The 72,089-nt window shown below is 37.8% G+C and overlaps 3 protein-coding genes and 1 long non-coding RNA gene across 9 annotated transcripts in view; 3 read left to right on the top strand and 1 right to left on the bottom strand.

The window, feature by feature from the left end:
- Positions 1–38,562: 38,562 nt before the first annotated feature.
- On the top strand, positions 38,563–39,433 carry LOC140438302 (uncharacterized). Its single transcript, XR_011950491.1, has 3 exons — positions 38,563–38,728; positions 38,783–39,017; positions 39,071–39,433. It is a non-coding gene; the product is annotated as an uncharacterized lncRNA (long non-coding RNA).
- A 213-nt stretch (positions 39,434–39,646) lies between these two features.
- LOC140439745 (uncharacterized) lies at positions 39,647–44,688 on the top strand. Its single transcript, XM_072529875.1, has 5 exons — positions 39,647–40,616; positions 40,676–40,740; positions 40,828–40,899; positions 40,961–41,020; positions 41,432–44,688. The coding sequence occupies exons 2-5, from the start codon at positions 40,710–40,712 to the stop codon at positions 41,773–41,775; spliced, it is 507 nt and encodes a 168-aa protein (XP_072385976.1). The 5' UTR covers positions 39,647–40,616; positions 40,676–40,709; the 3' UTR covers positions 41,776–44,688.
- Positions 44,689–57,086: 12,398 nt separating this feature from the next.
- On the bottom strand, positions 57,087–58,822 carry LOC140439744 (uncharacterized). Its single transcript, XM_072529874.1, has 3 exons — positions 58,719–58,822; positions 58,062–58,370; positions 57,087–57,985 (listed from the first exon to the last, which is right to left on the bottom strand). The coding sequence occupies exons 2-3, from the start codon at positions 58,074–58,076 to the stop codon at positions 57,575–57,577; spliced, it is 426 nt and encodes a 141-aa protein (XP_072385975.1). The 5' UTR covers positions 58,077–58,370; positions 58,719–58,822; the 3' UTR covers positions 57,087–57,574.
- Positions 58,823–60,956: 2,134 nt separating this feature from the next.
- Smyd3 (SET and MYND domain containing, class 3) overlaps positions 60,957–72,089 on the top strand; it is a 378,835-nt gene continuing 367,702 nt past the window's right edge. For all 6 annotated transcript variants that reach the window (XR_011950715.1, XR_011950716.1, XM_072529872.1 and 3 more), the window contains exons 1-4: positions 60,957–61,088; positions 61,236–61,389; positions 66,719–66,960; positions 68,290–68,417. Coding sequence is in view for 4 of the 6 variants with exons in the window: in XM_072529872.1 (XP_072385973.1) it covers positions 61,271–61,389; positions 66,719–66,960; positions 68,290–68,417 (489 nt within the window). In the remaining 2 variants the exon portion in view is untranslated. The remainder of the gene's footprint in view (positions 61,089–61,235; positions 61,390–66,718; positions 66,961–68,289; positions 68,418–72,089) is intronic.

Genomic DNA, 72,089 nt, shown 5'->3' with positions numbered 1-72,089 from the left:
AATGAGCAACAGACTTCTGAATTATGATTGGCTGCAATTACTGTTGCCATTTGACCAATCACAATTCAGTAGGCTGGGCGACATCCCCCCCGCTTCGAAGATCCTTCTGGTGATTCTGCTTTTATTGAAAAAAAAACAAGATTTTTACAATAATAATAAGCAAAATGAAAGCAAACAATGTGTAAGTTATTGAAAATGCAAAAGAAAAATGTCTCTAAAAAAAAGAATTGTCTTTGCACCACGTCACTCGGCGTCTTCTCCGACGATGGCGTCGACACGTAGAGGTGGTGCGGGACGGATGTCATCTACGTGGATCAGCCGGTCTATGTCGTTGTCTCGGTGGACTTCATAGGTATGGTTGCCGGCTGCCCTGATGATTGAGTGGGGTCCTGTCCAGGTTTCTCCGAAATTTCCTCGCTGGTGATTCCTCACCAACACCTGTTGTCCGGGAACGTATCGAGGTGGTGGACGAGCATCAGGATTATCCGGGAACAGGTTCCTGGCGTAGACGGTGGCTTTTTGGACCGCTCGCTGGACTCCTTGTTCCCTGTTCTCCCTCTGATTCGCTTGAAAGTTGGTTTCCTGTGCTCGTCTTGGCCTGTATCCGAGGAGAAGTTCCGCAGGAGTCTGTCCGGTGGCGTCGTTGGCTCTGGTTCGTAGAGTGAAGACGACGTCTCCGACGTAGGAGTCCCATCGGGGGTCCTCTGGTGACGATACTCTCGCACGTAGTCCCTTCTTCAGCTCCTGGACTCTACGTTCGATGGGATTGGCCCTCTGGTGGTATATAGGGGCCTTCTCGTGTTCTATGTTGTGACGACGTAGGAATCTCTCCCAGATAGGTGTTCTGAACTGGGAGCCATTATCGGTGATAATGGTGTTCGGTCGTCCCCATCGATTGCAGATTTCGTCCTGGAGGAAGGACGTGATGTCTCTCGATTTTGCTGAGGTGGTGCATCGGTACTCAACCCAATTGCTGAGGCAGTCCGTGGTATAACGGTTCCTTGTTCCTCGAGCAGGAGGATAGGGACCTAAAACATCGAAGGAGATCCTCTCCCATGGGTTGACGGGGGCCCTCGGAACTATCGGAGCTCTGGGTTGTCTCTTCGATGCTTTTGTGGTGGCACACTTCAGGCAAGATCGGATGTGGTGGATGATGTCCTTGGACATGGTGGGCCAGAAGTAGAGTTCACGGATGGCTCTGGAAGTTTCTTCTTGTCCCGGATGGTTAGCTTCCTCACTGTCGTGGTAAACTTGCAGAACCTCAGTTCGGAAGCAACCAGGGACTAGCAGTCTTTTCGAGCCATCCTGGAGATAGTAGGCGGTATCGTCCTCGACCAGAAACTCATCGAGGAGGCTTGTCTCGACGTCGTCACGAGGCCCTCTGGTTTGAATGCGACGCCAACGGTTAATGAAGCGCTGCACTCCATGGTGGGTCAGGTGTGCCCTCTGGATTCGTGTTTGCAGCGGCATGTCATTAAGGTCGTCCAGGATGGGGTGGTTGGCACCATCTTCCTGGGCTTCTAGGAGGCACAGCAACGGGAAGGTGTTGTCTTCCATCATGGGTTGCTGTGGCCAGGCTAGGCGGTCGACTTCAGCGTCAGGGTCGTGGATCGTCTCCTCCTCGGTGGTCGGATGGCGTGATAGGTGGTCCGGCAGCTGGTTGTCTCTACCGGCGACGTGGATCACCTTGAAGTTGAATTCTTGTAGAAGCAGAGCCCATCGTGATAACTTGGCTTTATCGGACTTGTATCTGTCTAGCCACAGTAGAGCTCTGCTGTCGGTGTACAAGGTGAAGGCCTGGTCCTGTAGGAAGTGTTTGAAGCGCTTCAGGGCCCATATGACAGCAAGACATTCTTTTTCGTTTATATGGTACCTCTTCTCAGCTGGCTTCAGCTTGGTGGAACCATATGCGATGATCCTTCTGTTGTTAGGTTCACCTTGGAATAGGACGGCGCCCATGCCTATCTCAGACGCGTCCGTCTGCAGGCTGAAAGGCAGGCTGGCATCTGGCCGTTGCAATTCCAGTTTATTGGCAATGGCATTTTTGATGTTGTTAAATGCCCTGTCAGCTACTTCGTTCCATTGGAAACGGTGTTTTCCCGCTGTTAGATCAGTCAGCGGGGTCACCATCTCCGCAAAGTTTGGAACGAAGTCTCGTAGCCAGCTGGCAGTGCCAATAAAAGACCTCAGTTGGCGGAGAGTCTTTGAAATCGTGAACCCTTGGATCTTGTCTCTGTGTCTTTCCATCGGTTGTGTGTTGGTGGAAGTAATGGTATGGCCCAGGTAGTCCAGTTCTTTGGCGGCGAACTGGCATTTCTTCAATGACACCCACAGGCCGTGAGTGCGTAGGCGCTCCAGGACCAGGTGGAGGTGCTTTTGGTGTTCCTCCCAGGTGGACGAGTAGATGATTATATCGTCCATGTACACCTTTACAAATTCGTCCACAAAGCCGGCGAAGACTGTGGTCACCAGCTTTTGGAATGCTGCAAGTCCGTTTTTCAACCCAAATGGCATCACCGTGAATTCAAACTGGGACCCATCAGGAAGGCTGAAGGCTGTTATCTGTTTGGAGTCCTCGGCCAGCGGAATTTGCCAAAATCCGCTCTTCAGGTCGAGGGTGGTGAAGATGTTAGCTGAGCCAAGTTCCTTGATACTATCGTATATGGGTGGTATGTTTGAAACTTCGTCCACGGTGATTGCGTTGATTTTGCGATAGTCAACGCAAAATCTAGGAGTTCCATCCTTCTTTGTGACGATTACAACTGGGCTGTTGTACGGACTTCTGCTTGGACGTATCACGCCCGCCGAGAGCATGTCCTGGACCTCGGAATACATTATCCTTTTCTTTGCCGTGGAGTATTTATACGGCCTGATGTTGATAGGTGTGGAGTCAGTCAGTTTGATGGTGATCTGTGTGGCCTTGGTGGTTGGTTGACGGACTTTGTCATCGAAAACGTCCTGGTACGTTTCGAGAAGCTGTTTTATTTCAGTCACTGCAAAACTTGGGGCCTGGTCTTCTCGTAGGAGGTGGACGTTGTTGGTGGATGTTGGCTTTGTAGACGACTCCCAGAACAAGATGTGGCGGCTGTTGGTCCCTACGTGGATGCACCTCCTGGTGAGGTCTAGCAAGGCACCCTCGGACGTCAGCCATGACATGCCTAGAATCAAGTCGTGGTGGAGATCATCTACGAGTTGACATCGGACTCTACTTGAAAATTGATCAGTAAAGTGGACGTCCACGTCTACGAAGCCTAGAGTTTGCAGTGATTGGCTTCTTTTGGGCAGCTGGACTCTGGTAGAAGTGTTCTGCACCATTGCCGTCTCGATAAGGCCCGCTCGGATGAAGTTGTGGCTTGCACCGGAGTCTATCAGGGCCATCATCCTGACTGAGTTGATTTCTACGGAAATCTCGGGTGGTGGTGAGGAAGCAGCGGCTACCTGGAGGATGTTCAGCTGGGGCACCTTGGTCTTGGGACTTAGTGTTCGACGGTGCCCCCGTCGGAGTTTCCCTGGTTTGGACGTGGTGGTTGGTTTCTTGGTGGAGGTATGGGATGACCTCCTTGTTGCTGGCTGGATTGGCCGTTTTGGTTGCGGCCATTGTTGTTGTTGCGGTTGTTGTTGCCATTGTTGCTGCCGTGGTTGCGGTTATTTCCCCTGTTGCGCCATTCATTGAGGGTCTCTGACTGTCTAGGGCGGTCATGACGTGGTGGATATTGTGGTGGACGGTCCTGCTGTGGCTGTGGAGGACGGTCCGGCTTAGGAGCTGGTCTCTCTTGCTTTTGATTGGCAGGTGAGGGAGTAGAGAGTCTTATATCCATTTCCAGTTCATCCACTGTCCGCCGTAGGTCTTCTTCCGTACGTGGTGGATTGCCCCTCAGGTATTTTCTAATTTCAGGGCGCAACTGGTCTATTATAATCTCACAGCGCTCCTCGTCTGTGGTGGCAGGTGCTACACGGTCAAACAGGGCCATCTTCTGGTTGATGAACTCTGCTGCCGCTTCTTGCCTCTGTTTGTGACCGTACAACTTGGCTAGCAACTTCGCAAATCTAGACGAGTGGCTGAAGTGGTCCACTAGTCTCTTGAAGAACGTCGTGTGATCTAATTTGGGGTCTGTGTGTGTCTTCGCCCATGTGGCTGCCTCTCCTTCAAGTCCATGCTCCAGGAGGTATGCTGTCCAGTGTCTCGTCTCGATTGCCATGTCCAGTAGGTGATGAGTAGCTGAGGCGGCGAATTCTTCGGGGCTCTCGTGCTCTGCTCCGCTGAATTTCTTTAGTGCTGGCTTCCATCGTGGTATAGGTGCAGGTGGTGCTGGAGGTTGTTCGATCTTCACTCCTTGTCCTTGGGCTAGTGCTAGTGCTGTCACGGCTTGTGTGAGGGCTGCTAACATCTGTCCTAGGTCTGCATTGCCTGACGTCGCAGGCTGTGGTGGAAGTTGAGTTGTCGTTTCCGTTGTGGAAGGTATGAAAAGGCCTGACGTCGCAGGCGGTGAGGGCTCTGTTGTCTCAGGGTGTGGTGATGTTCGATCTGTGAGTTGGGCGCCATGTCGGTAACTTGTATAACTCCCATCTCCTTCTGGAGAGAGAGAAGGCATGTTAACCGCTCTATCCGTCGCTTGGAAGGACCTAAGGGAATAAGGTTCTCTGTCGGTGGCCATAGTCACGGGCTATGGACACTTAGCTAGGGATTAAAATTGCCTTTTTAAAGAATAACACAATAAATAAAGTTTATTAAACAATATTCACAGTAATTAGAAAAGATATAACGTAACTTATATTAAGAATCTGGAAGAAAGGTGTAATTATCTCCTGATCCGGAAATCTGGAGGATAATTACACTAATTAGTCTTAAAATAAGAATCTGAAAAGTAATACACGTTAGTTATTAACAATAAACCAATTTTAACCAAAATTCAAATTAATAAGTATAGGAAATGTCACTTGTCAAAATTACTTGAAGTGGGAAGGGGTTGAGCTAGAGACTCGGGATAAGGACAGGAATGTCGGTTGTTATGCCAATCGGGATAATCAATAATAAAAAGGGGAAGAACTACACTGTAAAAATAATTAGAGTCAAAAATTCAATTATTTTTATGAAAAATTTTCTAAGTCGATTGGACCTATAGAAAATATTACAAGTTAATTTAAGTGGTGATAAATACGCATAAATAATATAAACCAAGTTAAATAACTGTAAATAAGATAACAACAAATATTAAAGTCAGAAAAATAATAATCAAAATTTTAACAGTGTACCAGAAAATAAAATATTAAAATTCAAAGATAGAAATTATAAGTTTTGACAGTGTACCTGAAAGAGACAGAGAAAAGAAATAGCATACAAGTTATATATATCAAAGTATTAGATTCAAGGTTTAAATATAAGGTTTATAATTATCAAAGTATCAAAGTTAAAGTTCAAATATAAAAGTTTAGAAGTGTACCTGAAAATTATAAGTATCAAAGATATCAAAGTAAAAATTCAAATATAAAATTTTTGCAGTGTACCTGAAAATTATAAGTATCAAAGTAAAAATTCAAATATAAAAATTTAGCAGTGTACCCAAAAAAATAAAAGGGAAAATAAAACACAGTTTATACGTTTATTTTGCAAGTATGAAATATATGTTAGTAATATCCTGAAAGAGAAAATAAAACACAAGTAGGAGGTCTTTATTTAATCTCAATCTTTAAAAAGGATATATTCACCGTCTGATGGCTAAGTCCCGTGAAGTAGGAACTTAGCTGAATCCTGTAAGAGAACTTTTCTTACACGACCTGTACGCCTATCGAAATAATCAGATTTTGGACTAAGTCCAAAAACACAGATTAATTCGATGAAAAATGACGACGCTCTTAAGGGAATTTATTAGCAAATTCGACTAAGTCAAAAAGCACAGATAAATCCCTCAAAAATGGCCGCCGGTGGTTTGCAAACAAACCGTGGTTAAAGATGGGAACGTTAGGTTCCGGGTTTAAAGTTGAGCTGTAAAAATAAAACAAGAAACTCTAGGAACTTAATCGACCAGAGGATCTTAACATGCCTAGAAGGCTGGATCTGCGGACCAAACCTGACCAGATCTGATTTCCTGGCCGTCGTGCACTTCTTTTATGCAGAAAAAAGTAGGTCAATCGTAACGGTCGTTTTGGACCTTTTTACGATTGGACCGGCACGACGACCAATGCCCAATTTTCAGAATTATCATTGGCTGCAGCTCAGATGCCGTTCGACCAACGATAATTCAGAAAATGAGCAACAGACTTCTGAATTATGATTGGCTGCAATTACTGTTGCCATTTGACCAATCACAATTCAGCAGGCTGGGCGACAGTTTTGTCGTCTCCGGTGTAATTAATAAACGTATGAAAAACTGATTGCAACTTGGTGCAAGTTTCCATGTTTATTAATTTATCCAACTATTGCGCAATATGGTGTTATATTGCGTAGTTGGCCGGTACGCTCTTATTGTGGCATTATCTTGAAGAGACAATGCCATTGTGGTTTTATTAGGTGGTTGAAATAAAATACATTCTTTCTAAGAAGAAAAAAACTCAGCTTCAGAGTCTTAGAAAGAAACAGAGCCCTTCGAGCAAAGTGCTCTAGGGAGCTACCCTACATGGGTAAAACCATGAGTTAGACACTACTATCACAACTGACTGAGATCCAAAAAATATCCCATATTTAAAGATAAATTAACTTTTATATGAAACCTTTTCATTTCTCAACCAATTAAATTTAATTATATGTTCCAGAAGAAAGGGCGATGAACATCGAAGTGCGTGATTGGTGGCACTTGATGACAGTTTTGTCGCCAAGTGCTCGGTCAGAGTGACCAATGAGCATCCTTGGCGCGCATCGCCCCGCCTTCCTTACCAATTTCAATTTTTTCATTGGTCTTTTGGCTTGGAATCTTGTAAAATATTATGTATAAATATTAGTTGAATTCCAAGCCAAAGACCCTCTTTCGTCCGTTCGCCGTTGTGTGTGTACGTAGTGTACAGTGTTAGTGCTTTTTAGGTTTTTAGGTCTTCATAGCAAAGGGTCAGACGGCTGTCATAGACAAAGCCAAGCTCTGACCGCTGGAAGCCGGCCAAGAAGTACAAAGCCGCGAATACGAAGAGAAATCCTGGTGATACCAACCACGTGGTCGCCACGTGGCCATACTTGGAGTTTACAAGGTAAGTGCTGTGATTTTTGCTAGTCTACCGGCGATTTGTACTCTCTGACGGAGATTCTGCTGGTCACGGTGTAGGCTTAGTGGGCGGTCCGTAAGAAGCCATCCACGCAGGCCGTTGCCGGGGCTTACAGCTTCCGTCGGAGTCTGTAAACAGTCGTGCTGGCACAAATCTGCACTATACCAATTTATTATAATATCTACGGGGGACCGCTAGCGCTCAATATAGTTAAGTATAGTCCGGCTTACCAGCCATCCTGCACATTGCACAAGGTGCTTGAAAACACGTGTCATCTGGGTAAATTTACCTAGCATTCCACTTTGAACATGCCAAGGTCGACCCGCTCCAACAGGTCGAACAGAGTCGTTCCTGCTGAACCACCCGACCCAGGGCAACACTCCAGAGACATGCCCTCCATCGATTACGACTTCCCACCGCTACCCTCACAAAGGACACCCGCAACTCAGACCTCAATCACACCTACTAACACCACCATGCCACCGATCACTTCTTTCCCACCCACAATGCACATCCCAGATACCACCCAATCCAATATCAACACTAACCTATCTGACACTTTCATGTCAGATATTATTTCCACCCTACCCGTAGAACAGATCGATCGGTTGATAGCGCAACTGCAGCTGACCCGATCATCTGCAATCCTTAATACACCCACTCCTCCTATCACCACTCTAGCCTCACAACCACAACAAAACCTCACCATACATACCAATACCACCCAACCTACATCCACCCATGCCGCTTCAGCGACAAACATCCAATCTTCACAACTTATTAATACAGTCAACACACAACCAACAAACACACAAAATCCACAACCAACACACGCTCCTATCATCCCACCTTCCACACAAAACACAACCGCTTCATACGCTAACGCCACCACCACTCCTAGAACTACCGTCCCTGCCTCCCAGGCCACTACTTCCACCCAACCCAAATCCTTCAACTATACTATCACCAACATTCCCATAGAGAAATCGACCCAAAGAGATTTCTTCCGCATCATAAACACCCGTGAGATCCTTCTAAACCAAATCTCGACCGTCAAGGTCCTTCCTACCCAAATTGCACACTTAACCACCTTCCATCCGGTAAATCATGTCGAGTTACAACGCAAGCTCCGTGATGCGCTGGGTGATCCAAAAGTTCTCGTTTCACCCAAACACATGCCAGCTCCCAGAAATCCCACCCGCTCTTCCAAACCTACATACATGGTCGTCGTCAAAGGAGTCGAACGTGTCTACTCTGACGCCGACCTCACACGTGCCTTCACCGACATGGATATCCCCGTAGTTCGTCTATGGAGGATCATATCTAAGTCAAACCTACCCACGACGTTCGTAAAGCTGGTCACGTCGAGTGAACTTAAGTACACAGAGATGTTGACCAGAGGTATCTTTATGGACGGCCTCCGATTACACGTTGAGTTACCACTTAACGCTAACCCAGTTCCTCCCATCCCAAAATACTGTGGCAGGTGCAGCCAGAACGGGCATACCATTCAGGAGTGCCCGCAAAAGCAGTACCGCTGTCCTACCTGTGGCCAAGACCATAAATCCACGGCCTGTCCCACACCTCAATCACCAAAATGTCCCAACTGTGGCGGTGACCATGCGGCCTACTCGGCCAAATGCCCCCACAGAAGGGAAACACCCAAGACCCCGCAAGAGACTCAACCTATCACCACCGAAAAGCGAGAACCTCCATATGAACTAACTTCAGACATGAAGACGGTCATGGAGTTCACATCGCTCATCCTTATCAACCTCCTTCCTGACCGCCGCCAACTTATCCTAGATATCACAAATCATTTTACCACTTTGATGTTCGGGCACAAGAGCACTCTTGTCGCCCATAGCAACAAAGCATCCATCACCTTCCTGCCCCTCTAATGGACAGTACGATTGGTGCTGTGAACTGCCAGGGTGTTGCGAGAAAACGCCCCTTCATCAAACATATCCTCCAACACCACAATATTCAGATCCTTGCCCTCTCCGACACCCGTGCCAAACACGATCCCATCTTCCCAGGATACTGCACACTACACCGTCCAAAAAGCCAAACGTCTCACGGCGTTGGCGTCCTGATTAAATACGGCATCCCTTTTTCCCTACATACCATTCCTCCTCACATCCTTCTCAATGATGAAGACTTCCTGGCAGTTGACATCCACCTCGACAATAACGAGACCGTTACCATTGTCTCTTATTACAAGCATTCTCAACAACCGCTATCCGAGACATTGTTTGACTACGTCTCCAGCCTGAACAAGGCTATCATCCTAGGAGACTTTAACGCCAGACACACCAGATATGGCGACACGGCCGTGAACCGTGCAGGCAATGTTCTCTCGGATTTGCTCCTTAACCTCCCTCTACACCGCATTCGCAACCGTGAACCAACGTATGTGGGTGCGCAGGGCCTGTCAGTCATCGATCATAACTTAACATCAAACACTTAACTGGAGGGACGACACTGAAAAAACCTGTGGTAAGGTTAGGAGTCGGCTCGGACTTCTCAACGCTCTTACTGGCAAATTCGGCCGCACTCAACCACGAACACTTATCCATACTTACAAAACATTCATCAGACCGGTCATCGAGTACAGATCTTGCATCTGTGCTGTGATGCCAAAGCACCTCAACAATAGACTAATCTCACTGGAAAGGAGAATCTTACGCAAACTCAACAGAAAACGACACGACTATCCCTCCGCACTCATTCATCGCCTGTCGAACATCCAGCCCATTAATGAGAGGCTTACCTCTCTGAGCAGGAGGTACACAATTCGCACCATCCGGGGCCAAAACCTCAGAGCCCAAAGCACTCTTAAAACTACCTGCTCGTCCCTCGGCAATGTATTCAGACCACGACCCAAACCCAAACTCCCATTCCTACTCACTATTCTGCTGGAACTCGCCAGCAACGAGCTCCCGGATGAATACATTGACATACAGGAGGCAACTCCCCTCTATTACCGCCGTATATTATAATACCGAAAGTTCATTCCGAACTGACACCGACGGGGGGGGGGATCGGTTTTCTGTGGTTTTCCGATCCCATTGCACAACGATACCCCGTCGTTTGCGAGGTCACCAGTCCACAGCTGCCCTCACGCGCCGCGATATTCACTCAAAATTAAATTGATTTTTTTTAAATTAATAAACATATAAATTTCACATATTTACTAATTCTGTTTTTAGATCAAAAAATATTCTGAAAGGAACCGTTCACTTCTAACCCTTTCACCCCCGATTGTCCAGGACTAGCAAAGCAGCACAACCACCAACAACACCGCAACACCAGTGGACACCTCAAAATCCCTGTGCCACACCCACCAATAAGAAAACACGTCCTGAAGAGGCACAAGCCTAAAGCAGGACATCGGACACACCCAACACAGAAGATAAACACTCACACACAAAACCAACGCTACAATGAATCCAAGCCAAAGACAGTTCACCTTTTACCTCGGTCTCTCCTAGAGCCCTAAACTCTAGGGAGCCGAGCGACGGGGCTCTGCCCTACCTCTCTCTACCTAAGACTCTGAGGTTGTCTTCGTATTCTTCTACAAAACTGTGTTTTATTTCAACAAATACAAATACTATTTTCATGTAAGAAAATTTATACTAAGTCTTTTTCAAGACTTAGTAATAACAAACCTCCGTCCAGCTCTACATTGGATAAGTGCCTAGGATATTTCGTACGCTATACACGAATATCCTAGTGCAGAGCGTACAGCGGAATAGACAATTTTAGAGGTACTAATTCCGTTGAGACGACATGTCGTCTCCGGTGTAATTAATAAACGTATGAAAAACTGATTGCAACTTGGTGCAAGTTTCCATGTTTATTAATTTGTCCAACTATTGCGCAATATGGTGTAATATTGCGTAGTTGGCCGGTACGCTCTTATTGTGGCATTATCTTGAAGAGACAATGCCATTATGGTTTTATTAGGTGGTGGAAATAAAACACATTTTTTCTAAGAAGAAAAAAACTCAGCTTCAGAGTCTTAGAAAGATTCGGAGCCCTTCGAGCAAAGTGCTCTAGGCAGCTACCCTACACGGGTAAAACCATGTGTTAGACACTACTATCACTACTGACTTGAGATCCGAAAATGTTCCATATTTAAAGATAAATTAACTTTTATATGAAACTTTTTCATTTCTCAACCAATTAAATTTAATTATATGTTCCAGAAGGAAGGGCGATGAACATCGAAGTGCGTGATTGGTGGCACTTGATGACATCCCCCCTGCTTTGGAGACTCTAAGGCTGATAAAAAAAGCTGATTTTATTAAAAAACTTGAGAAAACAATTTTTTTACAAATCACATATAGGAAAGAAAAAAAATGCATAAAATATATTAAAAGTGTATATGTCCATATTGTCAGATCTACTTACAGTCCTCTAACACACACTACACTCGCGTACACTCGCGTAGCGCGCACTTGCACTGCACAAAAACACTCACAGGCGGTGGTCGGTGTTGTTGACAGCATCTGCAGGTCCATCCTCGACGACGTGCTCTTCTACGGCGGCTTCGTCCACTCTAGCTGTACGTTTCCCATCTGCATGTCGCCGGTGTGTCGTAGGCGAGTTTGCCTGAGCCTCCGTGGTGCTCTGGACCACATAATGGTAGGGCAGGCAGTGACTGGCTACTGCGGAGACATCCATTGCATCAGGTACTTAGCATCAAGTAGGCTGGCTCGTCGGAGATATGGCACATCGACGGTTTCAGGGCTGCAGAAGGTGGATATCGGCATGTTAGTTTGGTGTACTAACATCCGATGCTTCTCCCCGCTGTTTTCTTGAGTGGTTTTGATGCAGGCATCGTGTTTTAACTGTTTGCGATTTTCGATCGCGGAGCATGAGAACTCTAACATCTCGGAGTCGTGGTAGAGTTCGTTGAAGGTTGGGCGCCATGTCGTCTCCGGTGTAATTAATAAACGTATGAAAAACTGATTGCAACTTGGTGCAAGTTTCCATGTTTATTAATTTGTCCAACTATTGCGCAATATGGTGTAATATTGCGTAGTTGGCCGGTACGCTCTTATTGTGGCATTATCTTGAAGAGACAATGCCATTATGGTTTTATTAGGTGGTGGAAATAAAACACATTTTTTCTAAGAAGAAAAAAACTCAGCTTCAGAGTCTTAGAAAGATTCGGAGCCCTTCGAGCAAAGTGCTCTAGGGAGCTACCCTACACGGGTAAAACCATGTGTTAGACACTACTATCACTACTGACTTGAGATCCGAAAATGTCCCATACATAAAGATAACTTAACTTTTATATGAAACTTTTTCATTTCTCAACCAATTAAATTTAATTATATGTTCCAGAAGGAAGGGCGATGAACATCGAAGTGCGTGATTGGTGGCACTTGATGACAGTTTTGTCGTCTCCGGTGTAATTAATAAACGTATGAAAAACTGATTGCAACTTGGTGCAAGTTTCCATGTTTATTAATTTGTCCAACTATTGCGCAATATGGTGTAATATTGCGTAGTTGGCCGGTACGCTCTTATTGTGGCATTATCTTGAAGAGACAATGCCATTGTGGTTTTATTAGGTGGTTGAAATAAAACACATTCTTTCTAAGAAGAAAAAAACTCAGCTTCAGAGTCTTAGAAAGAAACAGAGCCCTTCGAGCAAAGTGCTCTAGGGAGCTACCCTACACGGGTAAAACACACACTGTACACTGTACTGACTTGACTCTACTTGACTGACTTGAGATCCGAAAATGTCCCATATTTAAAGATAAATTAACTTTTATATGAAACTTTTTCATTTCTCAACCAATTAAATTTAATTATATGTTCCAGAAGGAAGGGCGATGAACATCGAAGTGCGTGATTGGTGGCACTTGATGACATCACCCCTGCTTTGGAGACTCTGAGGCTGATAAAAAAAGATGATTTTATTAAAAAACTTAAGAAAACAATTTTTTTTTACAATACACATATAGGAAAGAAAAAAAATGCATAAAATGTATCAAATATAACATGAAATATATCAAAATGAATATGTCTATATTGTCAAATTACTTACAAGTCCTCTAACACACACTACACTCGCGTGCACTCGCGTAGCGCGCACTTACACTGCACAAAAACACTCACAGGCGGTGGTCGGTGTTGTTGACCGCATCTGCAGGTCCATCCTCGACGACGTGCTCCTCTGCGGCGGCTTCGTCCTCTCTAGCTGTACGTTTCCCATCTGCATGTCGCCGGTGTGTCGTAGGCGAGTTTGCCTGAGCCTCCGTGGTGCTCTGGACCACATAATGGTAGGGCAGGCAGTGACTGGCTACTGCGGAGACATCCATTGCATCAGGTACTTAGCATCAAGTAGGCTGGGTCGTCGGAGATGTGGCACATCGACGGTTTCAGGGCTGCAGAAGGTGGATATCGGCGTGTTAGTTTGGTGTACTAACATCCGATGCTTCTCCCCGCTGTTTTCTTGAGTGGTTTTGATGCAGGCATCGTGTTAGAACTTTTTGCGATTTTCGATCGCGGAGCATGAGAACTCTAACATCTCGGAGTCGTGGTAGAGTTCGTTGAAAGGTTGGGCGCCATGTCGTCTCCGGTGTAATTAATAAACGTATGAAAAACTGATTGCAACTTGGTGCAATTTTCTATGTTTATTAATTTGTCCAACTATTGCGCAATATGGTGTAATATTGCGTAGTTGGCCGGTACGCTCTTATTGTGGCATTATCTTGAAGAGACAATGCCATTGTGGTTTTATTAGGTGCTTGAAATAAAACACATTCTTTCTAAGAAGAAAAAAACTCAGCTTCAGAGTCTTAGAAAGAAACAGAGCCCTTGAGCAAAGTGCTCTAGGGAGCTACCCTACACGGGTAAAACACACACTGTACACTGTACTGACTTGACTCTACTTGACTGACTTGAGATCCGAAAATGTCCCATACATAAAGATAAATTAACTTTTATATGAAACTTTTTCATTTCTCAACCAATTAAATTTAATTATATGTTCCAGAAGGAAGGGCGATGAACATCGAAGTGCGTGATTGGTGGCACTTGATGACAGTTTTGTAGTCTCCGGTGTAATTAATAAACGTATGAAAAACTGATTGCAACTTGGTGCAAGTTTCCATGTTTATTAATTTGTCCAAGTATTGCGCAATATGGTGTAATATTGCGTAGTTGGCCGGTACGCTCTTATTGTGGCATTATCTTGAGGAGACAATGCCATTGTGGTTTTATTAGGTGGTGGAAATAAAACACATTCTTTCTAAGAAGAAAAAAACTCAGCTTCAGAGTCTTAGAAAGATTCAGAGCCCTTCGAGCAAAGTGCTCTAGGGAGCTACCCTACACGGGTAGAACACACACTATGCACTGTACTGACTTGACTGACTCGAGATCCGAAAATGTCCCATATTTAAAGATAAATTAACTTTTATATGAAACTTTTTCATTTCTCGACCAATTAAATTTAATTATTTGTTCCAGAAGGAAGGGCGATGCACATCGAGATGCGTGATTGGTGGCATCTGATGACAGTTTGACGTCAGTCGCTCGGACCTAAGCCAAGAAGCAGGAAAATAGACTGTGATACTATAGTCAACCTTGCAGTTGCGAGTCTCACCGTCTACTCTCCCGATCGGAAGATGTGCTGTTCTTTTATACACATCGTGTTTGAGAAATTTCAGCACACTTCCGCCGAGAGGCCAATGACAGCGCCGTTAATAACGGGCACTGTGGTTGGCCGGCCAAAGTAACAATCTTTGTCGTGATTAGTTACCTTGGCGACACTTCCTCCCCTCCGAAGACCTGTTGGTAGGGTGTTTTTTTATTGAAAAAATTAAGAAAATTCAAATTTTTTTTTCAGTAAACATATGAAATCACAATTAGTATACATATGTAAAAGAAACAAAAACATTGATACAATAAAATTTCAATACATAATTGTAGCAAGGAAAATTCTTATAGCTAGGCCATTTATTTAAATAAAAATAGTCATAATTAAGACATTAAATATTCAAGTTATAAGTCAAAAGTAGGTATATATAAAAACAAAGAAATTGTGATAAGGTTACAATTAATAAACAGTGTGAAAATTGTTAAGTGGAATATCGACTTGGTATCTACCCAACTGCATAAATTCGTGAAACATATTTAGTTGGTTACCGCAGTGTCTGTCCAAGTTGAAATGCGCCTTGTACAATATTTTAAGGCATGAAATATTTATAAAACTTGAAATGATTGTGACACTCATAGAGCTGTAACGATAATATAAAATATATAATTTCACTTGAAAATACATTTTATGCAAAATATTCCTGCAAGGAAATGTTTTAAGATAATTTATTAAGAAAAGTAAACGTAAAAGTACAGTAATTTTTAGCTAAATCTAAATCAGCTTCGAAATTATTCGAAGTTTTTTACACTTCTATTGGGAAGTTGCCAGAAAGACTAAAACTTTTGAACTGAAAATATATTACTTGTAAATGAAATTTGGTAAAATTGATTTCTGCAATCTTCCAATATAGTTGTAAAAATTAAAATACTTAGAATATGAAATAAAAGAGAAAATTTTTCAATATTAAATTGTCTTTTTGAGGATTAGGTAAAATATAAAAATGTAGAAAAATCTAAAATGTCAATGTGTGGTGTTTAAACACTTGTAAAATTTCGCGGTTAAAATATCAAATTCACTTGGCAAAGTTTGTAAATATGACGAAAAGTTTTAACGATTTACACTTAGAAAAGTTTGTAAAATGTTTTTATATGGGAAAAAGAGAATTATTAGTCTGTTTAAACACTTACGTGGGGCTTATACGGGAGCGTCCCGTGGTGGTGGAGCTGGCCTGATGTCGTCTACGTGGATGACTCTGTCGACATCTTGATCTCTACGTACTTCGTACGTATGGTCTCCTGCCACTCTGAGGATGGTGTGGGGGCCCGTCCAGGTGGGGCCGAAGTTCCCTTTGGTATGGTTCCTCACCAAGACTTGTTCGCCTTGTAAGTAGGTCCTGGGTTGGCGGACGTCCTCGTTCTCTGGGAAGAGATTCCTGGCGTATAGGGTGGCTCGTTGAACGGCTCGTTCGACCCTCTGCTGGCGTGTCTCTTCTCGTCTCACCTGGTGCTCAGTTTCCTGAGATCTTCTCGGTCTGTAGCCCAGTAAAAGTTCCGCCGGAGTCTGGCCTGTGGCTTCATTTTGGCAGGTACGGAGGCTGAAAATAATATCGGCCAGGTAGGATTCCCATCTGGGGTCCTCAGGGGATGAAACTCGTGCACGAAGACCTTTCTTTAGTTCTTGGACTCGTCTCTCTACCGGGTTGGCCCGCTGGTGGTAGATTGGACTTCGTTCGCTTTTGATATTGTGTTTTCAGAGAAAGCGTTCCCAAGCATCTGTTCTGAATTGGATACCATTATCCGTAATGATGGTGGACGGTCTGCCCCATCTGTTACATATTTCTTCTTGTAGAAAACGGATGATATCCCGGCTTTTTGCGGCTGTCGAACATCTGTACTCGATCCAATTACTGAGGCAGTCGGTAGCTAGGAGAATATACCTATTTTTGGTACCTTTTGCGGCTGGATACGGTCCAAGAACGTCGAAAGATATCCTTTCCCAAGGATTTACGGGCTCTCTGGGAATAATGGGTGCTTTTGGCTGTCTGGCTGCGGCCTTCGTCGTGGCACATATTAGGCATGACCTGACATATTTCGTCACATCTTTTGAGATTGTTGGCCAGTAATATATCTCTTTAATGGCCCTTGTGGTCTCCTCCTGGCCGGGGTGATTTGCTTCCTCGCTGTCGTGGTAACACTCCAGGACTTCGGATCTGAAAGCATCGGGTACGAGGATTTTTCTATCGTTTTGGCCGGCTGTGTAGTAGGCTGTGTTGTTTTCTACTACAAATTCTTCCAGCAGGCTCTGCTCAACTTCGTTCCTCGGGCCTCTGGCGGTGATTCTATGCCATCTTCGAACGAACCTCTGCATGCCGGTGTGCACCTGGTGACTTCGTGCGATTCTGGTTTGCAGAGGCATTTCTCTCAAATCGTCGAGGATGGGGTGTTCAGCCCCTTCTTCTTCGTCTTCTAAAAGGCAGAGTAATGGGAAATCCTCTGGTTCGGCTTCAGGCGGAGACTGTGTTGGCCAGGAGATTCGGTCAATTTGACTGTCTATGTCTTCTTCTGTGGTTTGGTCATCTTCTGCTGGATTTCGTGAGATGTGATCAGGAAATTGGTTTTCTTTTCCTGGTATATGGACCACCTCGAAATTAAATTCCTGTAGTAGCAGTGACCATCTTGACAGTTTGGCTTTATCGGCTTGGTATTTGTCTAACCATAGCAGCGCTGTACTGTCGGTGAGAAGAGTGAATTTTTTCTCCTGGAGGAAGTGACGAAATTTCTTGAGTGCCCATATAACTGCTAAGCACTCTTTTTCGTTTATATGGTATTTTCTTTCGGCTGGTCGAAGTTTAGTGGAAGCGTAGGCAATTATCTTCCGTTCTTCGGTTGAGCCTTGAAATAGGACGGTCCCCATACCATATTCGGAGGCATCAGTCTGCAGGCTAAACGGCTGGTTCATGTCAGGTCGCTCTAGGTGAAGATCTCCAGATAGGGCTGTTTTCAATGTGTTGAAAGCTGTCTCGGCTTCTGGCGTCCATTTGAAATATTTCTTTTTCGATGTTAAGTCAGTCAAAGGAGTGATAATGACTGCAAAGTTTGGAACAAAATCTCGGAGCCAATTTGCTGTCCCAATGAAACTTCTCAGTTGTTTGACGGATTTGGGTCGCTGAAAACCTTGGATTTTCTCACAGTGTTTTTCCAAGGGTTGAGTATCTGTGTCGGTTACTTTGTGGCCCAAATACTCTAACGTGTTGGTAGCAAACCGACATTTCTTCAACGAAACCCAGAGTCCATGTGTTCTGAGTCGCTCTAGGACGAGGTGGAGATGCTTCTGATGATCTTCCCAGGAGTTGGAATAAATGATTATATCATCCATGTAGACCTTTACAAATTCGTCTATGAAACCAGCGAAGACTGATGTAACCAATTTTTGGAAGGCTGCAGGTCCATTTTTGAGTCCGAATGGCATAACTACGAACTCATAAGACGATCCGTCGGGTAGACTGCTTGCTGTCAGCGGAATCGAATCTTTGTGTAGTGGTATTTGCCAAAAACCACTCTTCAAATCTAATGTCGAAAATATTCTCGCCGTTCCTAGCTCTTTAATTGCATCGTGGATTGGCGGTAGGGCGGAGACCTCGTCGATTGTTATCTTGTTGATTTTACGATAATCAACACAAAATCGAGGCGTGACATCCTTCTTCTTGACGATCACCACTGGGCTGTTATAGGGTGATCGACTTGGTCGGATGACACCTGCTGCAAGCATCTCCTGGACTTCATCGAACATTATTTTTTTCTTAGCTGGAGAACATTTAAATGGCTTCGTATTGATCGGCCGTGTGTCTGTCAGCTTGATTTCCATCACCGTGTCTCGGGTAGTGGGTTGTTTAAGTTTATCGTCGAAGACGTCTTCGTACTCCTGCAGGAGTTCCCTTACGGTTGGGACTGCAAATTGTGGAGCTTGGTCATCTTGGAGTTGAGTCTTTGAGTTGCATTGTTTGGCTGAATGCGACTTCCAGTAGAGGACTTTTCGTGATTCTTTTCCCACGTGTAGACATTTTCGGTTAATGCCTATTAGAACCTCTTCTTTTTGGAGCCATGGCATACCCAGAATTAGATCTTGGTTCAGATCTTTGACAATGGCACATCTCGTTGTGGACTGGAAACTTCCAAAATAGATCGTGACTTCGACTGTACCCTGACTATGTGTAGTGGTGTGTTTGCAAGCCAACTGGACCATTCTTCGCCTTTTATGAATATCTGCCGCTTGAACCAAGTCAGGATTGATATAATTCATCGATGCACCGGTATCGATGAGGACCTGGACTCTCTTTGAATTGATGTTCGCATCGATTCGTGGCAGATTTGAAACTTTCATGGCGTTGATTGGATTAAGTTGGGGCACCGCATCTGAAGAGAGGCTTAATGGGTGCCCCTCTCGTCGTTTCCCTGGTTGTTAGGTTGTTGTCGGGGTTTCGGCGTTGGTTTCTGAGTTGGATTTCTATTTCTCCAATCATCTATAGTCTCAGAAGTTCTCGGTTGCCTTTGTGAATATTGTCCCCTGGCTTGATTCTGGTTTGATTGTTTTGCGGCTTTTGGCGGGTCGGGTTGTCGATTTGCACGTCGTGAAATGTTCTCGTCTGCTTCCAATTCTTCGCAGATTCGCCTCAGGTCTTCTTCAGTTCTCGGCATGTTGTTGCGGAGATGTTTTCTAATTTCTGGGTGAATTAGATTGGAAATGGCCCTGCACCGTTCTTCCTCGTCGATATGTGGTAATAATCGTCGAAAAAGAGCCATCTTGGTTGAAATAAATTCGGCTATTGACTGATATTTCTGGTAATGTCCGTATAACTTGGACATTAGTGATGATCTCTTCGTTGTGTTGTCGAAGTGATCGGTCAGCCTGTTTAAAAACGTCTCGTTTTTAGCTTAGACCAGTCGTGAATTGGCTCTGTGCCCATTGAGCTGCCTCTCCTATTAGTGATTTTTCTAGGATGTAGGCTATCCAGTGTTTGGTATCGATGTTCATATTGCTCATGTGGTCTATTATGTCATCTACGAATTGTTGTGGATTTTCGGTATCATCGCCGGAATATTGAGGTGGTGCAGGGGTCCATTTTGGTTGTGGAATCTCGATCTTTTTCTCCTGGGCTTCAGGTTTGGGTTGTACCAGTGTTAAAGCTGTGACTGCTTGTATCAACGTGGACAATACTATAGCCAGGTCTGGGGTGTGGGTATCTTCTATGTGTTGGGCGCCATGTCGTACGGCCGTAGCGTCCTCTTGGTTTTCAGGGGTTTCTGGACGATCTACGACCGCCGCTCTTGAAGAGGATCTCAAGTTTCGAGAGTCCATCTTCGTATTAAAGGAGTTTATTGAGATACCGGCCGTTACGGGCAAGAAGATCCGCCGAGCCTTTGTGGTAGGTGAGGGGACACCGGCAATCAGAATTCTCTAACAGTTCGAGCTTTCTTACAGACAAAATATTCTTACACTGACTTTATATATGTTAGAATTCTGATGCGTGGCACCTAATAAAACCACAATGGCATTGTCTCTTCAAGATAATGCCACAATAAGAGCGTACCGGCCAACTACGCAATATAACACCATATTGCGCAATAGTTGGATCAATTAATAAACATGGAAACTTGCACCAAGTTGCAATCAGTTTTTCATACGTTTATTAATTACACCGGAGACGACATGGCGCCCAACCTTCAACGAACTCTACCACGACTCCGAGATGTCAGAGTTCTCATGCTCCGCGATCGAAAATCGCAAACAGTTCCAACACGATGCCTGCATCAAAACCACTCAAGAAAACAGCGGGGAGAAGCATCGGATGTTAGTATACCAAACTAACGTCCGATATCCACCTTCTGCAGCCCGGAAACCGTCGATGTGCCACATCTCCGACGAGCCAGCCTACTTGATGCTAAGTACCTGATGCAATGGATGTCTCCGCAGTAGCCAGTCACTGCCTGCCCTACCATTATGTGGTCCAGAGCACCACGGAGGCCCAGGCAAACTCGCCTACGACATGCAGATGGGAAACGTACAGCTAGAGAGGACGAAGCCGCCGTAGAGGAGCACGTCGTCGAGGATGGACCTGCAGATGCTGTCCACAACACCGATCACCGCCTGTGAGTGTTTTTGTGCAGTGTAAGTGCGCGCTACGCGAGTGTAGTGTGTGTTAGAGGACTTGTAAGTAATTTGACAATATAGACATATTCATTTTAATATATTTCATGTTATATTTGATACATTTTATGCATTTTTTTTTCTTCCCTATATGTGATTTGTAAAAAAAATTGTTTTTTTTAAGTTTTTAATAAAATCATCTTTTTTTATCAGCCTCAGAGTCTCCAAAGCAGGGGGGATGTCATCAGATGCCACCAATCACGCATCTCGATGTGCATCGCCCTTCCTTCTGGAACAAATAATTAAATCTAATTGGTCGAGAAATGAAAAAGTTTCATATAAAAGTTAATTTATCTTTAAATATGGGACATTTTCGGATCTCGAGTCAGTCAAGTCGAGTCAAGTCAGTACAGTGTACAGTGTGTGTTTTACCCGTGTAGGGTAGCTCCCTAGAGCACTTTGCTCGAAGGGCTCTGTTTCTTTCTAAGACTCTGAAGCTGAGTTTTTTTCTTCTTAGAAAGAATGTGTTTTATTTCAACCACCTAATAAAACCACAATGGCATTGTCTCTTCAAGATAATGCCACAATAAGAGCGTACCGGCCAACTACGCAATATTACACCATATTGCGCAATAGTTGGATAAATTAATAAACATGGAAACTTGCACCATTACACCGCACTTATTAATTACACCGGAGACGACAAACAGTGTCGGTAACTGATATAACTCCCATCTTCTTCTAAAGAGGGAGAAGGCAGGTTAACCGCTCTATCCGTCGCTTGGAGTGACCTCAGAGAGTAAGGCTCTCTGTCGGAGGCCATTATTACCTAGCTAGGGATTAAATGCCTTTTTCAAAGAATAACACAGTAATTAAAGTTTATTAATCAAAATGCACAATAATTATAATAGGTAGAAATGATATAACTTATGCTAAGAATCTGAAAGAGACGTATAATTATCTCCTGATCCGGGAATCGGGAGGATAATTATACTAATTAATCTTAAACTAAGAATCTGGAAGGTAATAAACGTTAGTTATTAATAATAAACTAAATACAAACAAAATTCAAATTAGTAAGTATAGGAAATGTCACTTGTCAAAAGTACTTGGAGTAGGAAGAAGTTGAGCTAGAGACTCGGGAAAAGGACAGGAATGTCGGTTGTTATTCCAATCGGGATAATCAACAATAAAATGGGGAAGAAGTACACTGTAAAAATAATTATAAGCAAAAATTCAAATTATTTTTCAAACAAATTTTCTAAGTCAATTGGACCTGTAGAAAATAATTAAATGGTGACAAATAGGCATAAATAATGTATATCAATAACTGTAAATGAAATAAACAACAAATATTAAGGTCATAAAATAATAATTGAAATTTTTAACAGTGTAGCAGAAAATAAATATCATAAATTCAAAGATAGGAAAAGTACAAGTTATTTTTAATAGTGTACCTGAAAGAGAAAAGAGAAAAGAAATAGCATACAAGTTATATATATATATATATATATATATATATATATATATATATATATATATATATATATATATATATCAGAAAGTTTATATTCAAAGTTTAAACATGTAAGTATCAAAATATATATATCAAAGTCAAAATTCAAATACCAACCTTTTGCAGTGTACCTGAAAAGGGAAAAGGAAGTAAAACACAGTTTATGTACGTTTATTTGCAAGTATCAATATAGCAATATATATGTACCTGAAAGAGAAAAATAAAACAACACAGGAAGTCTTTATTAAATCTCAATCTTTGCAAAAGGATATATGCACCGTCCGGTGGCAAAGTCCCGTAAAGTAGGGACTTAGCAAATCTGTAAGAGAAATTTTCTTACATGACCTGTAAGCTTGTCGAAATAATCAGAATTTAGACTAAGTCCAAAAACACAGATTAATTCGGCGAAAAATGGCGACGCTCTTAAAGGAATTTATCAGCAAATTTGACTAAGTCAAAAAGCATAAATAAATCCTTCAAAAATGGCCGCCGTGGTTTGCAGATAAACCGTGGTTAAAGATGTGGAACGTTAGGTTCCGGGTTTTAGAGATGATCTGAAAGAAAACAAGAAACTCTAGGAACTGAATCTACCAGAGGATCTTACTTGCCTAGAAGGCTGGACCAGCGGACATATCCTGACCCGGTCTGATTTCCTGGCCGTCGTGCACTTCTTTTATGCAGAAAAAAGTAGGTCAATCGTAACGGTCGTTTTGGACCTTTTTACGATTGACCGGCACGGCGACCAATGCCCAATTTTCAGAATTATCATTGGCTGCAGCTCAGATGCATTTCGACCAACGATAATTCAGAAAATGAGCAACAGACTTCTGAATTATGATTGGCTGCAATTACTGTTGCCATTTGACCAATCACAATTCAGCAGGTTGGGCGACATCCCCCCCGCTTCGAAGATCCTTCTGGTGATTTTACTTTATTGAAAAAACAAGATTTACAATAATAAGTATCAAAAATTTAAAGCAAACAATTGTATAAGTTAATTGCAAAAAATGAAAAAAATGTCTCTGAAAAAAAAAGATTGTCTTTGCACTTCTTCACTCGGCGTCTTCTCCGGCGATGGCGTCGACACGTGGAGGCGGTGCGGGACGGATGTCGTCAACATGGATCAGCCGGTCTACGTCGTTGTCTCGGTGGACTTCGTAGGTATGGTTGCCGGCTGCCCTGATGATTGAATGGGGTCCTGTCCAGGTCTCCCCGAAGTTTCCTCTCTGGTGGTTCCTCACCAACACCTGTTGTCCAGGAATGTACTGAGGTGGAGGACGAGCATCAGGATTGTCCGGGAACAGGTTCCTGGCGTAGACGGTGGCTTTTTGGACCGCTCGCTGAACTCGTTGTTCCCTGTTCTCCCTCTGGTTGGCTTGGAAGTTGGTTTCCTGGGCTCGTCTTGGCCTATATCCGAGTAGTAGCTCCGCAGGAGTCTGTCCGGTGGCGTCGTTGGCTCTGGTTCGAAGAGTGAAGACGACGTCTCCGACGTAGGAGTCCCATCGGGGGTCCTCAGGTGATGACACTCTTGCCCGTAGTCCTTTCTTTAGCTCTTGGACTCTGCGCTCGACGGGATTGGCCCTCTGGTGGTATATGGGTGCCTTTTCGTGCTCTATGTTGTGACGACGTAGGAATCTCTCCCAGGTTGGTGTTCTAAACTGGGAGCCATTATCCGTGATGATGGTGTTCGGTCGTCCCCATCGGTTGCAGATTTCGTCCTGGAGGAAGGACGTGATGTCTCTCGATTTTGCCGAGGTGGTGCATCGGTACTCAACCCAATTGCTGAGGCAGTCCGTGGCCAGGAGGATATAGCGGTTCCTTGTTCCTCGAGCAGGAGGATAGGGACCTAGAACATCGAATGAGATCCTCTCCCATGGGTTGACGGGGGCCCTCGGAACTATCGGAGCTCTGGGTTGTCTCTTTGATGCTTTCGTTGTGGCACACTTCAGGCAAGATCGGATGTGGTTGATGATATCTTTGGACATGGTGGGCCAGAAGTAAAGTTCACGGATGGCCCGGGACGTCTCTTCTTGTCCCGGATGGTTAGCTTCCTCACTGTCGTGGTAAACTTGCAGAACCTCAGCTCGGAAGCAACCAGGGACAAGGAGTCGTTTTGAGCCATCCTGGAGGTAGTAGGCAGTGTCGTCTTCTACCAGGAACTCATCGAGGAGGCTTGTCTCGACGTCATCACGAGGCCCTCTGGTCTGAATTCGACGCCAACGGGTAATGAAGCGCTGCACTCCATGGTGGGTTTGATGTGCCCTTTGGATTCGGGTTTGCAGCGGCATGTCATTGAGGTCGTCCAGGATGGGGTGGTTGGCACCATCTTCCTGGGCTTCTAGGAGGCACAGCAACGGGAAGGTGTTGTCTTCCATCATTGGTTGCTGTGGCCAGGCTAGGCGGTCGACTTCAGCGTCAGGGTCGTGGATCGTCTCCTCCTCGGTGGTCGGATGGCGTGATAGGTGGTCTGGCAGCTGGTTGTCTCTACCGGCTACGTGGATCACCTTGAAGTTGAACTCTTGTAGCAGCAGAGCCCATCGTGACAACTTGGCTTTATCGGACTTGTAGCGATCCAGCCACAGTAGAGCTCTGCTGTCAGTGTACAATGTGAAGGCCTGGTCCTGCAGGAAATGTTTGAAACGCTTCAGGGCCCATATGACAGCAAGACATTCTTTCTCGTTTATATGGTACCTCTTCTCAGCTGGCTTCAGCTTGGTGGAACCATACGCGATGATCCTTCTGTTGTTAGGTTCACCTTGGAATAGGACGGCGCCCATGCCTATCTCAGACGCGTCCGTCTGGAGGCTAAAGGGCAGGCTGGCATCTGGCCGTTGCAATTCCAATTTATTGGCTATGGCATTCTTGATGTTATTGAATGCCCTGTCAGCTACTTCGTTCCATTGGAAACGGTGTTTTCCCGCTGTTAGGTCAGTCAGCGGGGTCACCATCTCCGCAAAGTTTGGAACGAAGTCTCGTAGCCAGCTGGCAGTGCCAATAAAAGATCTCAGTTGGCGGAGAGTCTTTGGAGTCGTGAACCCTTGGATCTTGTCTCTGTGTCTTTCCATCGGTTGCGTATTGGTGGAAGTAATGGTATGGCCCAGGTAGTCCAGTTCTTTGGCGGCGAACTGGCATTTCTTCAATGACACCCACAGGCCGTGAGTGCGTAGGCGTTCCAGGACCAGGTGGAGGTGCTTTTGGTGTTCCTCCCAGGTGGACGAGTAGATGATTATGTCGTCCATGTACACCTTCACAAATTCGTCCACGAAGCCGGCGAAGACGGTGGTCACCAGCTTCTGGAAAGCTGCAGGTCCGTTCTTCAACCCAAATGGCATCACCGTGAATTCGAACTGGGACCCATCAGGAAGGCTGAAAGCTGTTATCTGCTTGGAGTCCTCGGCCAGCGGAATTTGCCAAAATCCGCTCTTCAGGTCGAGGGTGGTGAAGATGTTAGCTGAGCCAAGCTCCTTGATGCTGTCGTGTATGGGTGGTAGGTTCGAAACTTCGTCCACGGTGATTGCGTTGATTTTGCGATAGTCGATGCAAAATCTAGGAGTTCCATCCTTCTTTGTGACGATTACAACTGGGCTGTTGTACGGACTTCTGCTTGGACGTATCACGCCCGCCGAGAGCATGTCCTGGACCTCGGAGTACATTGTCTTTTTCTTGGCCGTGGAGTATTTATACGGCCTGGTGTTGATGGGAGTTGAGTCAGTCAGTTTGATGGTCATCTGCGTGGCCTTGGTAGTTGGTTGACGGACTCTGTCATCGAAAACGTCTTGGTACGTTTCGAGAAGCTGTTGTATTTCAGTCACTGCAAAGCCCGGGGCCTGGTCTTCTCGTAGGAGGTGGACGTTGTTGGTGGATGTTGGTCTTGTAGACGACTCCCAGAACAAGATGTGGCGGCTGTCGGTCCCTACGTGGATGCACCTCCTGGTGAGGTCTAGCAAGGCACCCTCGGACGTCAGCCATGACATGCCTAGAATCAAGTCGTGGTGGAGATCATCTACGAGTTGACATCGGACTCTACTTGAAAATTGATCGGTGAAGTGGACGTCCACGTCTACGAAGCCTAGAGTTCGCAGTGACTGGCTTCTTTCGGGCAGCTGGACTCTGGTAGAAGTGTTCTGCACCATTGCCGTCTCGATAAGGCCCGCTCGGATGAAGTTGTGGCTTGCACCGGAGTCTATCAGGGCCATCATCCTGACTGAGTTGATTTCCACGGAAATCTCGGGTGGTGGTGAGGAAGCAGCGGCTACCTGGAGGATGTTCAGCTGGGGCACCTTGGACTTGGGACTAGTGTTCGACGGTGCCCCCGTCGGCGTTTCCCTGGCCTGGACGTGGTGGTTGGCTTCTTGGTGGAGGTATGGGATGACCTCCTTGTTGCTGGCTGGGTTGGTTGCGGCCATTGTTGTTGTTACGGTTGTTGTTGTTGTTGTTGCCATGGTTGCGGTTGTTTCCCCTGTTGCGCCATTCATTGAGGGTCTCCGACTGTCTAGGGCGGTCGTGACGTGGTGGATATTGTGGTGGACGGTCCTGCTGTGGCTGTGGAGGACGGTCCGGCTTAGGAGTTGGTCTCTCTTGCTTTTGATTGGCAGGTGAGGGAGTAGAGACTCTTGTATCTCTTTCCAGTTCGTCCACTGTCCGCCGTAGGTCGTCTTCGGTACGTGGTGGATTGCCCCTCAGGTATTTTCTTATTTCAGGGCGCAACTGTTCTATGATTATCTCACATCGTTCCTCGTCTGGTGTGGCAGGTGCAACGCGGTTAAACAGAGCCATCTTCTGGTTTATGAACTCTGCTGCTGCTTCGTGCCTCTGTTTATGGCCGTATAATTTGGCTAGCATCTTTGCAAATTTGGATGAGTGGCTGAAGTGGTCCACCAGTTTTCTGAAGAACGATGTGTGATCCATCTTGGGGTCCGTGTGTGTCTTTGCCCACGCAGCCGCCTCCCCTTCGAGTCCATACTCCAGGAGGTATGCCGTCCAGTGTCTCGTCTCGATTGCCATGTCTAGGAGGTGATCCGTAGCTGAAGCGGCGAAGTCCTCGGGGCTCTCGTGTTCTGCTCCGCTGAATCGCTTTAGGGGTGGCCTCCATCGTGGTGTAGGTGCAGGTGGTGCTGGTGGTGCTGGTGGATATTCTATCTTCACGGTTTGTCCTTGAGTTAGGGCTAGTGCCGTCACGGCTTGAGTGAGGGCTGCTAGAATCTGTCCCATGTCTGCATTGCCTGACGTCGCAGGCTGTGGTGGAAGTTGAGCTGTCGTCTCCGTTGTGGAAAAAGGGCCTGACGTCGCAGGCGGTGAGTACTCTGTTGTCTCAGGGTGTGGTGATGTTCGATCAGTGAGTTGGGCGCCATGTCGGTAACTGATATAACTCCCATCTTCTTCTAAAGAGGGAGAAGGCAGGTTAACCGCTCTATCCGTCGCTTGGAGTGACCTCAGAGAGTAAGGCTCTCTGTCGGAGGCCATTATTACCTAGCTAGGGATTAAATGCCTTTTTCAAAGAATAACACAGTAATTAAAGTTTATTAATCAAAATGCACAATAATTATAATAGGTAGAAATGATATAATATAACTTATGCTAAGAATCTGAAAGAGACGTATAATTATCTCCTGATCCGGGAATCGGGAGGATAATTATACTAATTAGTCTTAAACTAAGAATCTGGAAGGTAATACACGTTAGTTATTAATAATAAACTAAATACAAACAAAATTCAAATTAGTAAGTATAGGAAATGTCACTTGTCAAAAGTACTTGGAGTAGGAAGGAGTTGAGCTAGAGACTCGGGATAAGGACAGGAATGTCCGTTGTTATGCCAATCGGGATAATCAACAATAAAATAGGGAAGAAGTACACTGTAAAAATAATTATAAGCAAAAATTCAAATTATTTTTCAAACAAATTTTCTAAGTCAATTGGACCTGTAGAAAATAATTAAATGGTGACAAATAGGCATAAATAATGTATATCAATAACTGTAAATGAAATAAACAACAAATATTAAGGTCATAAAATAATAATTGAAATTTTTAACAGTGTAGCAGAAAATAAATATCATAAATTCAAAGATAGGAAAAGTACAAGTTATTTTTAATAGTGTACCTGAAAGAGAAAAGAGAAAAGAAATAGCATACAAGTTATATATATATATATCAGAAAGTTTATATTCAAAGTTTAAACATGTAAGTATCAAAATATATATATCAAAGTCAAAATTCAAATACCAACCTTTTGCAGTGTACCTGAAAAGGGAAAAGGAAGTAAAACACAGTTTATGTACGTTTATTTGCAAGTATCAATATAGCGATATATATGTACCTGAAAGAGAAAAATAAAACAACACAGGAAGTCTTTATTAAATCTCAATCTTTGCAAAAGGATATATGCACCGTCCGGTGGCAAAGTCCCGTAAAGTAGGGACTTAGCAAATCTGTAAGAGAAATTTTCTTACATGACCTGTAAGCTTGTCGAAATAATCAGAATTTAGACTGAGTCCAAAAACACAGATTAATTCGGTGAAAAATGGCGACGCTCTTAAAGGAATTTATCAGCAAATTTGACTAAGTCAAAAAGCATAAATAAATCCTTCAAAAATGGCCGCCGTGGTTTGCAGACAAACCGTGGTTAAAGATGTGGAACGTTAGGTTCCGGGTTTTAGAGATGATCTGAAAGAAAACAAGAAACTCTAGGAACTGAATCTACCAGAGGATCTTACTTGCCTAGAAGGCTGGACCAGCGGACATATCCTGACCCGGTCTGATTTCCTGGCCGTCGTGCACTTCTTTTATGCAGAAAAAAGTAGGTCAATCGTAACGGTCGTTTTGGACCTTTTTACGATTGACCGGCACGGCGACCAATGCCCAATTTTCAGAATTATCATTGGCTGCAGCTCAGATGCATTTCGACCAACGATAATTCAGAAAATGAGCAACAGACTTCTGAATTATGATTGGCTGCAATTACTGTTGCCATTTGACCAATCACAATTCAGCAGGCTGGGCGACAAACAGTGTCGGTAACTGATATAACTCCCATCTTCTTCTAAAGAGGGAGAAGGCAAGTTAACCGCTCTATCCGTCGCTTGGAGTGACCTCAGAGAGTAAGGCTCTCTGTCGGAAGCCATTATTACCTAGCTAGGGATTAAATGCCTTTTTCAAAGAATAACACAGTTATAAAAGTTTATTAATTAAAATACACAGTAATTATAATAAGTAGAAATGATATAATATAACTTATGCTAAGAATCTGAAAGAGACGTATAATTATCTCCTGATCCGGAAATCGGGAGAATAATTATACTAATTAGTCTTAAACTAAGAATCTGGAAGGGAATACACGTTAGTTATTAATAATAAACAAAATACAAACAAAATTCAAATTAGTAAATATAGAAAATGTCACTTGTCAAAAGTACTTGGAGTAGGAAGGAGTTGAGCTAGAAACTCGGGATAAGGACAGGAATGTCGGTTGTTATGCCAATCGGGATAATCAACAATAAAATGGGGAAGAAGTACACTGTAAAAATAATTATAAGCAAAAATTCAAATTATTTTTCAACCAAATTTTCTAAGTCAGCTGGACTTGTAGAAAATAATCAAATGGTGACAAATAGGCACAATTAATGTATATCAATTCAAATAGCAGTAAATAAAATAAACAACAAGTATTAAGGTCATAAAAATAATAATAGAAATTTTAACAGTGTAGCTGAAAAATAAATATCATTAATTCAAAGATAGAAAAAAAAGTACAAGTTATTTTTAATAGTGTACCTGAAAGAGAAAGAAAAGAGAAATAGCATACAAGTTATATATATATATCAAAGAGTTATATTCAAAGTTTAAATATCAAATACCAACCTTATGCAGTGTACCTGAAAAAGGGAAAGGAAGTAAAACACAGTTTATGTACTTTTATTTGCAAGTATCAATATGCCTGAAAGAGAAAAATAAAACAACACAGGAAGTCTTTATTAAATCTCAATCTTTGCAAAAGGATATATGCACCGTCCGGTGGCAAAGTCCCGTAAAGTAGGGACTTAGCAAATCTGCAAGAGAAAGAAAAACAAGAACTCTCTAGGAACTGAATCAACCAGAGGATCTTACTTGCCGAGAAGGCTGGACCAGCGGACATATCCTGACCCGGTCTGATTTCCTGGCCGTCGTGCACTTCTTTTATGCAGAAAAAAGTAGGTCAATCGTAACGGTCGTTTTGGACTTTTTTACGATTGACCGGCACGGCGACCAATGCCCAATTTTCAGAATTATCATTGGCTGCAGCTCAGATGCCGTTCGACCAATGATAATTCAGGAAATGAGCAACAGACTTCTGAATTATGATTGGCTGCAATTACTGTTGCCATTTGACCAATCACAATTCAGCAGGCTGGGCGACAACATGTCGTCTCCGGTGGAATTAATAAACGTATGAAAAACCTGATTGCAACTTGGTGCAAGTTTCCATGTTTATTAATCTGTCCAACTATTGCGCAATATGGTGTAATATTGCGTAGTTGGCCGGTACGCTCTTATTGTGGCATGACCTTGAGGAGGTCAATGCCCTTGTGGTTTTATTAGGGTGGTAAATAAAACACATTCTTTCTAAGAAGAAAAAAACTCAGCTTCAGAGTCTTAGAAAGAAACAGAGCCCTTCGAGCAAAGTGCTCTAGGGAGCTACCCTACACGGGTAAAACACACACTAACTCTTGACTGTACTTGACTGAGAGCGAGATCCGAAAGTGTCCCATATTTAAAGATAATTAACTTTTATATGAAACTCTTTCATTTCTCGACCAATTAGATTTAATTATTTGTTCCAGAAGGAAGGGCGATGAACATCGAAGTGCGTGATTGGTGGCACTTGATGACAAACGGCGGGGCGATGCGCGCCAAGAGTGCTCATTGGTCACTCTTGACCGAGCACTTGGCGACAAACATGTCGCCAAGGTAACCAATCACGACAAAGATTGTTACTTTGGCCGGCCAATCACAGTGCTCGTTATTAACTTCGCTGTCATTGGCCTCTCGGCGAAAGTGTGCTGAATTTTCTCAAACACGATGTGTATAAAAGAACAGCACATCTTCCGATCGGGGTCCAGTCGCACATACTCTACTAGCCCCGTTAGACCTTGTTGGTTCGGTGCGCTACCAAGCTACCTTTGAGTTTTATTTATTACCGCTATCCTGTTATCGTCGAAGACGTCCTGAATTGAAGAAATACTTAATAATGGTTATTCAATTTAGAAGTTAAATCATCGAGAATACGAGAACCGGCGTGTCGACTGCAAAACGCTTCCTGACAGTAGAACACGACTTACTGAGATAGAAAAGACATTGGTCTTAGAAGTACCTCACATCGTGTCGAACTGACCACAGCGTTATTTGGGCCTGTCACGGTAAAGAGCGAATAAAAGCCCCGACGGGGACTTGTAATTGCTTTTCCGATCAGGTTGAGCTGCAATAACGTTTCGTCTCCGAAACCTTACGCAAATAGTAACTATATCAAATACTGTTAGCGAAAAGGTAGCTATACGAAGCGACTGGCAGCAGGAAGGGTCGACACGACCGGCATTCTCGTACCTCTCTCGAGGAGAGGGAACACGGCTCCACGACGTGAGAAGGCCGACATCTCTGTGGAACTTGAGGTATACACCACGCATCAGAATTCTAACATATATATAATTCATGTAAGAACATTTTATCTGTAAGAAAGCTCGAACGGTTAGAGAATTCTGATTGCTGCCGGTGTCCCCTCACCTACCGCAGAAGTTCGGCGGATCTTCTTGCCCGTAACGGCCGATATCCTAATAAACTCCTTAAATACGAAGATGGACTCTCGAAACTTGAGATCCTCTTCAAGAGCGGCGGTCGTAGATCGTCCAGAAACTCCTGAAAACCAGGAGGACGCTACGGCCGTACGACATGGCGCCCAACACATAGAAGATACCCACACCCCAGACCTGGCTACAGTATTGTCCACGCTGATACAAGCAGTCACAGCTTTAACACTGGTACAACCCAAATCTGAAGCCCAGGAGAAAAAGATCGAGATCCCACAACCAAAATGGACCCCTGCACCACCTCAATACTCCGGCGATGATACCGAAAATCCACAACAATTCGTAGATGACATAATAGACCACATGAGCAATATGAACATCGATACCAAACACTGGATAGCCTACATCCTAGAAAAATCACTAATAGGAGAGGCAGCTCAATGGGCACAGAGCCAATTCACGACTGGTCTAAACTACGAATCATTTTTAAACAGGCTGATCGATCACTTCGACAACACAACGAAGAGATCATCACTAATGTCCAAGTTATACGGACATTACCAAAAATATCAGCCAATAGCCGAATTTATTTCAACCAAGATGGCTCTTTTTCGACGATTATTACCACATATCGACGAAGAAGAACGGTGCAGGGCCATTGCCAACCTAATTCGCCCAGAAATCAGGAAAAGTCTTCGCAACAACATGCCGAGAACTGAAGAAGACCTGAGGCGAATCTGCGAAGAATTGGAAGCAGACGAGAACATTTCACGACGTGCAAATCGACAACCCGACCCGCCAAAAGCCGCAAAACAATCAAACCAGAATCAAGCCAGGGGACAATTTTCACAGAGGCAACCGAGAACTTCTGAGACTATAGATGATTGGAGAAATAGAAATCCAACTCAGAAACCAACGCCGAAACCCCGACAACAACCTAACAACCAGGGAAACGACGAGAGGGGCACCCACTAAGCCTCTCTCCAGATGCGGTGCCCCAACTTAATCCAATCAACGCCATGAAAGTTTCAAATCTGCCACGAATCGATGTGAACATCAATTCAAAGAAAGCCCAGGTCCTCATCGATACCGGTGCATCGATGAATTATATCAATCCTGACTTGGTTCAAGCGGCAGATATTCATAAAAGGCGGAGAATGAAGAAATACTTAATAATGGTTATTCAATTTAGAAGTTAAATCATCGAGAATACGAGAACCGACGTGTCGACTGCAAAACGCTTCCTGACAGTAGAACACGACTTACTGAGATAGAAAAGACATTGGTCTTAGAACTACCTCACATCGTGTCGAACTGACCACAGCGTTATTTGGGCCTGTCACGGTAAAGAGCGAATAAAAGCCCCGACGGGGACTTGTAATTGCTTTTCCGATCAGGTTGAGCTGCAATAACGTTTCGTCTCCGAAACCTTACGCAAATAGTAACTATATCAAATACTGTTAGCGAAAAGGTAGCTATACGAAGCGACTGGCAGCAGGAAGGGTCGACACGACCGGCATTCTCGTACCTCTCTCGAGGAGAGGGAACACGGCTCCACGACGTGAGAAGGCCGACATCTCTGTGGAACTTGAGGTATACACCACGCATCAGAATTCTAACATATATATAATTCATGTAAGAACATTTTATCTGTAAGAAAGCTCGAACGGTTAGAGAATTCTGATTGCCGGTGTCCCCTCACCTACCGCAGAGGTTCGGCGGATCTTCTTGCCCGTAACGGCCGATATCCTAATAAACTCCTTAAATACGAAGATGGACTCTCGAAACTTGAGATCCTCTTCAAGAGCGGCGGTCGTAGATCGTCCAGAAACTCCTGAAAACCAGGAGGACGCTACGGCCGTACGACAAACAGCTTACCCAACCCAGGTCGGTCGGACGACGAACTGAATGGTTCAAATCCGACTTCTGAGTTTTCGAACGAAATTAACACTCAGGATATCTCTAAATTAGTCTTTTTCAAGACTAATAAAGACGATAAAACTGAATTTGTAAACAAAATAACAGATTTAATTTCAGGATCCAGCCCATTCAGACGGGAATTCTCACTACACAGGACATTATTCAAGAACAAGAAATTCAGGCCCACCTCGAGGAGAGGTGGACCCGCCCAGGAACTAAAGCGACAAAATAACGAAGCGAAAGAAAATACATCAGGAAAAGGCATAGAAGAAAACATGGCCCAAAATAATATTGAAATCATGGAAGAAGAACCATTTCAAACAGTGAAATGCACAAGAAGAAATTCAAACGAAGATATTATGGAAGCAAGGCAACGAGCATCAACAAGCGCGGGACCAGGAATCGTGACAAAGAACCGTTACCAGGTACTAGAGACGGTCAATGTCGAAGAAAATACTCAAGCTCCCAACAAAAAGGAAAGGATTCCTCCCATTGTGATATCAGGACAAATAGGAAACTACACAACTTTCATCAAGGAAATCAGGACTCTATTAGGACACAATAATTTCCAGATTGCCCCAGCCGGCAAAGCGAGTACAAGGGTGTACCTCAAGACAAATCAAGATTACGAGAAGTTGAAAGAAGATTTCATAACAACTAGGACAGCCTTCCACACCTACACTAAGAAGTCTGAAGTTACAAAGAAGATTGTCATGAAAGCGGCCCCCGGAATGGATTTAGACGAAGTGGAAGCGGAGCTTAGAGATCAAGGGATTGTCGCGAAAGTGACGGAAATGAAGGCCAGGCAAGACGGAAGAACAAGTAAATCGTACCTTCTCCAGGTAGATAAGCAACAGGACCTTAAAGAAGTAAAACGTATTAATGGACTTCAAAAAATTCGAGTTAGGTGGGATGCCTACTCGAAACCAGCACGAGCAACCCAGTGTTATAACTGCCAGGAGTTTGGACTCTCCGCAAAGAACTGATTCAAGGCCCCAATTTGTATGAAATGCGCCCTTGGACACCAGACCAGGGAACTGCCCGCTACCAAAAGGAAGAGAAAACAAGGTTAAATGTTGCAATTGCAACGAAGAACACACATCCAATTATTCGATGTGCAGGAAGCACATTGAATATTTAGATATGCAAGCGACAAGAAGAAACAGGAACCAACCTCAAGCTAAGGCAGCTCCAGCTCCACCTCACCCATCAGCTTTCAGGACTACAGTAGGAGGACGCTCATACGCACAAACTACCAAAGGAACTCAACAGCCAACCTCCAGACCGGAAGGAGTGAAGAATGCATGGGCAGAAATCAACAAAATAGTCAATGTTGAAAAAATGATGGCCATTCTCCAGGACATGAAAAACGAACTCTTAGCGGCTAAATCATTTGCAGAACATGCAATGATTTTCTTGAAATATGAAGAGATCTACAATGCCAATTAAGCATTTAAAGATCCTTCAGTTCAACATAGCCTCACTTCGGCTAAGAATTAACGAACTTCGAGAGATTGTAATAAGACACAATCCAGATGTCATTTGCCTGTCTGAAACACGATACATGACGGCGACACAACTACCAAGGATAACAAATTACGATGGATGCGGAAGGAGAGACGTGCCCAACGACAGAGGAGTAGCCATCTATGTCAAAAACAACATAGAATGGAACCAAGTAATCATGGAAACCAAACACTTTGAGAGCATAGGAATCAAAGTAGGAGGTACTAATATCTCTTCTATTTACAGGAAACGCTCAGAAGAACTAGCCATCGAAGAATTAGATGCCATGCTCAACTCAGCACCAACCGTTGTCTTAGCAGGGGACTTCAACGCCAAACACACATCATGGGGATGTGCAACGGACACAGCACCAGGAACTGCACTACTAAGGTACTGCGAAGACAGGGACAAGATGTTATTCGCACCAGACGAACCAACAAGGATCAGCCCCATAAGAGGACACAACAACTCAACGCTGGACTTATTCGTCACAAAGGACGTCATTATATGTCGTCATGGACGTCATGATGTTAGGGCCAACTTCGAATGCAGTTCGGATCACAAACCAGTCACTGGAAGGATGACATCAAGAGTCGATCTACCCACCATAGAACCAACAGAAAGATGGCGATGGAAAGACGCAAATTGGCCCAACTACAGAAGACAACTCAACCAAATCGAGATGAAGAGGGAATTTCTTTCAATAGAAGAAGTCGAAAGAAAAATAGAAGATATAACTAGGAGAATCCAACAAGCCATGGAGGACAACATACCGAAATCTATGACGAACAACAAAGGACTAATCATTCCAACAGAACTTCAGGACATCATCAAGGACAGAAACAAGGCCAGAAGAGCATTCCAGAGGACCAGAAGGCAGGAATTCAAGGAATACGGAGACATCCTATCCGAAGAAATAAGAGTAAGACTGAGAAGTCTTACTGAAAACCAGTGGAACAACAACATCAGGAGAGCTGAAGAAAACCATGGAAACGTCTGGAAAATGCTGAAAGCCAAGAGAAGAGGAAAACAAAAGATGCCACAAATTATGGACAACGAGGGAACACATTTCGAAACCCAAGGAAAAGTAGATGCCATCGCAAGGAACATGGCAGCTATACACAGACAAAATCAGGACAAGAAGAGAAGTCGACTACGAATACAACAGGATAAAAAGAAGAAACGAATTCCAAATAGAAGAAGAAGACTACTCCAGCCCATATGAAGTTGCAAGGATCATCAGGAAACTGAAAGGAAGCAGAGCACCAGGACCAGAAGGGATTCACAACATCACCCTAAAGGAACTCCCAAAGAAAATCATAGTGCAACTGCACTATATCTTCAAATTTTGCTTGAAAAAAGGACATTTTCCGAGCAACTGGAAACACGCCAAGATCATCCCACTTCTAAAACCGAAGAAAGATGGAAGACCACCAGAAAGCTACAGGCCTACTTCTCTCCTAGAAACCATGGGAAAAATTCTTTAAAGATCATCTACAAGAGACTGATGAAGCACACAGAAAGAAGAAGAATTATCCAAGAGGACCAATTCGGATTCAGAAAAGAAAGAAACTGCGAACTACAGCTAGCAAGAATCATCAGCGACACCAAAATAAAATTCAACAGGAAACAAAGGACAGGACTAGCCATACTGGACATAGAAAAAGCATATGACACGGTTTGGAAAAAGGCACTAATCTTCAAGATGGACAAAGCTAGGCTACCACACTACCTCATCAACATCTGTGACACATATCTCTCCAACAGAACATTGCAAGTTTCAACGGACCAAAAGATGTCAGCAATCCAGGATATTCAGGAAGGGATGCCTCAGGGCAGCATTTTATCTTCAATTTTGTACAACATTTTTGTTTCAGACCTACCTACAGATCCAAGAACTTCAACAGCTCTTTATGCAGACGACACAGCAGTGTATGCATCCGGAAAAGACGAAGGAAGAATCATCAGGAATATGGAAAATCACTTGGACAAAATCACGAGATACACCGAAAAATGGAAGATAAAAATCAACGCCCAAAAGACGCAGGTCATAGTCTTCAGCCAGAGTTCGAGACCACCACGAAACCAAATCAGAGTAGGAGGCAACAGGATCCAGGAAGAAGATAGAGTCAAGTACCTAGGAGTCCACCTCGACAGAAAATTCAACTTCCGGGTGCATACACAAAAAACTAAGGTAAAAGCTAATGCAGCTAAAAGACTAATTCTCCCTTTCATTTTTAGGACCAGTCTGCTGTCCAAGGTCAAGAAGATTCAGTTGTACCAGGCCTATGTTAGATCGGTGATGCTATATGCTGTACCAGTGTGGAGTTCCATATCAGAGACACACTGGAGAAGATTAGAAGCCACGGAAACATCATGCTACCGGATCATCGACGGAACATCATGGGAGAACAGAATCATGAATGCAACCATCAGAGATGGTTGCAGTATAGGCTCCAGTATACACCACTGAGGGAGGTGGCCGAGAAAAGGACCAGGTATTTCTTCCACCAGGCCACAAGAAGACTCCATAAGACCAAGGGCATCCTCGAGAATAACAGAATCCAGAGGATGCATAGATCTACCCATAGACTGATCGACCATCTGATCAGGGTCTAGCCGGATGGTTGCCGGAAAACAGCCAAGCAGGGAAGTAGGTACGGTGCCTTAAATTAGTACCTACAGAAGAAGACGAGGATAAATCCACACAAAGAAGTCCAGGATGCCGAGAGGTCAAATAATCAAGAAGCTGGCGGTGCAAGAGCGGGACGCCGAAGAAGAAGACTATAATGAATGAGATACTTAATGACATGTTAAATTTTATTAGGCAATAAACGTTTTTATTTTTATTATTTATGTCAAATTAAATCCAATATGGTGTCCGGAGGGTAAACAAACTATTTAGTCGTATTGAAAGTTTTCGGGTTTTTTCAATTAATTATATAAATTGTGAGTTAAATTATCAGTTCAGTGATTGAAAAACGGACAAAAATATTTAAGCTTAAGACTTTTTCAAAAAAAATTCTGTTTTGAAACTGAAAAATTAGTTTAAAAGGTCTGTTTACATAGTCGTTAAATTAAATTCAATGTGAATGTGTTAAATTTTTAGGTAGCAAAAATGCCAATGGTTTGCTTTGTTGTGGGATGCTCCAACAGATCTAATAGGAATCCTATGGGGTATTTTAGGATACCGACAGTCCCTTTTAAAAGGTTTCAGCAAGATGAGGAAACCATAAGGTTGGTTCAGCAAAGAAGGGATAAATGGATCCAGGCACTTAAAAGGACTGATTTAACAAACCGCCAATTAAATAATGCTCGAGTTTGTTCAAAACATTTTATCTCAGGTGAGGGAATAAAACTGAAAGAATTGTGTTGGTTTAGCTAGATATTTTTGCAGGTAAACCTGCTTCGTTTGAAAACATCCTAAACCCTGACTGGGTACCTAATATCAATATGGGATATGCTTCGAGCTCTCATCATGCTGATTGTTGCAATGTAGAAAGATATAAGAGAAGTATAGGAAAACAAATGGTCAGTATACTAATTTTTATGAAACAAACTTGATACTTAACTTTCCCTATATGATATATGATTTAGGTTAAAAATGCAAAGGAGAATATAGATAACGTTTTAGAGCAGGAAGGCAATAATTTGCTGTCAATGGTAACTATTTTTGTTTTTCTAAGAATTGTGTTAATTCTGTATGTATTGTATTTTACTCATATATTATAACAACAGAATGAAAGAACACCTATGTTATTTATTACAATTTTCACGATTTTCACATTTGGTCCCATTGAAGATAGCTATAATTGAGCCACAGACCACTAATAACTAGACGTTTCACGTAGGTAGCTCAAGGTCAAACTAAACTAAATGTCATTTGTAGTACCGATACAAATCTTCAGATGTCGCTTTACTCTGTCTTTACCTTTACTCTGCAGTTTAGGTTTAGAACACAACTAAAAATGGACCGTGGAAGTGATGACGTAGATTTTATTGACATATGTCAGTTTCACTTTCCAAACAAACCTTGTTTAGTGTGGATAATTTGTATTTTTCGTTATTTTTTCATTTTTTTTTACAGAATCTTTCCGCTTTTTGCAATATCTAAGTATTCTAATAGTTACTACAACAATTTTACAAGGTTGTGTAAACAATAAAGCATGTTGTTTTATAAAAATAGAATAAAATGCATGTATCAATAAAGTAAGGTTAGAATGTCTTTAATTTAAACTTTTAAACTATATTTCATAGAAATAGAACACTGAATTATGATGGTATTATCTTAAAAACACTATACTTAAAAGAAAAAGCAGCAGAGGAAGCAAAATGTTAACTTTATAGAAATTAAAAAGTCTTGAGATTGGACATTTCAACTTTTGTTTGGAAAGTAATTGACAGTTGTGACGTCACACTTCCACGGTCCATTATAATTGTCAATATGTCAATCGCTAATTGTCAGTAATTGATTAGCGTCTATATAGTCAGATTTTGATTTGAATTTGATGGTTATTATTGCAAAGAAATTAAACTAAACTTGGTTTAATATCTCTGGGTTATTGTTAGCATTAACCTCAAATTAGTTTGTAAATTACAAATCACCTACCTCAGTGATCTGTGTTTTAAATGTTCGTGGCGGTGTTCAAACAGTATTTTGCAGATTAATAATAATTAGTTAAATATGGTTTTTCACAATAAATGTTGTATCCTACAATGTACCAATTCGTCATCAATTAGACATGCCTTTCCAAATCCTGATAAAGACATTATACGATTTAGGAAGTGGCTTAGTGTTATAAAAAATCCATGATATGATATGATGAATTCCAGTACAGTTTTTAAAACAAAACGAATCTGCCACAGACACTTTGAAGATAAGTTTGTTTCTTCATGGAGCCATAAATTGTATAAAAATGCAATTCCTAGCTTACATTTGTATAGTGAGTCCAATAAATATTTGATATTAGAGAACAATTAACTGATTGATGATTGATTTTAGATTCTTCTTCTAATTACATCCCAGAAGTATTTCAATGTTGTGTGTGGAAGCAAATGTAACCGAAAGTAAGTAACCCTAATATGTAATTAAAAAAAATTATTTTACTTGAAGTGAATCATGGTATAAATTATTATATTAACTTTTTGTTTTAGTTAAGAGTCCTTCAACAAGTAGAGATGCACAATCTACACACATGTTTCAATCATTTGAGATAGCCCATTGTAGTAAGTATTACGAAGATAACAATAATTTTCAAATTGGTTACTATTTTATTAAACTTTTTAGTTGCCGAACACAATGATGCACAGTTACCAAACGAAGAAATTTTAATACAAACTGATGAGAGTAAGGATTTAAAAGGCAATTGTAGTTAAAATTTTATATTTTGTATTGTCATTAGCAGATTTGTAAATTTTCTCTAATATGATTAACTATAAAATTAACAGTTTGCTTAACCTTCGGATAGTGATACTAGAGTTTTTAAGTTTAGTTGCCTAAGTGTCATAGACCAGCTGGGGCTAAAAACTAGAAATAGGAGCTTGCCTGTGTTTATAATCTCCCATTGCTAAAATCTAACAAAGATATATGAAGGTACTGAAACATTCTAGTACTTAAAATAAATTGTTTAATACTCACATCAAAAAACAGTCTACTAAGTCTCTCACGCAGTAATGCCACTACACGAAGGTTAATATAATGAATCAATTTTGCCTTGTAAGGATTGAATAAAGAAATTAACATCACATTTATTTTTAGGTGTTGCCCTTAAGAATATCACACCACTGAAAATATTGCAGCAGTGTAATATATCAAGAGGTACAATTACCCCTAAAAAGAAAAAAATATATGCAGCATTAAAACAATTACACCACAAATACTCTTTGGAGAGAAATAGCAAAAAGTCTTTTCAACGCAGACTGTTTGAAGCTGAAGAGTTTTATAAAGAAAATAAGTTGGGTGATCTTCAGAACGTTAAGCAAAAAAGCTTAGACGACTTACTCTTAATAAGAAATGTTTGGCTTTGTCTTTATACAAACAAAGTGCTCGTTCATATAGTATTCTTTCCAATATATTTATCTTACCCAGTAAATCAACATTAAATAGACTTCTGGCTTAAACTATTGGAGGCCCAGGAATTAATAAGTTAATATTTGAGTCACTAAAAGCAACAACATCAAAAATGGAAGGAATGGATAAGCATATAGCTATAATGTTTGACGAAATGGCGATTATGCCAAGTCTTCATTACAATGAGCATACTAGATATATAAAAGGTTTTGAAGACATGGGAGATGACAGAGACTCATATATAGCAGATCATGTTCTAGATTTTATGGTAAGAGGTCTAAGAAAACCGTGGAAATAATGATTCTGATAATGTTCGCAGTTATTTTCTAAAAAGATGCTTTACACTATCTGTGTAACTTTATGTTATTATTTATTTAACCATACTAAAACCATCATTAAACTTATATCCTTTAACTTGGAATGATAGTAGTTATATTACTCCTTTTTTAAATAAATAATGATATGGTTATGCTATCTTCAATCCCTAAGTTATTTAAGTGGCTTCTGTGCCACCCTTTAATTGGTACTGTAATGTTCTATTGATCAGCCATCAACATGGATTAGGAAGTAAAAAGTCTATCTTAACTAATTTGATTATCTATCAAAAACACATTGTTTCATCTTTCAAAAAGGAGGTTCATGTATGTGAAATATATATTAACTTTTCAAAGGTCTTTTACTGGTTGAATCATGGTGTGTTGCTTCATAAACTTCAGCTGTATGGACTTTATGCTTAAGTGGAAGCGATTACTCTACTTGAGTAATTGGGTTTGGTACATGAAGGTAAAGTCTTATTACCTCTGCTATAATTGTTTCATCTGATGGCCCTTATTTGGGATCTTTACTGTTCAATATGTCTATTAATGATATAGCTTTATTAATTAAGTAACAGGTTTTTAGTCCTTGCTTATAATCTCAAACTTTATGTGGAGATAACTAGTGTAGCCGATTATTTTAAAATTCAAGAGAGCCAAAGGTGGATGTACCAATTATTGATGTACATTTTTTTTTCCTAGAATAAATCTCAATTGTTTTTTGACATTGAAATTTGTATTTTTTTATGTATTTCCAAACGGCCTTTGAGTAGTTTATTTATTTACCATATTAATATGCTAACTATAGAAATTTTATATTTGTTCCTGTGTAAATGGTACATGCGTAAATAAATAAATGCATTCAAGTACCTACTAAAGCAACTAAAATGAGTGAAATTAGAGATCTTGGTATCATATTTTTACTGATCATTAGTTGCACACATAAAAAATATATCTGTTCCATAATATCCTATTTATCCCCATAATTGGTCATCTTAATACCAGTCATTAATTTGTATTCATGCTTGTATAGTGTGTATTATGTGCTCTTTTAGTTTAAGTTATATGTATATTTAATGATTTGTAAAAAATCACAAAGTCAGATCGGGTTTTTATGTAATAAATGTACCAGTGATGCTATGTATGTACCAAATGAGGTCTATTAAGCACTACACAATAATCTTTACACTGCCACTGTTTTCTGTGACTATGCCAAAGCTTTTGATTGTGTAAATCACGACATTTTGATAAAAAAAAACAAAATTTCTATGGAATTCGAGGTATTTCTTTGAATTGGTTCCAATATTACTTAGGGAATAGGAAATAACTAGTTATAGCAAATGATACAGCTTCTAGTCACAAAAGCATTGTATGTGGAGTACCACAAGGTTCAGTATTGGGTCCTCTACTTTTCCTTATCTTTATAAATCACATCACCAACTTAAAACCGATGGAAACATTTTTCTTTTTGCTGATGATACCAGTATTACCTGGAGAAACTCTAATATTGCAATTCTTCATGCAACTATAACTTCTGATCTATTTAAAATAAAAACCTAGTCAGACTCTAATTTACTCTCTTTTAACGTGGATAAGACAGTAGCATTATCCTATAAAGCTCTTCAATCCTTGCTTCTTAATAATAGCCAGATCAGTATCATTGATTCTGTAAAATTTCTTGGTATTTTTATAGTCAGCAACCTTAAATGGTCCCTTCATATCGATTTGTTAAGTACGAAACTAGCCTCAGCCTGCTATGCAATAAGATCTGTTTTGAAGAAAATTAATTTAGGATCTTCCAAAATAACATATTTTTCTTTGTTTGAGTCTCATCTTCGATATGGTCTTCTTTCTTGGGGTTCTAGAACAGCTGCCCAATCTGACAGTTGTTTTTAAATTACAAACAAAAAAGAGCAATACGGTATCTTTTTGGTCTCGGTAGAATAACATATTGCAGAAGATACTTAAAAAATCACGGGATTTTAAGTCTTCCTTCTTTATATATTTTAGAAACTGTTTGCTTAATTCGTAAACGCATACATGTTTTTTCAGCAAGACCTAATCATGACTACTCCACCAGAAATTCAACCTTTAATGCGTATTTACTGATCCCGTCCACTGCGTTAGTAAAGAAATCTATATTATATTCAGTAAAAAGATTATACAACCATCTCCCTTTGCAACCTAAATCTGCAACTTCTTTCCTTAAGTTCCGTAAAAGAACAAAAACCTATCTATCCGAAAGACCATATTATTCAGTAGAAGAGTTTTTTAACGAATAGCTTTATGTACAAGTAACTAAAGTATTTGTATAAATATATATTTGAGTATCACATGCAGAAACTTAAACGTATTAGTTCGTAAGGATTAATTATGCAATTTGCAATTTATTTAAATTTTGCAATACATAGTGTGTTTTATTATCTTTTATTTTGTGATATTGACGATTTATGTAATTTCAGTAAATTTTAAATTGTTATTTTTCTGACTTTTTGTAAGCTTTGTCCATAAAATTGTACAATTTTCAGTGGTAATAAAGCATATTTCTATTCTATGCTAACTTTATATACAAAGTTGTTTTACATGTAATAAATAAATAAATAAATTATATTTTGTCTTATTTTTTCGTAAACGGTATTGTGTATATTTGAATTTAAAAATAATTTGCACATTTTAAAATTTCAAATACAATTTTTTTTTCAAATATACCAAATTATATTTAAATATTTTAAGCTTTATTTAAATTTTCCCACCAAAATTAAATTTTGGATTTCCCGCGTAATTTATCGCTTGAATTAGTTCCGATACAAATCTCTTGGAGCGCTGAATTTCATATCCAACTAAAGTATTATTGTCGTGAAGCATCTAGAGGTTAGGTGATCTGTGAATTGAGCTGTCAATTAAAGTTCATAGAACGAAATGTTGGTTCTTGACTGTGTTGCCATGTTTTTTTAATAAATCGGGAAATAGCAATAGAACGTTAACAAACTAACAGTAAAAAAGAAATTCTTTCAAAAAATAATAAGAATAGTATTCAGGTACTTTCCACATATATCTGGTGACCATCTGTAACAATCTGGCAACTAGTGGTTTGAGGATTGCCAAATCTATTAGCTTATTATCAAAGGCAAATGCCAAAAAAATGTAATAATAACTGCAATTTATATGAGAAGAAACGAGTATTTATTCGTTCGTGTTGTATATAAAAAAATTGCATAATTCATATAATAAAAATGTATTTTTGAAAGATTCTCTAGTTGTAATTGAAGCCTATTACATTATAAAGACATGACAACACAGTCAAACGTCAAAAATTTGTTTTGTGAATTTAATTCACAGCTCCTTTGTAGCTATCTTCAATGGGACCAAATGTGAAAATCGTCAGGTAATTTTTACATATTTATATTGTGATGACAAAAAATCTCTTTGAATTGATACATATTTCTGCTATCTACAAAGTTTTAAATAAAATACAATTTTAAGATTCTTTTCTTAACTGTTATCTTGTTTTTTTTTTCTACTACTGCTAATCGTAGTATCATTCTAGTTGTAATTGGGCAATCATTTATTTTAAATATATTATGTATTACATCTAATTTTTAGGCAGGGCATACAGACCCCAAAGAAGTTATTGCTCCAGACAATAACAGTGATAAAAATATCCAAACTGAAATCACTATGGAAAAATTAACAGAAGTTTTCTTAAAATTAGCTATAATTGAAGGAACAGATCATATAAACAACAAAACAGCGCTTAATTTCAAAAATCTTTGTGGTAATGATACGAAAACCAGATATTATACTGGTCTGTCGAATTTTAAAGTTTTCATAGCGGTAATAAATTATATAAAACCATTTGTGCCCAGTCATCCCAATATCATTCTATCGATAGAAGATCAGATTCTTCTAACTTTAGTAAAATTAAGATTAAATCCAGATTTTTAAGATCTTGGGTACAGATTAGGAATGAGCGTAACAACTGCCTCTAGTTACTTTAAAAAAATAATTGCAATTATGTGCATTCGATTCAAAAGATTTGTTAGGTGGCCAGAGAGAGAAATACTGTTAAAAACAATGCCTAAGTATTTCAAACATTCTGACCATGAAAAAACAACAGTTATAATAGATTGTTTTGAAATGAAAATTCAAGTTGTCTCTAATTTATTGTCGTCTTGGAGCTACTATAAACAGTCTCATACCTTACAATATTTAATTGGTATTAAACCTCAGGGGAGCATATGCTTTATAAGTGAAGGTTGGGGGGGGGGGGGGGAAGAGTTTCAGATAAGGTAATTACTGAAAACTCTGATTTTCTGAACAATTTGCTGCCAGGGGATATGATTATGGCTGACAGGGGATTCCTAATCAAAGAATTTGTGGAATTGTTTCATGCATCAGTAAAAATTCCTGCATTTACGAAGGGAAAAACCCAAATGCATCCAGTTGACTTGGAAAGAACCAGATAGAAAAAACCTTGGAATTATTGTAATGATCCGAAATAAATGTAGAATAACTCAGCAAATTATTCCGATGACATTAATAAATGTAGGGGAAGAACAATCTTTACTTGACCAAATAGTATTCTTGTGTTGTGCACTTATAAATATATGTCCTCCAATTATTCCTTTTGAGGAATAAAAATATATGTTGATATATGTATATGCTATACTTAAATAATTTTAATTTGGATTTTTTAAGTACTAGCTTCTACACCCAGAAAATTAAAGCAATGTTTTTACAATGTGGCATTAAGCAGTTAGTAACTGAACCTACTAGAATTACGAATTTTAGTGAAACCTTAATTGATAATATTCTTGTCAATAATGATCTGGTTAGTTGTTTTGTTCATTCAATTCCCAAGTTGAGTAATCATTCAATAATATCGGTCAGTTTTAGTAATAGTTTTCAAAATTTTAATGTCTCTAGTAAATGTTACAGATGTCTTAACGGAGAAAAAATATATCAAATCCAAATGAATTTACTTTCTTGTGATTGGGATTTAGATTGTACTGATGTCAATACTATTTACAATGAAATTTTATCAAACAGTCAGTCTGTCATAAATAATAGGACCTATTTAAACATGTCAGATCAAAGGTAACATACCATGGTTTGATAATGATGTTAATAGTAAAATTAAAATTAGGGACAAATTATACAAAGGGTAATGTAAAGGGTAAGAGCAAGAAATGTGGTAGTTAATATGTTAAAAGCAAAAAAAGAACAATATTATTTTGATAAAGTTGATAGGTATAAAAATAACTCTAGACTTATGTGGAAAACGCTAAAAACACTACTAATTTATTATAGAGTTAGGATAATCAGAATTTGTATCCCAGTATTCATAAATTTCAGTTACTATCACTGAGTGACTTTTTTTTTAATGGCATAGGCAAGTGCCATACAGCCAGTCACAATATGAAAATTTTCTACCCAGAAAGAATAAAAAGATAATATAAATTTCAAACTTAAGTAGCATTACAAATTTTAAGCATTAACATTATTATTAAGGATAGGATAGGGATAAAACATGGACACTCGTTTCTCGTCTAGGGACCCATCAAGACATTGCTTTTAAGACAAACTAGATTGGGTCACGGATAAAAGGTAATAACAAATGGGGTAAAACAGAGGTTAGGATTCTAATTACAGTTAAATATTAAGCTTACTTTTGCAAATAAATTGCATCAAACACTCATTTACAGCTCTTATATTTAGAGATAGCAGATAGCACATATTGTACGGAGGAAAAATTTTGATGTTGACTAAATTTTTTATTAGATCTTCAGTTTGTTTTGTATATTTTTTACATTCGAAGAAAATGTGATCTAGATCACCTTCTTTTTGACAGTCTGGACATAAATTTGAATTTACAATTTTTAGTTTGGACAGATGACTAGGATAGCAGGCGTGTCCAAATTTTATTCTAATTATGGATGTTATATACCTTCGTGGAACAGAATAATTTTTAAACCAATAATCACTTGGGATTAAAGGCTGTATAGAAGCATATTGCGAGGAAGACTGCGTACTATATATATGCCAAGATTGTTTCCATTTACTATTGATATTATTTTTAATTATTGTTAATACGTCTTGTCTACAGATTTGGTGATCAGCTTGCGTTCCGGTGTCAATGGCCTTTTTAGCTAATAGGTCAACATGTTCGTTGTATTTAAGACCTATATGTGCTTTAACCCACAAAAAATGAACAACTCTTCGGTTTTTATGAAGGTCATAAACAAGTTTTTTAATTTGAAAGACATATATATTTGAGTTGTTACTAGGAAAACTTAAAGTTTCAATTGCTAACATAACCGACAATGAGTCAGATACTATTGTAACAGATGTATTCTGAGTGTTTTCAAAGTATCTTAATGCTTCATATATTGCTACAGCTTCAGCACTAAAGATTGAAAAACTAGGATTTAGTCGACAAAGTTTTTCTGTATTAGTTGATGGAATGTAGAAAGCACACCCAGTACCAAACATAGACTTTGAGGCATCCGTATAAATAACTAAAGAGTCTGACAGACTAGATAAACAGGACCTCAAAATATTCGAGCTAACAGAAGAATTTACATGGTAATTCGGTTGTATCACAGTAATGGGCTGCAAGCACGAATAAAAATGTTCGATGTGAAGATTATCCTCTGATTTGAAGTCATAATCAAAATTTGTCAGGCTTCTAAAAGCCTCACAAAGTGGAGGTGAGTTCTTAAGTCTCCAATATCGATTAGTTAAATCTTCTTCGTTCAGTTTTCTGATATTTGAGTAGATAGTAGTGTTACGATTTTGTATATTAATAACAAACTTTTGACTGAGGTATTCTCTCCTATAGCCCAAAGGATTTTCTAGAGCTTCCACATGTAGAGCATTAATAGGCGTCGATTTCATGGCACCCAAACAAATACGCAATGCTGAGTTTTGAAACACATCTATTGTTTTCAGAATATGTTTACTTGCTGAACCATATAATATGCATCCATAATCGATAATTGATCTAATATAAGATCGAAAGAAAAGCAAAGAAGTTTCCACATCTGCACCCCACCATGTTTTTGTAATTGATTTGAGGAAATTTAGACCCTTCTTACATCTATCCAACATAAACTCAACGTGAAGTTTCCAAGTTAACTTGCGATCGAGAATCAATCCCAAATATTTAATTGAAGAACTGAAATTAAAATCATACCCATTCAATTTTATCTGATTTAGTTTTGGGATATTGTGTCGAGTGAAAATAGTAATACTTGATTTACTTGATGCAATTTCAAACCCATTGTGTTTGAACCAATTTTTGGATCTATCATGTACTTTTTCTAAAGTTTGAATGCAGTTATCGTATTTTTTGGTAGAAGAATACATAAGAAAGTCATCAGCATACTGTATTATTTTAAAGCTGAGATTTTTAATGGAAATCTTATGCAAATCTGCAGTATAGATATTAAACAATAGAGGGCTTAAAACTGATCCCTGCGGTAGTCCCTGTTTATTATAACGAGGACCTATAAGTTTATTATTGTTTGCTCTCAGGTAAATTTTTCTGCACGAATAAACGTTAAGAATAGTGTTTACCAATTGTGGTGGTATATGAAAATTTTTTATTAATTTTTCCATTAAAATATCGAGACAAACACTATCATATGCTCCTTCTATATCTAATACTATTGTCGGTAAATAAATATTACTTGAGAAGGAGTTCTGAATGTCCGTTACCAATGTGGCAAGTGCATCTATGGTACCACAGCCCTTTCTGTACCCAAACTGCAAATCTGGAAGTAACTTCTTTTTATCCAACCACCATTCTAACCTATGTTTAATCATCCGTTCCAAAGTTTTCAGTACACAAGACATAAGTGAGATAGGTCTATATGAGTGAACGGAATTAGGATCTTTCCCTTGTTTGAGTATGGGGATAATGATTACATCTTGAAATTGAGCTATTACTGAATTATTCATGATTATATCATTAAATATTTCCAATAGTAAAATTTTGGCACTTTTGGGAAGATATAGTAACATTGGATATTTAATATTATCTAAACCTGGACTAGTACTATTTCGATTTTTTAAGGCAAATTCCAATTCTAATGTATTAAAAGATTCCAACAAAAAATGATAATGCTTATTGGAATAATAGTCAAAAGTTTTGCAATTTTTTACAGACGGTGGAGCAATTTGATCGAAAAATTGTTCTTCTAAGGAATCGTCAAAACATTTTATAGAAGAAATTGGTTTTCTGTTTAATTTTCTAGCTTGATTCCATAAGCTTGCTGACGGTATATTTTTATTCAACTTTGAGCACCAATCAATCCAGCTCTTTTTGGCTTTATTTTTTAGAAATATTTTGGCTTCTGATACAAGTTTTTGGCATTGTATGTAATTGGCCATTGTAGGAGATTTCTTATATAATTTAATCGCTTGTCTTCTGTTATTCACAACATTACTACATTCATTATCCCACCATGGAGGCGGAAGATGATTTTTGCTAGTGAAAGGTTTAAAAGCAGGTATTGCCTTTTCTGCAGCCTCATTTATGCTATTAATAAGAAAGCAATACTTTTCGCCAGTGTTTTCAAATTCCATATTATTCTCAAAGAGAGAGTCTACAACATCTGTATACAGTTTCCAGTTTGCTTTTTTAATATTCCATTTACTTTTAGGTAAAATTTTTTCATTTGAATGGGAGGCGTTGGCAACTGTTATTAAAATAGGGTAATGGTTCGAACCAAGTGTATCTAAGAAAACAGACCATGTAATTTTTTTTGCAATATCTGAAGAACTGAAAGTAACATCTAACATAGAATCATTAACACCAGGCCGATTTAAACATGTAGGTCCACCAGTATTTAATATTACTAACTCTAGATCATCTGCAACCATCTCTAGTTGCTTTCCAATATTATCACTTTTTTTAGATCCCCATAATACATTATGTGCATTCATGTCTCCACCTATTATAAGGGGAGCTTTTACTTGAGAAAAAACTTTAACCCAATCATCTGTTTTAGTTTTAGTTTTTGGTGCTCGATAAATTGATAAAAAATTAATCGAATTTTTCCCACAATTTACCGCGCATCCACAAACTAGAATTTCATCATTAAAATTGCTAAGGATATTTATTTCTTTAAAATTGAGATTATTTTTAACTAGAATGGCTACTCCACTATAGCCATCATCACGATCTTTCCGGATGAGATTATAACCTTTAAAGTTGTACGCTACATTTTTTTTAAACCAAGTTTCGCTCAATAAAACAATATCTACATTTTCTTCTGATAAAAATTGGATAAAAGAATTTTTATTAGATATTACAGAACGTGCATTCCATTGCATAATCTTCAAGAAAATTATTTATTTGTAAAAGTATCCTCCAATACTAGACTAATATCATGCTTAAGAGTTTCGTTATTTATATTTTTTATATCATCGATAGTTTGTATTTTATTAAAAAAATTATCAAAATATGTAAATAAAGATTTAAACAAGTTATTTTTAATAAATTCGATATCATTAGTATTTGTTTTATGTGGATTGGATGATAGTGATTTAGATGGACCAAATTGAAAAGGAAATAAAGGAGGTTGAGTGGGAGATAACGTGATAGGAGATCCTGCTTTACGTTTCTTTCTAGTGCTTTCAAAATTATCTATATTCCTAGATGTACTAGGTTGACTTAGAGACATATTATTTTGTAAACGATGTTTTCTTGGCCAAATAGGTTCGGATGAACGAGATTGTTGATTTGCAGTTAAAGAAGGAAAATTTTCATCAAGGTTAGTCAGAAGTGAGAATTTGTTATTCCCTGTAAAGCCGGCAAAAGAAGACTCACTAAAAGATTTTGCTTCAGTGTATGAAACTTTATAATTAAACATAATGCTTTTAATTTTCTTTTGGTTGTCATAATAAGGGCATTTTTTATCTATAGATACATGTCCACTGGTTTTACAATGTATGCAGAATTTATCTTTTTGTTCACATTTGTGATTTTGATTTTTTTCTGAACCACAGTTAATGCATGAGGAAGAAGTGCTTTTACATTGTTTGGATACATGCCCAAACTTCAAACAATTGTAACATTGTGTTACACGACCAACAAACTGTTCAACTGGAAAAAAGACTCTGTTAATAGATATTTGTCCAGGTAAAATATTTCCTTCGAATGTGACAATAATCATTTGTTTAGGTTTATATTTTATCTCATTATTTTCTTCTACTCTGCGGTGCATTCTCCTAATTTGTAGTACTTTTGCTGTCGATTCAATGTTTTCACACAAGTAATCCATATCAAACTGTTTATCTACACCTCGTACAACACCCTTTACTTCCAAAAGATGATTCGGTATATAAGCTCTTAGATTATCATTTTTTAAATTACAATTTTGTACTAAGTCGTTTGCATCCTTTAAATTTTTTAATATAACTTTAATCCTATTTCTACCAATACTCTTTATTTCAATTATATTTGGCACTTTTAATTTTTTATGTAGGATATGGCCAATTGATAAGGGATGTAAACGTCCTAGATTGTCATTGTTGATACTTTCTATATAAACATGAACAATATTAAAATTATACTTATCTGACAAAACATTGAACAGACGAGTTTCGTTTGTGTGTGATTTATCAGAAGTTTTTTCTCCCATGTTTTGATTGCCTTTTAATGAGTTTATATCCGTGTCCATTTCTACGTTACTAATATGAATTTGGTTTTCAACTGCACTGATCTCTTTGTTTATCAAAAACACACCCGCACAAGTCTTAGGGTCACTAGACTCCCCCATTAGGGGAGTCTTTTAAAACAAACTGTATAACTTTAAATGTATATGTTTATTTACAAACACCTAAACTAAAAACCCAAATAAATCGAAAACCGGTTGGTTCTGTGTACAAACGGAGCAAATTATTAACGTCCTAATTGTACGAAGTTCGAATCGGTACTGCACTGAGTGACTTGGCAGTCATGGTTAAGTCTTTAGATAATAGGAGTAACATTAATGGAATACTAAATTCCAAAATAGTAAAAGAATTTTTTGTAACTTGTGGTCACATTGTCTTAAATTTTATAAATACTTCTCTTAGATCATCAAAAATTACAGATTTGTTAAAAATCGGTACAGTTGTTCCAATACTAAAAGTTAATAACACTAAAGAGCGTAGGCGCAAAATTTAGGGCCAATGCTTTTTAAATGCATTCATTTTTTTCGAATCCTGAGAAAACTAATAAGTATTTTTGAAAAATTTAAACGCAGAATGAAAAAATACATTATTACTGAGGGCCGAAAGTCCCTAAAAACTTCTATAATGTTTATTTTAATAAGTTACAGGGGTGAAAAAAAAAGAGAAAATTTAGTGTGATTTTTAATTTCAAATATTTCATTCAAAAAAACTTTTTGTTTATTCTAAGGGACTTTCGGCCCTCGGTAATAATGTAATCTTTCATTCTGCGTTTAAATTTTTTAAAAATATTTGTTAGTTTTCTCAGGATTCGAAAAAAAAAATGAATGCATTTAAGAAGCATTGGCCCGAAATTTTGCGCCTACGCTCTGCAGATGAATTTAGACCTATAAATATATTTCCGCCCATTGAGAAATTATTAGAATTGGTAGTATATGATCATGCATCACTTTGATAAAAATGAAATCTTAATGAATACCAAGCCAGGTTTTCGTATAAAGTATTCCTACTAAACTGCACTGCAACTTTCACTTTGTAAATTCAGGTCTGAATTGGACAATGATAATTATTTAGTAGTAGTATTCCTTGATTTAAAAAGAGCTTTTGAAACTATTGATCGTAATATGCTTCTCACTAAATTAGAACGCTATGTTATTGGAGGAAATGTTCTTGAATGGTTTAAAGATTATTGATTATTGAATAGAAAGCAACAAGTGAGGATTGATATTACTTCTTCTGCAATTAGTGTTAATATTGGGGTACCTCAAGGTAGTGTCTTAGGACCCCTTTTGTTCCAATTGTATTTAAATGATATAAACTTATTTGTTAAATGTGATTTCTTTGTATCTGAAATTTGTATACAGATGACACCCTACTTGCATGATTTTGCACAATTACCCTACTCGAGGTAATTGCAATTTACACATTGTGAAAACAAAAAGGTCGGCTTCAAGAAACTCTTTGTTGTTTAAGGGTTTCGATCCTTTTAATAAGCATCCTCAAACAGTTAAAAGTTGTTCATCTGTACAAATGTTTAAAAGCAAATTAATGAACCATATTATAAACACCAATAGTTAGGTAGTTGTTTTGTAGTCATGTATTATGTTATATAATATTGTTTTATATTTTTAATAAGTTTAGGTACTATATTTTAAGTTTAATTGTTATTTTTATCTTATTGTGTATTAATGTTATAGATTGATTATTTATTTGTATGTATTAGGGCTTTCCCTATTTGAATAAATAAACTTCTTCATATGCTTTTAGTTTGCTATTATTATTTAAATTATACTCTCAACTTGTATGTACATTCAGTTCTGTTAATATAATTTGATTCTTGTTTTTTCTTTATTTTTTGAAACTTTCACTGAATGGAGAAAATTGGGTGGCCATCGTCAATGCCTTTACATGTGCACCATGTTAAATTGTTGTTAAGTTTGCTAATATATTTGCAAAGTAACTCAGAATTTATAATTTTTTTATGAAAAAAACTTGCTTTTTCCATGTAAAATTTCCAAAATTCTTCGTTAAACATAATTTTTTCATGATATAATTCAGTTGGAGACCATATTACAAAATGGCAATATTGAACATTGGAGAGAGCCATTTGCATTTGAATTTGATAGTGATATTATTTAATTGAACTTCTCCATCAGAATTTCTAATAAGACATGATGAAGGTAAGTTTATGAACTCTGCTATTGACATATCTTTTAATAAATAAGGACATTTCACTTCTAAGCATCCCCTACTGCAACATTTGCAAAAAACCATTGCATCAGGAGTAGCACCAAGTTGTGGAAATTCAGGCTTAATGAAAAATCCAGCATTTTTTATGACTAGATCTTCATGGGTACTATATGAATATTTTTGGAAAGCTTCTATTGCATTTTTTTTCATTATTTTTCCCCCACTCTGTTGCACTAGTTTTGAACAAACATTGTTCTGGATAACATATACATAGTTTTAATTAGGGATTGTAATATATTATGTTAAAGGTAAAAGAGAAGAAGACCGATGACAGACGCATGTCATCCGGTACGGCCATTCCGGCTAGGGTCATGTAACTTGTAACTTCTTGATTGCTATAATAAAGATTCTGAATGAACCTCTTGTTTAATATATATATGACCAAAGGAATCAAACATGGTGTCAGGTGTGAAGGCTGCTAGTTTGCCCGAATTTTGAGTACGTAGAAGTGTTAATGTTAATTAAGTTTGAAACCTCGAGGAAAGAGTGAGGTTAGAAGCCCGCCAATCCAAAGATTTCTGGTTGTTAGAGATTTTAACAATAATAATGGAATTTAAACCGCCTAGTCCATTATTTGAGCATCAAAGTCCAGCTAGTTATTGGCTTTTATGGAAACAGAAGTTTAGAATTTACCTTACCGCAAGTGGGAAGAGTGCTTCAACAGAAGAAGTGAAAATTGCAAATTTTTTACATTTCATAGGAGATGAGGGTGTTGATATTTTTAATACATTTACAGAAGACCAACAGGCTACTCTCGATAAATTAATAGGTGCGTTTGATGATTTTAAATATCTAAATAAAGCCAAAGCTAGACAATTACTATATTGGCCCTATTTAAGTAGAGATATAGAGGATATGATTTCAAAGTGTGAAAAATGTCAAATATATCAAAGATCTAATCAAAAAGAGCCATTAATTAATCATTTAATACCTTGTAGACCGTGGCAATATTTGTTTTCAGATTTCTTTCAATACGATAATAAGAACTATTTACTGATTGTGGATTCCTACTCGAAGTGGTTGGAAGTAACTGAAACTAAAGGTAAAACATCTCAAGAGGTAATTAATTTTTGCAAAGAAAAATTTGTTCAATTCGGTATCCCGGAAAAATTTTATGCAGATAATATGCCATATAATTCTGAGAATTTTAAAAAGTTTGCTCAAGATTGGGATTTTGAAGTTATTTTTAGCAGTCCGTACCATTCCCAATCAAATGGACTTGCTGAAAAATATGTAGGAATAACTAAACAAATGTTACAAAAGTCTGAATCTACTAAAGATTTGCCTATTCTACTTATGGAATACCGTAACACCCCATTAACAAATCTAGACTATTCTCCATCCCAACTATTTTTGCACAGAATGTTAAAAACTTGGATACCTATATCTAATGAAAATCTAATTCCAAAAGTTTTAGATTCCAGTATTATACAGGAAAAATTAAAACATAATCAAAATGTTCAAAAAAAATATTTTGACCGAAATGCAAAAGAATTAGATAAACTTAATAAAGGGGATAACATTTTGATTCAGAAAGGAAAAGTATGGGAAAGGGGAGTAATAAGAGACATAGTTAATGATAGGTCTTATATTGTTCAGGATTCAAAAGGTACAGAATGTAGACGGAATAGAAAGTTTCTAAATAAAACAAATTTATCGTGTAACAAAGACTTTTTATTATATGATCTTCATTTGAATTTATTTAAAAATGAAAATATCTTGCTTGACAATAACGAAGTACATAATGTTAGTACCCCAACTGGTCATGGTAGATATGATATCCCAACTAAATCTGATATTAAAATTGTAAGTCAGAATGATAGTGATATCTGTGAAAATCATAGTGACCATGAAGGTCTTACTGATATTGAGATTGAGATGTTTGAAAATGTTAATTTAAATAATGACGTTATTGTTGATTTACCTAGATTTAAAAATAACACTTGCATTTCAGATAACCTACTGAATGTAAGAGATGAGGAGGAAGGTAACACTATCATTAAAACAAATAAGAGATCTCACAAGCCTCCTACATATTTAAAGGACTATGTGTTAAATTGAAATTGTTTGTATTTGTTTTTACTTGTTTGTATTTGTATTTTAGTTGAATTTGTATTTTAGTTTTGTACTATCTAAGAAAAAAAAAAAGGGGAACGTGTAATATATTATGTTAAAGGTAAAAGAGAAGAAGACCGATGACAGACGCATGTCATCCGGTACGGCCATTCCGGCTAGGGTCATGTAACTTGTAACTTCTTGATTGCTATAATAAAGATTCTGAATGAACCTCTTGTTTAATATATATATGACCAAAGGAATCAAACAGGGATAATGGTGGTTTTTCAATGCGAGAATTGGCAGCTGCTTTAAAATTTGATACTCTTATTCTTCCTCTTCTTTGATGAAACCATTGTCCTGACTTACTTTGGTCTTGTGTACTCTTTTCAATGGTTATACATTCACTTTCATCCAAAGTTATAACCAAGTTATCAACAACTTCAATTAACTGAATGTATGTGTATGAAATGTACTTGTCATTATATAACGAAGAAAATGGGTTAATTGGCGATGTCGACATTCTTCTTAATCACTCAGCCATTCGTTCAGCAAATGGTTCTGTCACTCTGCTTAAAACGGATGAACTTCCAGCTTCTTCGATATCAGTCAAAAACTGCACAATATGGTCATCACTCATGCAAGGCACTTTTGAGGGAATTCTTGATCCAGAAAATATTTGGCCAAAATCAATACCTCTAATTGGTTTACATTTAACCTTTGCAGTTTTGGGCACATTCCAGAGGGACCTCACATCTGTACATGATACAGTATCTTTTGATTCAGCTATATATTGTAGTGCATACAATATTGCAACAACATGGCTACACACTTCTCCTGCACCTGCCATGCATGTACAATGTCCTGTTTCTACACTTCCATCTTGGTTACACAAAACCCATGCTTGTAGTGATGGCTCGTTCATTTTTTGTGAATGTTTAATCTGTAACAATAAAAGAACAAGTTAATATATTGTAACAACTAGCATTAAATGTTTGCTCCTCAAATGCGATACTCACTTTGCCTAATGTCATAAACTTGTCATTTACAACTTTTGACCCACAATGACTCACAAAACCTGCTTCGAAGTATTTGTATGCTTGTAGGCTTTCATTTGCTGTTGTGTGTAAAAACTGGTGCTCAACACTAATAGCTCACTACATCTATGCTACTTATTGGGGGGGAATCATTTGGATTGAAACTTAATTCACCTTCTGAAATAGTATATGGATCTATGTTGTTGATTAGTTTCAATTTCTCTAAATATCTGCTTGCTACATCAGGATTCTCCAATTTCAAGTTCTTAAAGTAATGACTTCAATCCATTTCTGAAACAAAATAACATTCATCAAATTAATAAACATTTAGGTTTCTTATCAATTAAAAAGGTGTAAATGTCTTTACTATATTATAAAAAAATGGTTTGAGTCTCACCTAGTTCAAAAATGTTAAAATTGTATATGTTATTTTAATTTCAGCAGCTTATTTTGTGTAACACTAAAATGTTTAAATGAAGCTAAATCTATAACTGAGAAATATTAGCGATATGCCGAATGCCGAATACACTAATATATAAAAGTAAATTCTTATCAATCATTATAAGTATATATTAATAATTAAATTATAATTATCTTCATGTAATCAATGTGAATAAGAAATATATTAAAGAAAATTACTTTTTATCAATTATTAGGTCAGCTACTAATTATATTTGAATAACTACAATTATATTTGTCTATTACTGCAAATCACAATGCTATCTATCTATTGTTTGCCCTCCGCTCCGCCCTCCAGACATTTTGACAGTTCGGTTTGAGGTTATGTGTTGGACTGCCCCAGAGATATGTAAGAGTCTTACCACAGTATAGATAACAACTATACTGTGGTCTTACCATCGAGAAAAAAGACAAAAGAGGGAATCTAATCGTTATGAAAAGGCGACCAAAAAAGTGGCCTCTGATGGCGGACATATCCGGAAATGCGAATGCGCCATATTTAAATTTTCCGACACTTTATTAACAGTAGCTATAAAATATTTTTCAGAATGTGTCTTAGACGAGAAAATTTTAATTAAATATTAACGATGACAGTCTAAAATGTGAAACAATTGTTAAAAAACTTCAATATAAATAAGATTTCATGTGACAGTTGGGACAAATAATAACATAACCCAACTAAATTTGATTTCTTAAACAAGGAAAGACTATCTTTCCTTGTTTAATTTGGCCTCTCAAGATGGCACTTCCTGTCTAACAATATTTTTGCCCCCACTACCTTTACATTCCCTCTTTTGTCTTTTTGCTCGATGGGTCTTACCAAGTCTTACATATCTCTGGACTGCCCCATACACATACAGGTCTTTAGAATAATTAACCTATTTCCGGCAAAAGTCATCGAACAAAAAGACAAAAGAGGGAATCTAATCGTTATGAAAAGGAAAAGGAGCCAAAAAAGTGGCCTCTGATGGCGGACATATCCGGAAATGCGAATGCGCCAAATTTAAATTTCATGACACTTCACAATAATCAATAATCTTCATGTAATCAATGTGAATAAGAAATATATTAAAGAAAATTACTTTTTATCAATTATTAGGTCAGCTACTAATTATATTTGAATAGCTACAATTATATTTGTCTATTACTGCAAATCACAATGCTATTCTATCGATTGTTTGCCCTCCAGACATTTTGACAGTTCGGTTTGAGGTTATGTGTTGGACTGCCCCAGAGATATGTAAGAGTCTTACATATCTCTGGACTGCCCCATACACATACAGGTCTTTAGAATAATTAACCTATTTCCGGCAAAAGTCATCGAACAAAAAGACAAAAGAGGGAATATAATCGTTATGAAAAGGAAAAGGAGCCAAAAAAGTGGCCTCTGATGGCGGACATATCCGGAAATGCGAATGCGCCAAATTTAAATTTCATGGCACTTCACAATAATCATACAGTGGTGTAGGGGTTCTAATTTTTCTATTTATTTGTTATATTAGATAATATTAATATTACATAATATTAATACATAATACACTTAAAATACTTTTTTTTAAACTAGGACACAATAAAGTTTTAACTAAATAATAACAATAATAGTCTAAAATGTGAAGCAATTGTTAAAAAACTTCAATAGAAAATACAAATAATCTTTCATGTGACAGTTGGGACAATCAGAAATAACATAGCCTAACTAAATTTGATTTCTTAAACAAGGAAAGAGTCTCTCTTTCCTTGTTTAATGTGGCCTCTCAAGATGGCACTTCCCGTCTAACAATATTTTTGCCCCCACTACATTTACATTCCCTCTTTTGTCTTTTTGCTCGATGGCAAAAGTATAGAGAAAGTGCCGATGAAGTTAGCTACAAATGATCCGTCAAATTTGTGTTTGCGGTATTGCCATGTCCTTATTATGTATATGTTTTATGCCTCAAATATGCTTTGAAACAGTACATTTTTATTATATTATTTTATGAAATCGGGTATTTTTTAAAAATTTTTAGATTTATATAAACCACGATCGAATGAATATTTGTTTGCTTTGATATTAATTGCAGTTAGTTATTAGAAAAAAAATTTTATAATTGGCCTTTGGTAGATTAGCAAATAAACTTGGCAATATTGTCAAAACTTTGAAAACTCTAGTTGCCAGATTGCAACAGATGTTCAGCAGATTTCACTTTTATGCCTATTTTCATATAATTTTGGGATGAAATGGTACCTGAATACCTTAAAAACTTAAGAATTTAAAAGCTTAAAAAATTAAAGTTAATTTAAATTATAATAAATTAAATTTAAATTAATTAAACTTCTTTTAAAAAGTTAAAAAGAATGGTAAGTAACATTAATATTATATCGCATGCTCTTTCGAGATTTATTTGTGATATGGCAACACTGCCAAATAGAAATCTGTCCCTCATTTGTAGCTAACTTCATCGGCACGTGATCGGCACTTTCTCTATACTTTTCTTTTACCCCTATTTCTCTATTTCTAATTTCTAAACACATAACACAGTTATATTTTTATTTTTGTAGTAGGTATAGTGGGTAAGTTATTTTAGTTAAATACCTATAATTTTAAGTTAAAATCTATTTTTAACTAACAGAAATAAAATAGAAAAACAAAAATAGATTTGCTACTTTTGTAAATTTTTTCCTTTCAACATTTCTATATAATAACTTCCAAATTTTCAGTACCTAATAAAAGAAATGAAAATTATTAACAAAAAATGAAAATTAATAACAAAAAGGAAGTACCTCAAGGAGGTTTAATATTAGAAGAAAAGCCCTTTGTGTATATACTCTGTGAGAAGTTTCGGACTGATAGGTGTGATTTCTGTTTTCAGAAGTAAGTAATTATGAAAAAAATATACTTTTATTTGAAATAAATTAAATATTGTGATTAAATTATATTTTCCCATTCTTCTCAACTTTCTTATTAAAATGTAACTTTGCACAAAATATACTTAAGTTACATCATAAAAGTATACACTTCTTATTATATACTATTTCTCTTTTAATGTTTTTATAATACCATTATTTTTGTTTCCTGCAAACTTAATTTTATTGATGACAGGACAATTTTATAGATGATTTAAAATATATCAGCTACAGGCTTTATATTTTGAAGATATTTGTAATAGCCAGTTATAACCACAAAAATATATTAAAGTTTAAATAGAAGAACTATTTTTTTTAACTTAATTCAAATCAACTTTTAAATATATACAGTATTTATTTTAAATATAACTAAGGGTTCTACATGTTTGCAAACTTCTTGATAATACATTAAAACTTCTCAATGAAATTTTAGACTCTTTAAATAGGTACAATCTCTTGGGGTTCATGTCAAAGAATCAAAGAAATAACAACAATTTTTACAGGTGGCCAATCCTATAAATGTCAGTCTTTGTATGTGATACTTAATATTCAAAGTTTTTTTCATTGTAAGAATGTACAGGGCCGTTAATAGTACAATTTAAAAATAAAGTGAATTTTACAGATATACAGAAAGATTGGTACTTTGTTTAAAGTTTAAATTTGTTTAAATTTTGCTTTATTCTTTACAATATGTGTGCTTTAATGTGCTTTATAACAATATTTTGAATTACTTTGGAGATAGGTTCTGTCCAGAACAACATGGTTTTTTACCAGGGAAGTCCACCATGTCAAATTTGTGTGTTTTTACAAGTTCTACAGCAAGGGCCATAAATAATAAAACTCAGCTGGATGTCATTTTTACTGACTGTACCAAAGCTTTTGATAAGATTGATCACTCTATACTTATTGAAAATCAAAGCAAATTTGATTTTGATTCAGAAGTATGTATATTTATGTGGTCATATCTTTCTGATTGGTTAAATCAAGTTAAGTGGGGAACAGTTTATCTAAGCCATTTATGTCGACATCAGGTGTACCACAATGTAGCAACTTGGGTCCTCTTCTGTTTGCTATATAATAATAATAATAATAATAATAATAATCTTTATTAATAGCACATGGCTAGAAAAATATACATATAAATACATCAATTTATACCCTTAAAATTAAATCACAATGCTTTGCTTAACATATATCTTACATAAATTTTTAAATTGAGCTAAGTTTCCAGAAGCCTTAATGTTTTCCGGTAATTCATTGTATTGCTTTAATCCCCTATAAAAAAGATTGTTCTGACCAAAATTAGTGTTGATCCTATTCAGATAAAAGTTATTTCTAGAATGTGTGTTGTGTTCATGTACATCTCGAACAAAGGTACAATTATTACACAAATGCACAGGTATCAGACCATTTAACATTTTATAAACAAAAATCATACTATTACATACAATTGTCTGTCTTACACTTAAAACATTTGCCATTGTTAGCATGTCAGTTCTACTAGTGTATACACTACATCCTAATATTATCCTTAAGGCTTTATTTTGTTTTTTCTGCAGTACATTCATTTGAGAAGCATTCATTAAAAACAGCAATGTAGAGCAAAAATAGAGATGGGGAGCAATAATCGATTTATATATGGTCAACCTAGACCAGCAACTTAAATTTTTTGACATTCTTCCCAATGCATAGATTTTTTTTGCTATTTTGTTTGTAACAAACTTAAAATGTTCAACAAAACTTAAATTTTCATCTATAATACATCCCAAATACTTATACTGAACCACTCTCTCCAAAGCAATATTATTAATTTTTACATCTTTTATTATGTTATTTAATTTAAAATTCTTATTCTTTATAAGCATCATTTTTGTTTTATTTACATTAAGACTTAAGGAATTATTATCGAGCCATTTTAATATATTACATATCTCTTCATTTATTATATCGATTATTTCATCTACCTTATTCCCTATTGCATATATCACAGTATCATCGGCAAACAACTGTACCTTACACTTTTTAACAACATCAACAATATCATTTATATACAGTATGAAAAGAGTAGGACCTAACACAGTTCCCTGTGGCACACCATACAGAGATGTCTGAGCCGATGAAATGGCACCATATTTTGTCACTTGTGTTCTATCAGTCAAATATTCTTGAAACCACTTTATAATTTTTTCACCAAAGCCATACCTTTCCATCTTTCTCAATAGCAGTTGTCTGTTTATGGTTTCAAATGCACGTTTAAAGTCTAAGAAAACCACACCAATCATTTTCCCGCACTCCAGCGCACCCTTCCAGTCAAACAAAACCGTCTGCATTGCTCTCTCACTCTCATATTTATTAAAGATTTGCCTCACTGAGTGAAGTTTTTGACAAGCCTGCTATTTGCAGATGATTTTAACATTTTTAGAGAAATTTCAACTCTACAGGACTCTGAGATGCTGCAATGTGATCTGAACTCAGTAAATCAATGATTCGAAGATAACAAAATGTTTCTAAACACTTCTAAATGTCATGTTTTTACTATCACTCGAAAAACACAATACATGGAGAAATAATACAAAATTTCTAGCACTGTACTTGGAAGAAAGAACACTTGCAAAGATCTTGGAGTAATGTTTCAGCAAAATTTGAGATTTAATGCACATTATTGGATCATCATTGGAAAGGCATACAGAACTCTTGGCTTCATAATTCGTAATTCAAAATTTTTTAAAAGATTTGAAACTCTAATATCATTATTATACAATGCACTGGTAAGACCTTACTTGGAGTATGCCTCTATTATAATTCACAAGCCGAATTCAATGTTGATCTGATTGAAAAGGTTCAAAAACGATTCTTGAGGTTTCTTTATGTCAGAAAGTTTGGTATCTATCCATACATGATTTCCTATAATGCTATGTTAACTTGTTTTAAAGTTCAGCTACTGAATAATAGAAAAGATTTTCATTCAGCCCTTTTTATATACTATGTTGTAAATCACATTAAATATAAAGATTGCTTTTTTATAATTAATATTAAATTTAATGTTCCAAAAATACATCTAAGAATTAATAACAAACAACTGTTCTCAACTAATAAGACTGATTGTTCACCCATAAATAAGATGATAGAAGAATGTAACTATACATTATGGTAACCATATATGTGATATAGGCTTTTTAAATTCTTCTGTGAAACAAATAAAATTTGCTTTTGAAACAAATTTCTGCAAAATTTGTTGTATTAAAATTTAATTTAGATGTTTTTAGATAGTGTTTTTACTTGTTTTATTCTGTCTAGGTTTAGTTTTTAATATAGTTATTAGTTTTTAGCAGTAGTAAGCACTCTTTGAATGTAAAACAATCATTTTGTGTTTTAAAGGTTAAATAAATAAATAAATATCCTATACATGTAATGGCACATTGTTTTCGGGAATAGGCCGCCTTCTATAATTATTTCTATTTAACTTTTCGTCTGCAACTGATGCAAACATTGTCAAAAGTTATGCAGGAACAAGCATAACTTACTGTTCTTCCTGTTACGCTTAGATGCTGTATTTGCAGAGGAAACTTCCTGAAGCAACAATTACAGAGACGATGGTGTATAAACCCTGAATACAATGTATCATTACAAAAGATACAGTATATTAGAATTTTTGTTGCGAAAGCCTCTTTGATCATTCACTTGTCATCATTTGTTGTCACAACTTGTTACAACATTAAATTTGTCTACCAAACTACTGAGAAAATTTCTTGGATAGTAAATAGACAAAAAAAAAACAGAAAAAATATATACTGTTTATACCATTTCGCAATTTTACCCTTCTCAAATAATAATTTTCATTTGATGAGGTTTGGTCATTTTCTTCAAAATTTTGAGCCTGTGCAGTATCCGTTTTATGTTAAAAGAAGATGATTTTGTACAATTCATTATAACTTTCCATCATCAATTTTTTCCAGTTTATTTTCTTATTTCTAATTTAATTCTAATTTTTTTAGATAAGCAATTATGATTGTTCATTGGCGGGTTGTTGACTCTGGAAGATTTTCACTTTATCTCTTACTCGGCCGATGCTTCTACCACTTGGTGATTTGTCCCTTGCTATTTTAATGACTCTTGTGTCCGCCATTCTACTGATGTGATTGTTCAATTATTTTGTTTTTATTTAGGATCCACTCGTTTATACCCTGTACATTACATTTTGTTCTGATCTCGTCACTCCTTATTCAATCTCTCAATGTGTTTCCTGTAATTCATCTGAGTATTCTCATTTCTGCTATTTCCAGCACTCTCTATATTTTGGCTGTGTTGGGTCTTGTTTCTAATGCATACGTCATTATTGGTCTAAAACTGGCCTTATGGATTCTTGATTTCATCTCACAGTTAATGTATCGGTTATGCCATATAGTGTTATTACGGCATTCTGCTAATCTATTTGCACTTTGTACTTCATCTTTTACTTCTTTTTCAACATTTTCATAGATGGACAGTGTAATCACTGGTACTTTATTTCCATTACTTGTTCAATGCTACCTCCATAGACTTCAATTTACATCTTATTGGTTTTTTACTGATTACTTTTGTTCTAGTTTTCTGAGTTGGTCTTTTGCTCTTGTATTAAATCTGTGAACTAGTCTTTGGGCTATTTTCATTTTGGGCTACCAATATTGCATTGTCTGCGTAACAGAGAATTTTAATTTCATTCTTCCCCATTCTGCATCCTCTTCCCTTATTGACGCCTTTTATTACTTAATTCATGATAAATAATATATTTTCATCAAACACCGTAAAGTTTCATCTAAACATCTTTTTTTTTTTTTAATATTGAACACAGATTTTTTTCCACAAGTATCAATTCATTATTTTTGTAGTGAAGCTTCTATACTGGCGTTGTAATAATTTTTTAATTATAATTTTTAAATGGCGTTGTAATAATTACTTTTTAACTTTTTTAAAATCTATAACAAGAATATTAACTAAAGGGGGTTTTATGTACTTTCGAATGTACAAAAAATTGTTAAAATAAATCCATTTTTTTAAATCGATGATTGTAAAAAATCGTAAAATAAAAAAATAATAAATAAATAATAAAATTACTTTATTCAATTTCAATATTATTTAAAATTTAAAAATACAGAAAACATAGTATGAAGCTTTGCGCTAGTCTACAGTACTGCCTACTATACCACTGTTTTTAGTATTACTTCAATGTTGGTAAATATTTTATTCTAACCAAGTACATTTGTATTCTATTCTATCCATTGAATTCCAACCAAGTGTATAATTAAAACTCATTTTAGGGGTCAGTTATTTAAATGTTCAGTCTGCAGATATACTTATTATTGTGGGAGAGCGTGTCAGCGAGAAGGATGGACAGTGCATAAATTAGAATGTAAATATCTAAAACAAATAAGCCCAAGAATATTGCCTGATTCTGGAAGATTGTTAGCAAGACTTATAAAGATATTAGAAAAGGGTGGACTTAATACTAAATCTTATTATACTGATATAAGGTTTAGAACGTTTAAAGATTTGATGTCACGTAAGTTAATCGCTTTATGATTTATGAGTATATCGCTTTATAAATTAAATATAAAAAAAATATGTAAAAGTATTGATTAACATTTTCTCTCATGTTCAGTATGTTAGAGTTTGTATCAGACCATGTTCAACATTATAGGGAGGTGTCTTTTGTTGAAAAAGGTCGATTTCATACCCACAATCTGAAAGCTGTTTTAAGGGAATGCAAACTAAGCTTCCACAGCTGTTATGCCCTAATCATTTGATAAAAGCGTTTTTCGCACATAAATTTTTTTAGGTATTTTTTTACAATAATATTCAGAATTTATTGTTTTACCAGTTTATAAGTAAACCATAAAAAAAATTCCTTTCGCATCCCAAAAAACTGATGCTACCTTTTTGGCCGATTTCTGGACATGAACTCGTTTCGGAGCCGAAGAACGAGGTTCACACCACACTTTAACATCTTGTTTTTATTCAAGATCATAGTGGTAGACCCAAGTCTCCTCCATACTGATGAATCGATGGACAAAATCCACTTTATTCTTTCGTAAACGCTATAAATGTTGCTGAGAAAGTCGCATTCGAATGTGTTTTTGTTCCTTTGTTAGCAAATGAACATAGTTTTCTGCAACCCAAAGTCACAATATTGCTTACACTGTCCAATTATATGTGTAGGGCTTTTACTAAATCTCTTTGCCATTAGACGATTTTCCCCTACGATATACTGTATTTTTTCTACGATTTTTGGTATTGGTGCTGTTTTTGGACGTTCTTGACTTGGATCGTCTTCAAAGTTTGTACGATCACGTTTAAATTCAGTAACCCATCTTTCTACTGTACTAATTGAAGGCGAAGAGTCCTTATACTACATTTTCAATAGTCGTTTATATATTTCCTTTGTTTTTAAACCATCAAAAATAAAAATTCAATAAATGCATTATACTTGATTTTTTGTCTAACTTAATAACCTAAGAACAAAAAATGAGGCCGTGATATAGCACTTATTATGTATATAGCATTTATGACAGTTGCGTAAATATTAAGCTTGGTGGATTTTACTATCAACTACTAAGCTCCCAATGCTTCGATTACACTCCAAAAATAAACTAAGATAAATATTAAAACCTTGAATCTAATTTATAAACAAGTCGCTTGATAATTTATAAAGAAGTGCCAGACAAATCTTAATATCTATTTGATATTTCCAAAAAGGAAGGAGACAAAATCGAGGCGAACTGCAAATATTGTTGTAATCGCATCTAGGTTATTATAACCATTATTACCGTTATTATAACCAAACATAATGGCATTTTTCAATATTATATTTTTATCTTTCACTATGCTACAGATTATCCTAATTTGAAGAACGACAGTACTAGAATGGAACATTTTTCGTCACTCTATGCAGTTCTGTATGATTTTTTTAGAGGAGAATCATTACCAAATTCTGCAGAATTAATGGGAATGTATGGAAGGGTAAGTTATGCCAATATATTATATTCGATATTTTTTATTCGAACTATCTTGAATCAGTTTGTTTAAATTAGAACAATTAGATCAATTATTGATTGATTTTTTTTAACAAACATATTATAGGCTGTGGTAATAAATTTTGCGGTTTGATTCGATTTTGTGAAGAAACACAGAATTTTATGGTTTGAAATACACTTTACTATTCAGTATACTCTAGCTGAACATCAATAAAATTGTTCCAAGGAGATTCCAATGTATAAATTCCGTCCCTGAAATGAGAAACAGGACTTTACAGCTTTTATAGCCTCATCATTTGATGCAAAACGCTTTTCACGCATAAAATTTTTTGGTATTGAAGCAGATGTAAGTCGCTAGGGCCCAAATCTGGTGAATACGATGGATGCTCCACAAATTCGAAATTTATTAATTCTGGTATTTTAACAATTGTCAAAATGCTCATATGACACGGTGCATTGTCCTGATCAAAAAGTATATTTTTTCTTCTGAGAACCAGGTCTTTTTTCACGAATTTTTTCTTGTTGGTGTTCTTCTTCTTTTTGATGTGTCTATCCGTTACGAATGTTGGTGATCATCATGGCAATCTTTATCTTATCTGCAGCAGTGCAGAAAAGCTGCACAGATGTTGTATTGAACCAGATTCTGAGGTTCTTTAACCAAGATGTTCTTCTCCCTGGAACTCGTTTTCCAAATATTTTTACTTGCAGAATGGCTTGAAGGAGAACATATCTGGATTCATTTCGCATAATATGTCCGAAGAACTGTAACTTTCGAGATTTGATGGTGGTCAGTACCTCTCGGTTCTTATTCATTTTTCTGAGGACCTCCTCATTTGTGACTCAGTCAGTCCACGGGATCTTAAGTATTCTCCGATATAGCCACATCTCAAATGCTTCCATTTTTCTGCACATATCTTCGTTCAAGGTCCACGATTCAACACCATAAAAAAGGACAGAGAAGACGTAGCATCGCAGCATTCTTACTTTTGTATCAAGAGAGAGGTTGTGACTCTTGAAGAAGGCCTCCATCCGATTGAAGGTGGATCTAGCTGTTCCGATGCATGCTCTAATCTCCTGGTTGTTGGTCCATTCTTCATTTATTATGGTGCCGAGGTAGTTGTAGTGTTGGTTGTATTGGTTGACGTAGAGTTGACCTTCTGTTATCCTTTCCTTGCTAATTATTATAAGCTTTGTCTTCTTAACGTTTATATTAAGTCCATATTGTTGACTGTAATACGTGATTTTGTTCATAAGAACTTGTAGGTCTTCTAAGTTGTCCGCAAATACTATGGTGTCATCTGCATATCTGATGTTGTTTAGCCGGCAACCATTTAGTAGAATAACTTTTTCAGTTTCGTGCAAAACTTCGATAAATATTCTTTCAGAGTACAGATTGAAGATTAGAGGTGACAAAATACAACCTTGCCTCATTCCACGCATGATTTTCACATAGTCAGTGTGTTCACCTTCAACTCTGAGATTTGTTGTCAATCAGACATGCGTATACGTCGCAGTTGACATCTCTGCATCTCTGGAAAAGCCTCTCTAGTACTAACAGCATTTGTGAACTCGAACTGGTTGGGGGAAAATTTGACTTTCACACAGCTTGTAGATTCTCTTATGAATTATCTTTAGGAACAATTTTAGGAGATGACTCATGAGGCTTATAGGTTATAGGTACGATGCTCATGGTTTTTTTGGAACTGCAATAAACTCAGATTTCAGCCACTCTGTTGGTATTTCTTCAGAGTTGTATATGTTGTTGAATATCTTTGCGATTATTGCTATTGATTCGTTGTCCATTAGTTTGAGTAGTTCTGCTTTTATATTAGCAGGACCTGCCGCTTTGCCATTATTTAACTCTTTTATTGCGGAATAGACTTCCTGCTGTAATATTCTTGGTCCATCATTTACCTCTTCTTCTAGCTCAAAGGTGCTATCTCTTTGGTCTTCAAATAGTTTTTCTAGATATTCCTTCCACGTTCTTATTTTACTCTGTTTGTCCAAGATGATGCTTCCGTCAGAATCAGTTATATTTGCTTTCTGCCTTCGTCTTAGTCCCCCTGTGAGTTCTTTAACTTTCCTATGTACATTGTGACTATCGTACTTTGACTGCACAGTCTCAATTTCTTCGCATCTTTCCCTTGCCTCTTTTTCTTTCGCTTCTCTTATTTTCGTTCTTATTAATATATTTATGGTTTTATATTTGTCTGGGTCATTTTTAGCTTCTCTTCTCTCGTCCATTAGTTTCAGGATCTCATCTGTCATCCATGATTTTTTCTTCATTAATCTATCTGTCTTTAAGTGTTGTTTGTTGTTGTATCTCTTGTTGGTCTAAGAGGCTAGAATAATATTCAAAATTTATTGTTTTAGCAGTTTGAAAGTAATCCATAAACAAAATTAGTTTCGCATCCCAAAAAACTAATGCTAAGACCTTCTTGGCCGATTTTTGAATTGAACACGAGCTCGTTTCGGAGTCGAAGAACCAGGTTCACACCACCCTTTAGCCTCTTGTTTTGATTCAGGATCATGGTGATATACCCAAGTCTCACCCATAGTGATGAATCGACGTAATACTTCAGTTAAAATATTGCTTACACAGCCCAATGAGATAACTAAGGCTTCTACTATATCTTTTTCAGTCACTCAACGATTTTCCAATACGATATCCAGTATTTTTTCTATGATTTCTGGTGTTGTTGCTGCTTTTGGACGTCTTTGACGTGAATCATCTTCAAGGCTTATACGACCACGTTTAAATTCAGCAACTCATCTTTCTACTGTATTAATTGAAGAGTTCTTACACACTTTCAATATTCGTTCAAAATTTCCTTTGCTTTTAAATTTTCCAAAAATAAAAATTCAATCGCTGCACGATACTTAATTTTTTCGATTGTAAAAAAATACTGTGACACGTCGATTCAGGTAAAGTTTACTCAGTTCACTCAAAAAACCTCACAGTGGTTTTGGTTTTGTTTGTTTTTCGAGATACGATGTAAGATACATATGTGAGTACTCTGTAGTCTTCTATATTACGATATGTGTTTTTTTACGATTAGATATACGTCTCAGGTGGATTACCCTGGAGCCTTCGATTATAATATATTTGTTTGCGTGCTATGATGTAAGTCATCGGTGAAAGAACCCAGTGCAGTCTATCGTGAGGTATTTCCCTGCGTTAGTTTTTTTGAAATCAGATACTGGTTCTACTGTCTTGAAATATATTTTTGTGAGTTTGGCAAATTACGTTGGGTATATTGAGTTTGAAATCATTTTTGTTCTAGTACTGTTGCTATTGACACATCAAAGATTTAAATTATTTTTCATTCATGTAATGATTATTTGTTTGAGAGGCGATTTAGATCACGAGTTGTCTGACTTTGATTTGGATAAAATGCTACGTTAAGATTAGCATTTTAACGTTTCTATTTCGTCACGAACCGCAATTTTGTGGACATTTGAGTTTTTTTAAGACTTTGGATGGTTCTTGTGCACGTAATTGACACATTAAGGATCTTAAGCCTTTTTACTCTAAAGAAGAGGATCACGAGTTTTCTAATCCAGAATTAGAATAACTTTATATTTTTTTGTTTATATTACATCTTCATTTTTAAGGACATTTTGTTTGTATAAAACAAAAAAAACTTTCTAGTAACAA

Source organism: Diabrotica undecimpunctata, chromosome 4 (assembly GCF_040954645.1).
Source record: "Diabrotica undecimpunctata isolate CICGRU chromosome 4, icDiaUnde3, whole genome shotgun sequence".
NCBI classification, from domain to species: Eukaryota; Metazoa; Arthropoda; class Insecta; order Coleoptera; family Chrysomelidae; genus Diabrotica; species Diabrotica undecimpunctata.
This window is presented reverse-complemented; position numbering and strand designations above follow the sequence as displayed.

Excerpts from the sequence above, each read along its gene's own strand:
- LOC140439745 (XM_072529875.1), top strand. The coding sequence starts at position 40,710 with ATGTTGTGTGTGGAAGCAAATGTAACCGAAA. Across the intron at positions 40,741-40,827 it reads GGAAGCAAATGTAACCGAAA|TTAAGAGTCCTTCAACAAGT; the intron begins GTAAGTAACCCT and ends TTTTTGTTTTAG. Across the intron at positions 40,900-40,960 it reads ATTTGAGATAGCCCATTGTA|TTGCCGAACACAATGATGCA; the intron begins GTAAGTATTACG and ends TAAACTTTTTAG.